This window comes from Capsicum annuum, chromosome 8 (genome assembly GCF_002878395.1).
Source record: "Capsicum annuum cultivar UCD-10X-F1 chromosome 8, UCD10Xv1.1, whole genome shotgun sequence".
Taxonomy (NCBI): Eukaryota; Viridiplantae; Streptophyta; class Magnoliopsida; order Solanales; family Solanaceae; genus Capsicum; species Capsicum annuum.
Window position 1 is genome coordinate 107363866 of NC_061118.1, and position 72089 is coordinate 107435954.

The 72089-nt window shown below is 33.5% G+C and overlaps 1 non-coding gene across 1 annotated transcript; it reads right to left on the bottom strand.

Moving 5' to 3' along the window:
- Positions 1-19462: 19462 nt before the first annotated feature.
- Positions 19463-19569, bottom strand: LOC124886769. The gene has a single exon (XR_007044180.1). It is a non-coding gene; the product is annotated as a small nucleolar RNA R71 (small nucleolar RNA).
- Between the last annotated feature and the right edge of the window lie 52520 nt (positions 19570-72089).

The window sequence follows — 72089 nt, forward strand, 5'->3', positions numbered from 1 at the left end:
CCTCTTTGTTAATAAACTTCTTAACATATTATTCTTCGAATAATTCTACTATAAAGTAACTAATATGAATTTATTTTATCATATCATGATTGTTGGGAATTATGAATTTAGCTATTTATAATCATAAATAGATATACCTATTCGGGTAGCTTTGATATTTCTGAAGATTGTTGCTCCATAGCTTTTTCGATTGAAATATGTTTATCTAATTAACTGAGTAAAGTATTTGTTGTGGAAGTGGAGAGAAAAGTCGCTTCAACGCATGAAGGCTTGCCTTTGCAATGCCTTCTGCCTTCTTCATTTATAGAACGAAAATTTACAAACTAACTTTACACATGTTAAAAATAAAGAAAAAAAAGTCAACAATAGGGGCCTATGGCCTATCCTATTCTAAAAGTTAAGAAAAGTCATAAATGTAAGAAAAGTAATAAATGCTTTACATTATTGTAATCTTATCATAAGAAAATTTGTACAATAAGTCCAAATATCTTCCGTTGTCGTATCTGCTCCATTATTGCTCTTTATCTTATCTTTCCAGCTGGCATTTTGTCTTCTTTATTCTTGATGTACTTCTGGAATAATATTATCTTCTCCATTGCACCTCGAACATTGGTGATCTGGATATTTATGTCCAATTATTTTACAATATCTTGTTAGTAGTCCATCTAAAATAAATCCTTTTTTTATTGCTCTTGCGGTAGATTGTTTTTCTGGGTTGAGTAGCGTCATTATCCATTGTCTTACATCTTCCATATCTGCTTGTCGTAGCTCTTTTGAATTTGAGTAAATCATTTGATGATCTCTCGAATAGTAGCTCCATATTGGGTTTCCGTTAGTATAATTATTTTCTAATTCTTGAATGATCGTAGCTAGTCCAATAAGTCGTTTATTTGCATAAAAATCTGGTATCTCAATTTTGGGTATCTCCAGTTGTTGCGTAATATCTTCTGGTATAATCATATCTCTTGTTAGTCCTATCTTTACAACTTGTATAACTGGTTTTATTTCATCATATAATATCTCTGCTGGTGCAGTATAACACTTTATATAAAATAAATTTCCTTTTGTTATTCTTTTGTAGGTGGTGAATATCTTGTATAATTCTTCCATAGCTGTTAGCTCTTCTCCGTCTTGGGTATATATGGTATTTAGTAGTCCATAGTCAAAACAGGTTTTAACTAGGCTTGGGTTAGTTTTGGGTAGTGCGATTAGTTTATTATATCCTTGTAATTTTTGGGTTATATAATTGGTATTTGGTTCTTTGATGTCTGTAGCTCTGGGGTTATGGTTTAGAAAGGTTTGTACTCTGTATATATTTTCTATGTATTTCTGGGCGGTGTAGTTGTATACTTTTTTGTCTTGGTTTAGGCTATCTCGGTATGTGTTAACTTGTGGGGGTATGAATAAATGGTCTCTTTGTGTTTTTGGTGTAAATGGTTTTTCAAATATTTTGTTCATATTTATATTCTGGTATCTTGGTCTATTAACTCCTTTGCTTGTACCTACAGAAGTAGATTGATAAATGTTATGGGTTTTATGGAGTGTCCCAACGTCTCCTTCTAGCTCTGGATTTTTAATGTCTTCCGATCGACATAGCTCTGCACACTGCTGAGTTAGCTGATTCGTAGCTATAGACTTCAGTTTATCTTCATTAGTCTTTAGCTTTTCTATCTCATTACCCATACTGTCCACTTTCATTGAAAGCGTAGTTAGGGTGTTAAGTATTTTTTCTAGAGTATCTTCCTCTACTATTTCAGTCTGTGTAGCTTTGTCTTGATATGTAATCTGCAATAACATTTTTGTTAGTACTGATCACTTCAATTGTAAATGTGAAATTTAATATATTTAAAACTAGTCTCCGAATCTCTTTTGTTGTAACTGAATTTTGTATTTTCTTTGTTAACCACCAGCGTACCTGTGTATTATCTGTTCGTACAATAAATTTATTATATACAATATATGGCTCAAATGCTAATAAACATTTATATAATGAACATAATTCTTTCCTATTTATTTCCCATTTTATTTATGTTTCGTTGAGCGTACCTGAGTAGTATCTACAATGGTGTTCTATTTTTTCTGCTTTATATCGATATTTAAGTACTCCTCCGTAACTATATTCACTAGCATCTGCTTCTACTATATATATAAATTTTCTATTTTCATCTGGAAATTGCAATTTTGGTAATTCTCTACAAAGTAATTTTATTTTTTGAACTTGTTTTTTATCTTTTTCATCATAGTTATATTCTATATCCTTTTTTAATTTTTTCTGTAGTGGTTTTAAAGTTTCTGCTAATTTTGGAATATATTCTCTTACTTGGTTTACTAGTCCTAAAAATGATTGTAATTTCTTTTTTTTATCTAATTCTTCTTTCGAATTTATTATTTTTTGTACTATATGTTGTTGCATTTTTACTCCACTTTTATCTATTTGTATTCCTAAAAATTCTATCTGGTTTTTCATAATTTCAGCTTTCTTTTTGCTTCGACTTATTCCCGATTTTTCTATTATATCTGTAAACTGTTCTAATAATTTTAAATGTTCTTCTTTGGTTTTTGTATATAATAATATATCATCTATGTACACTATACAATTAGATAATTGTTTAAAATAATTATCCATAAAATGTTGGTATCTACCTGGTGCATTTTTATATCCAAATGGTAACACGTTCCATTCATAAAATCCTTGTGGTACCGTAAATGCGGTTAATTCTTTAGATTCTTCTTCTAGCTTTAGGTGGTAAAATCCTGATTTACAATCAAATTTGCTAAAATAATTATATCCTTGGATTTGTCTTATTTTTAATATCTTATTTGGTATTGGATAATTATATGTTATAGTTTTTGCATTTAAATTTCTATAGTCAATAACCATCCTACTTTTTCCTTTTTTTTGTTCACTATGTTTATTTACTATAAATGCTGGACTATTATGTTTACTATTACTTTTTTGTATATATTGTTTTTCTAATAATTCATCTATGTGCATTTTAAATTCTTTTACATCGTCAAAATTATATGTTAATGGTTGTTGTGTTATTATGCTATTTTTATCTATTAGTTCAATTTTTATAGTAGTTTTATGTTTTTCCCATCCTTTTAATGGATCTTCACTATATAATTATTCTAATTTTTTCTGAATTATTTTTACTTTATTTATTGAAAATATAGTTATTTCTGTTTTATTTATTGAAAATACTACTAGTTCTATTGTATCTTCAGTATTTTTTATATTTTCTAACTTTTGTGTAATTTTTTCACTTCCTTTTATCCAATCAGTTTTCTTTCTTATTTTATTATTAACTCTTTTTGCTCTTACTTTTTGTTTACATGGTGTTGTAAACCACCAGTCTGTTTTGGTTATTATATGTGGGTATAATTTATCTAAGAATGACATTCCTAAAAGTATATCTTTTGATGTTAATTCATAATTATAAATTTCTTCTATTGTTAATATCTTATCCCATACTTGTATTTTTACATTCCTAGCTTTATAAGTAATTAAGCTTCCTTCATTATTAAATCCTTTAACTATTATTGGTGTTTTTAATTTATCCCATTTGCTTTCTGGTAAGCAATTATATCTACATAAATTAGCTTCTGCTCCTGTATCTATCATTGGCGTATAATATCTACTGTAATATCCTTCTACTACTATCTTCATTAATACATATATCTTCATTTCATATTAAGGCTCTTTTTAAGAATAACTTTTCTTTGTTATATGTTAAGGTTAATTGTGTATGCTCTATATTATATGGTTTTACTTATTCTAACCATTTTATTCCTAATATTATATCTGCTTTTTGCATTTCTTCCTTTACTTCGAATTCTATTTTTATTTTTCTAACTCCTATTATTATCTCTTTTTCTGCTATATTTTTATTATTTATTAAACTTCTTGGTAGATCTGGGCATATATCATTGTCGGTTTTTATTTCTTCATTTTTTACTAGATATTTTGCTATATAATTTTCTTCTTGTCCGGTATTTAAAAGTATTAGATATTCCTTTTCATTTATTTTTCCTGTTATGTAATATTGGTTTAAATTACTTATTGAATTTGTTTCATAACTTGTTCTTTTTTATGAGCTTGATGATTCTGGTTTTTCATTAGCTATTCTTTTCGTTGTACTTATTCTATCATTTACTATTTCTAAATTTTCTTCTGTATCTATGTCTCTATAGGTATAATCATTATAATCTATTGTTTTTACAATTTGTTCGAATGGGCTTTCTATTTGTATTTTGTTAATCTTATTTTTCCCTGTTATTTTATGTTTTGTTGTTAATACATATAGATTTTTACATCTTGCTGTAAATATTTTACTTCCTGGGGTTAATTCTATTCCTGATATTTTCCAATATAATACTAATGATTTATCTATATTTCTATCTGTTACTGCTACTGAATAATTTGCACTTATTATAAATTTAAATTTTTGATATATTAGATTTCCTTTTACGGCAGTTATTATGCTTTTTTCTATAGGTTTTATAATTCTATCATCTGCTAAATATAATTCTATTGGTGTATCTATTCCTTCTCTAAAACATGCTTTTATTAATATCTCTGTACCTCCAAGGTGTACATATTTTATTGGATCTCCTTTACTTTTTATATCATTTATTTCTTTATTAATTATTCTTTTTGTTACTAGTGGTATACTAGCTTTTCCTTTTGCATATCTGCAGTCTATTACATGTTCTTTTTGGCATACTACATAATATTCATCCTTTTTCCTAGTAAAAATATTTTTTATTGTTGGTATTTTAAATATTTTCTCTACACTTAAATCTAATTCTTTTCCTTTTATTTCATCAAATATGTTACTATCAAATATTATTTTTTGTTCCGTTCCTTCATCATTTAAATATTCTTCCTTTGTTATTATTTTTATATGTTCTTCAGTCGTTTGATTCATCTATTTCACTATCTATTTCATTATCTGTTTCGTTTTCTGAAATTTCATATATACTATCTTCACTTTCTAATTCATAATCTATATAATCTATCTGCATATATTCGGTATTATCTATTTTTATTTCTGATATTTGTTTATTTTTTGGATTTTTAGGTAATTTACAATCTCTAGCTAAATGTCCTAACTTTCCACAGTTATAACAAGTACATTCTTTTATAGATTTCTTCTTTCTATATGGTCTTTTATGTTTATAATTTTTTACATAATATCTTTTTCTTGGTTTCTTATATTTATATTTTGATTTTCTATATTTTTTATATTTCTTATGTCTTTTTCTTTTCTTATAATATCTTTCTTCACATCCAAATTGGGGTGCTATTTTATTTTTGCAACATGCTAAATTTCTTATTAATGTTTTTTCCATTTTTAATTCTTCTCTATATTTTTCACATAAGTTTCTATATCATTGTTGTAAATATTTTATTCTTGCTCCTAACGTATCTACTATTTTTGCTTCTTCCCAACTTTTTATTATTTTCGAACTAAATGGCTCGGGTAATTTATTAAAATATAATTTTCTTATTTCTTTACTTTCTTCTATACTATATGCTCCTTTGTAATAATATTCTTTAAATGCGCAAGTATATTCATCTATATAACACATATTACATATTGCTAATTTTAACATTAAATTTCTATTTGTATCTTTTTCTTCATTTTGTTCTTCTTCGATTGTTGTCGTACTACCAAATTCATCTTTTATAGCTGTTTCATATTTTTTTAATAATTCTATATGTGTTAGTTTAGTTGTTGTCGATGATGTTCCTTCTATAGGTTTATTAGTTCTTAATACTTTTTTGCTATTTTCAGTTAAATTTGCAAACCATAGTTTTACTGATCCTATTAGGGTTTTTCCTATATATTCAGGAGCATCTGTTATATTTATATTATTATCTAATAATTGTTTTGTCATATATCCTATCCATAATTGTATTGTTTTTTCCGTATCTATTACACAGTCTAGATCTAAAAAGTTATAATTTTTATTAATTATTTGTTTTGGTATCCATTTGTCATATTCATTATATTTTTTAAACTTATTCTTATAATATATAGGTTTTCTTATTTCTGTTGTTTTAGGTATTATATTTTCATTTTCTTTTTTATCAAGAGTATTTATTTCTGTATGGGTATTTTCTAAGTTTTCCTCATTAATTTCTTTTTGTTTTTCATTGATTTCTAAATTTTTTGTATTTGTTAATATTTCTGTATATGTTTCACTATCTTCGGAATCATAATTGTCTGTCTCTTTCTCTTCAATATCTATATTATTTATTTCTAATTCTTCGTTTTTTATTTCTAATTTTTCCTTAAATTGATTTATCTCGTTCAATAATTTCTGTTCTCTATCTTTTTCTTCTTTTTCTTTCTGTCTTTTTTCATACAACTCTTTTAATATTTGTAGTTCTTTTTCCAATTCAGCAATTCTACTATTCTTAGTTTCTTCTATTTTTCGTATTTCTTCCGTAGTTTGTTGTTTTATTTTTTCTATTTCCTTTTTCCTATCTATCTCTTCATTTTCTTTTTCTATTCTTACCATTGCTGTTAATTTATCTTCTAATTTTAATTCTTCTTTTTCTAACATTAGATATAAATGTTCGCCTATTTTCTTATATCTTCGTCCTAGATTAGAAAATACTATTTTTATTTTTGATCCTTCGTAGTTTTCATATATTTTTTCATCTATTATAAATTCTTCTTTATTCATTTTATTGTGAATAGGTCATGTTGATATACATATTCTAAACTATCTATTTGTGATTCCAATTTTGATATTTCATCTTTTTGTGTATTTATTGAATTTTTACTAACTCCGGCAAATATATTATAATGTAGTCTTTTTATTCTTATTTTTAATTCTTTACGTTTTTCAGAGATAATTTATTTTAATTCTTTATATTGTTGTACCTTATTCATTTTAAATTATATTTATAATATTTTGGTGGATATATAAATCTAATTTTATCATAATTAGGTGGTATGTGTTTCATTCTTCTGGATTTTAAATGTGTTATTAATTTTGATTCAATACTAGATATTAATGTAATTAAGTAGGCTAATTTTTGTGGATTTTCTTTTGTTTTATTTAGACTTATATATTCTGAATAATTACTAATTAAAGATTCTTTAATTTTTCTAAAAGCTTTTCTATTTTTAAATGGTCTTCGCATAATTAATTTAATACTTTATAGGTAAATTCGAATAACTCTAACTCTACTCTAATTGTACCATATAAACTAGAATAATATCATATCAATATTATATTAAACCCAATAAAAGATAAGGCTAAGTCTAGCCTACCTGAACTACGAAGAAATCCTGATAAAGTTTGCTAAATTAGCGATTTACCTTTTTGATAAGCTTTTGTATTATTTCATAATATTAAAATAGTAATTTATGTATTAATATGAAAAAAATAGTACTTATGTCACAATTTTGTGCTTTGGGTCCAAAATCAAGTTAAAATCCCATAGGGGCCTGCTTGTGAAATCATACTTTTGAAATTGTCAACACATCCCTCTATGCTCAAGGATTTTTTACCCTCAATAATGGGCAAATTCCAATCTCTAATTATACCTAAGTCAACTCACCATGAACCAGGTATTTATGACTAATTTTGGAGAGTTAAACCAAGAATGAATCAGAACTGTACAAGGCTTACGATGAAGAAATGATTATTCTAAACTAGAAAACTCCCCACGATCTTCCCCAATTTTCCACACTCTAAGAAATTTTATCTCTTGAGGCTTTTGAAAAATAGGCATAAATTAGGCAAAGGGCTATGCCCTCCAGGTGTTGCCTAAGCGTTCACTGCTAAAGCAACTTAGAACTGCTAAAGTGGTACCTGGCTGGCCTGAACCTTCCACTAAAGAAGACAGGATGCTTCTTAAGCCACATCTCTTTTATCGGATAAACCTCTATTTAAAATACCCATCTGGGCAAGTCATGGTAGCTAAAGTGACCGTCTAGCCACTTAAGCGGCCTCTACTAAAGTGAGTAAAATTTTCTTTAGTGGATACTCCAGTAGAGTTCTACCAGTTGAAACTTGGAATGAATTTTATGTTTCTAATGACCCCTTGGGATTTATTCAAAATCTCGTTAATGAAAATGAACTATAGTGTCCTATAAAATTTGATATTTTAGGCTCAATGGCACTATTAAAATTTCCAACGAGGTTCATTTCAACTAAATATGAGCCCCACACCCAAGGATTATTTTTATTAACTTCTGACTAATAGCCTAAAATAAGTTTAGGGGCCTTGGGTCCCTAACCAAAGGTCCCCTATCCTAAAATTGGTGTCTTAGAGCTAATTAAACTATCTCAATTAGCATATGAGGTCTTTAAACTTAATATTATGCTAGAGAAATTATCTTTACCAAAAAAGATTTCAAAATAAGTAATTGTTTCTAAACCAAATAAATTGCCTAGCAACTGAACAGTCAGCTCCAGCAAGTCACAAATGACTTGGGAAGCTATAAAAAAGCTCTAAATAGTGAAAATATATATAAATGCATAAAATGACCTAAAGGTTCAATACATAAACTTTCGTTAGCCATTCCATGCTTAGGTATTTATATGTGTATTTATGCTTATGTTTCAAGAGTAAATATATGCTCTATTGCTACTATCATGAGTGTTGGCGTGGGTATAGTATTTGTTTCTGGTTTTGGTTTATGCCATATGGCATCATATATCACGAATATGATAGGTTACTTAAGAGTTTTGGTTCGATTCTATTATCAGTGTATGACTATGGATTGATTATTCTGGTATTGATTATGGTTGTTATAAGAATGTTGGTACTTGTACTTGGTTCTAACATTGGAGTTTTAATAGTTTTTTATGGAATATTTGGCCTCTTATTAATTTCCACTATTTTTTATTCCATCCTAGTGTCTGGCCTCTCATTATTATCAAGAGATATCGATTCAAGCCCGATATATACTATCATTATGTATCTGGGATAGAAAATTACTTAAGATTGGCATGGTTGAAGGTTATTTATACTTCTTATCTTAACTTTAGTTTTTTCTACCTATCGAGCTTATGGGGGCTTGGTAGGGTCATTTGTCTTTTTGTATACGCTTATAGAGGCCTCGTAAGGTTGTAGTTAGTCCTTTGTTTTTAATTTTGAGGTTTATATTTCCCTTATTTCATTTTCCTAACATAGTTCGATATTTAAATTTCTATGCCTTTTTTTATTTTTCTTATAATACACTCTAATAGTTTATATTTATGCTTTTATTTTATTTAACCTTAATTGTTTGATGATTCTTATTGAGTACTTGTTGCTTTGGTACTCATACTATACTATTACACTTTTTCTCTAGTACGATCCATCAATGCTTACATTATTACTACCCTTAAGACTGATCATGAGATAGGGTGAGCTTTTACATATTTAGAGCAGATACTCCTCCATCTACTTTAGTTATAGACTTTTGTATTTATAAGAGTACTGCTTATATACGCATATTTTGGAAATTGTCTAGTAATCTTCTTCTTGGTCTTAGTGGATCTTAGTACCGACCTTACCAGGTCATGGGAGGGATTATGTTGTAAAATTGTCCTCTTTCCTTACTTGTAAAGTATTATGTATGTATATCCTTTCTGCTTCCACCTATTTTATTATTATCATTGATTCTTTTGTTTTCTTTTTCCTTCTACTTGTTAGACCATTACTTGCCATTCCTAGTTATGGCTTAGCTTACCTACTAGTGGGTTGAAGTAGGTGCCATTATGACCTGAGAAATTAAGTCATGATTGCTTGGTATTAGAGCCTAGGTTTTATCGGTATTATTGGTACAAGAGCTAATATTCAGTAGAGTCTAATAGATTGGTACATAAACGTATATTTCCTATCTTTGGGAAGCTGCAGGATATTCTTAGGAAAATCTCATCTTTTTAGTTCACTTCTATGCATTGTGTTAGTATTAGCTTAGAAATTTTTATTTGTTTAAATCTTTCACAATTGGTTAGGATGCAAAGTAACACATTTGGGAATCAGAACCTCGAGTATACTAGTAGAGCTCCAAGTAGAGGTAGAGGTTGACCCGAGGTCAAGGATGGGCTAGAGCAACAACCCCCAGCTCAAGATTGGGCTAGAGAGCTATAGCCAGATCTAATTATTGAACCTAAGCTAGAGATACCTCCAGAGATACTAATAACACAACAACAAATGATACAAGAGACATTCTAGTCCCTAACCATGTTTATATTATGTTTGTTTCTCCATGATGCATTAGTTTAGTTGTTAGGATAAGTCAATTATCCATTGAATGGTGAAGCTCATCCAGCAACACAAGGGAGTACTGATTGTGGTATGTACTACACAATTGTACCTTCTATAGCAGAGGCTTTACTAGTACCAATAGTCCCACAACTGACTATAGCCCAATGAGTTATATTTTAGGAAAAGTAGAAGATATTGGTATGATTTTTTAGATTGACTCCATAGGTTTTTCGGGACCCCATGAGAGGATGCTTATGATTTTATTACTAATTGTGAGGAGAGGTTACGTGATTTAGGATTGGTTAAGTCATGTACAATGAATTTTACTACTTATCATCTAGATACCATTGAGAGGTAGTTGTGTAGTGGTTATATTTATTCTAGGATAGTATGATCTCCACCTGCGGTTTTAAACATAGTTTTCAAAGGCTTTCTTGGGGACGTGCATGCCTTTCAGCATGTGTGAGCACCTGAGAAATATTTTTTTACATTGAGATAGGTTTCTACGACTGTGTTGAATAAGAGGTGATATTTTTCAATCTAGTAAAGCGTGTCACTATTATTCTACCTACAGAGTATGAGATAATACTATATTTTTTAGAGGTTTGAGAATATTGCTTTGAAGGGCTACTCAAAGTTGGAAACTTTTAGGAAGCCTTTTAATAAGATTGTTAAGCACGTTTATTCCATTAACACTATAGATTGCGAATCCAACAGGCCAATGATAAGTGGGTCTGTTATCAAGGTAGCTATAATGGGAGCCATAAGGCTTTTAGTTCAAAGGCTGAGGATTTTAGTATAGGTACCTGTAGCAGCATCCTTATCAATGTCAAGCTTGGTGTAGTTGGCCAATTCAGTCAGTGCTTCAAATATCATATGGCAGTCAGCCTAGTTATAAGGCTTCCAATAGTTAAAGTAGTATTCAGTCATCGAGGGGTAAACATTCAGGGTTATCAGAATGAGGTATTTATTCTGGGTCAGCTAGACCTTCTAGAAAGAGCACAATACTAGGAGCATATTATTATTGAGGGGTTTATTATTTTTTTGTGAGTTTCCCTAATATGGGATGATTGATCCTTTTATTTAGAGTACGCAACTAATCAGGGAAGTACCTTCTTCAATTAGGGGAGGTGCACCGGGACATAAAGATGGTCCTTAAGACTCCAGTAGTAATCCTAAAAAAGGTAGGTGTTTGGGTATACACCCAGTATAGAGGTGGATAGGGCCATTTGTATGATGTATCTAGTAGGCTAGAGGTTAAGGCCTTAAATTCTATGATCATAGGTATGATTTTAGTATGACATTAGCTAGCTTCCACTTTATTTAATTGAGATCAATATTTTTATATATTTTTACTTATTATGCATTCCAGTTGCATTCTTCTTGAAAGTCATTAGCTATGACATTGCGTGTAGCTACCTCTGTGGTAGATTTCTTAGTAATGAATTGGGTATATAGAATATGCTTGGTGACTATTTAATAATATAATACTCGGGTTGATCTTATTGTGTTAGATATGGTAAATTTTAACATGATTCTGGACATGGACTGGTTGTCCCTCAATCATATAATCTTGGATTTCTTTTCCAAGACCATTACCTTATTCTTGCCTTACATACCCTCGATTGTGTGGAAGGGTTCTTTTGTCCACACTCCAATTAAGATTTTTTCTTTCAATTAGTCTACGAGACTAGTATCGAGGGGTTGGCCATTCCTTGCTTATTCTTTGGATATTAGTGTTATGAGTCATTTGCTTTACTTTGTTCCTGTTGTTTGTGATTTTCCTAATGTATTTTTGATCGACCTACCTGGCCTCTTGGCCTTCTTTCTAAGCATGAGATGGAGTTTGTTATTAACCTCTACAGCTCAAAGACTTTCACAATTCAGCTCCTATTATGACTCTTTCAGTTAAGGAAGAGGGATTCACTATCTATTGTGATAATTTTTGTGTTAGTTTTGATTATGTTCTGACATTGTAGGGTAGTGTTATGGCATATGCATCGAGCTAGCTGAAGGTGCACATATGCAACTACACCCCTCATGACTTGGAGTTAGTAGCGGTAGTTTCACATTTATAATTTAGAGGCATTACTTGTATAGTATTTGTCGGAAAGTCTTCACTAACTTTCGTGGTCTATAGTATATTATGACCTAGAGAGAGCTTAATTCGATGCAGCTTTAGATGGATTGAGTTGGTGAAGGAGATGATATCTATATTTTATACCATCCAAGAAAGGAGAATATGGTAGTAGATTCCTTAGAAAGAGGGAAGTAAGTATGGTAGCATGGCTTTTCTTTTAGTTTTGGGCCTTTCATTAGCTTTGGATATTTATTCCTTAGCTAACATGATCGTTCGACTTGATATTTCTGATCCTGAAGGATTTTTGCTAGTGATTCGACTAGATCTAACTTGTTAGAGTATATTTAGGGTTATTAGTTTTAGGATGGCAAACCTTATAGCATGTGAGTTTATGTGCTGAAGGGCGGGTCTAGAAGGTCTACCTTGAATTTGGAGGGTATTCTGAGGTTTGATAGTCGTATTTTTGTTTTGAGTGTTACAGATTTGATACAAATCATTTTTAGAGGCTAATAACTCTAGATGTTCTTTTTATCCCAAAACATCTAAGATTTATTGGGATTTGAGGCAGCATTACTTGTGGAGTAGTATATGCTGAGGTATGGCAGAGTTTGGGCTCGCTGCCTATTTTATCAGCAGTTTAAGGCTGATCATTTTAAGACCCTTAGATTGCTATAGAGTGCTACCCATTCTCTAGTGGAAATGGGAGTGGGTAACTATGCACTTCATGGGTGGTTTGCCTTAAAATTCTTGTGATTTTGATGGTATTTGGTTTATCATGGATTGATTGACCAAATCTACCTATTTTATCCATATTCAGACTTCTTAAAGTGTTGAGAGGTTAGCCAATATCTCTATTCAAAAGATTGTTCACCTTGATGGGGTGCTCCTATCTATTATGTCATACTGAGACTCTTAGTTTATTTTTAGCTTAAAGAGTACATTTGAGGTGGAGTTGGGTATCCTAATAGACCTTAGCACCATCTTTTATCCCCTATACTAATGGCAATTGACACAGGTTATTTAGGTTTTGTAGGATATTCTCTATGCTTATGTTTTAGATTTTGGAGGTAAGTGCGAATAGTTTTTAGCTTTGGTGGAGTTTGCATAGAATAACAACTATCATTCGAGTATTTAGATGGCCCTATTTGAGACATTACATGGTCAGGGTTGTCGATCTTTAGTTGGTTTGAGACTTTTGAGGTAGTTCCTGTGGTATAAATTTTGCTTCGTGCATCACTGATCGAATTTAAGTGATTTAGGATAGGCTATGGGCATCCTAGAGCAAGAAAAATTGTTATGCTGATCACAGGTTTCATTCCTTGAGATTCAGAGTTGGTGATCAGATCTACCAATGAGTATCACCCATGAAGGGCCTAATATGGTACGTGATAAATTTCAAGCTTGGCCCTATATATATTGGACCATTTGAGATCCTACGGATAATTGGGGTGATAACATGAGTTTGCTTTGCCTCCAGCCTTTTGAGCTATCCATCCAATTTTTTTATGTATCAATATGGCGATATTACATTCAAAATGAGTCTCACATGCTTTGGTAGTACAGTTCATTTGGATTAGAGGTTGAACTTTATATAAGAGACTGTGCCTTTTTTGGTCAGAGATGTTAGTACGTTGCATTTTAGACATATTCCTATATTTAAGGTTCAGTGGTCACACCTTCTAGTTGAGGAGTCTACCTGGAAGACTACGCGATATCTAGACCCAGTATCTCTACCTATTTGACTACCCTTTACTTTTGCAGACAAAAGTCTTTTTTTGTAGAGGATATTGTAATGACCCTCTAGGTTATTACCTTTTTTTCATGTTTTTTTATTTAAAGTTTTCTTATTGTTACACCAAGTTGTCTATGATTTAATAGGATTGACAGTTTCATTATCAGGCAGTTCATTTGGTTTCTAAAACTATTTCTTATTTTGGAGATTTTGAAGTTAAGGAATAGGTCTCGGGATAAAAAAAATAAGGTAAACAACCTCAGATGTTATTTTTCATACTCTCAACAGTTCTGAAATGTCAATTTCAAGCTAAGGGGACACTTGGAATGGGTCCTAAGGATTTCGAATTCATTTTGGGGTATGGGGTGAAATTTGGCTAAAAGAACCCCATAGGGTGTAGGACCCACTCTTTATCGAAATCACCTTGGATGCAAATTTCAATGGTGTCGTTGATTCTAGAATTTAAAATTTGTAATGGTAGCATAGTTTGTTTGCAAGTACAGGATTCCAAACCAACCCGAGAACTTGGTGAAAGTCCGTTGGGACTAGTTGAACTTGTCTGGTTCAAAGTATCTAGTGCAGCTGCTTAAGCGGCCAGAGACCGCTTAAGAGGTAGCCGCTTTAGCGGCTAGGCGCCACTTTAGCGGCATCCTCTTTGGCGGCCTTGGACCATTTTATCAGAGTCCATCTATCTTAGCCTGGTCGCTTAAGTTACCCTTAGGCACTTTAGCAATGACCACTTTGATGGCCATTTAGCCGCTAAAGCTATATATATATATATATATATATATATATATATATATATATATTATTTTCATCTTATATTCCAAAGAGTAAACCTCCATTTTATACCATATAAGCTTGGCATTTGTAGGGGAATTAAGTGTTCGAGGCTGGGATTTGCATAGGGGCGTGTTAGAAGGCTTGTGATCATCATATTGCTCAATTCATAAATATTTTTTTTTATTTATTTCATAAATTTTCAATGGTGTTGGGACTAAGTTTGCTATTGTTTGAGCTTGGATTTAGCAAAATTTATGCGGCAATTGATCCTTGAGATACGTGGGACACTGTGACGGTTTCAATTTTGTGATTCCGTAAGCGGGCCTCAAGTGGAATTTTTAGCTCAAATTTTTATTCGAAGCTGTAAACACCTAATTTTTTACCAAACCTAAGGTTTTAGCTCATTTAGTGTTTAAATATTTTTTTAGGTCTAAATTAGATACTTTTAACTCCCTCAACTACAAGCCTTTTACCTCATAAAACTTCCTCATGTCCAAACATAATAAGCAACTAAATTGTTCCCTAACAAGATACAACACGCAGACCACAAGAAAGGCAGAAAGAGAGACTTAGAACAAAGACCAAAAAACAAATGGAAGAAAACGAAACAAATGCAGCAGGTTAAGGGAAAGGAGAGAAAAAAAGCCTTGAGGTTTGGTTTATAATTCCGAGTTCGTGAATTTTTTTTTCTTTTGTTGTGAATTATTTTCACTAGAGGTAATCCTCAATATTTTTTTGTATAATGTGACATCGTGATTATTTGAGACTTGATTTCACTATTATGAAGTTACTCATATTTTATATATGATGTTTCAACATGTAGTATATTCAATTTTTATATAGATAAATTTAAAATAATGATTTGGTATAATAACATGCTTCAAGGTTTTTTTTTTTTTACTATGTAATCATTACAATGTTGTTTCATGACGTGCTTCAATCCAATTTTCTTTACTGTTGGCATGCTCTTTGTTTGATTATTCAATTTAGAAGTTGCTAAATATATATTGTCTCATTTGTTTGTTCTCTGTTTTGCCAATGAATTTGTTTGTCAATTGTCGTATAAGATGGTGAACTTAAATTTGGATGAAAAGTTAAAATTCTATAAAGTGGGTTTTAACAAGAACTGGGATGGTGAAGATTTTAAAATGCTTTTCCAGTTTAGATTCGGCTGCATGCTATATTATTTTACATATTTAGCTTCCTTTAATTATAATATTTTCTTATATTATGTTAGTTTTAAAATGTTCATTTGTTGCATGTTTTCTTTATTATTTTATTTGTTTGGATTGAGCATATTATGTTCGATAAATGCGGATAATTGAGGGAGTTGATATGGATTACCAATGTCTTTGTCCTGGACCATGCATTTAAGGCCCAATTATTTAATACTAAGGTAAAAATGAGAGAGGTGGATTGCAAATTTATCTACAATCAGTCACAAAATGATAAAAAGAGAGAGAAATTTATTTGTAATGAACCGGGACGAGTTGGGAATTAATTCAGAATAAATTGAGATAGTAAAAATAGAGGAAAATAAATCGTGAGATGTGAGTAAAAAATTCACAAAATAGAAAAGGAGAAGAATGAATTTAATTAAATATATTGAGGTTGTTCATGTGTATGGCTATGCTCCCTGGTCAATTTCTGTAATTACAAGGCTCCGTGTGTGGTTATGCTCCTTAGCTGAAAAACATTAATCACAATTTTTTTCCTAATTAATTGGTAAATAAAACAATTAGTCAAATACTATAATTTATTCAAGGATTAATTTAAGTCAGACATAAGTTGATAAAGTGACTATGATAGAACCACGAGACTCGAGGGGTGCCTAACACCTTTCCATTGATCAATAGAACTTCTTATCCAGATTTCTAGTTTGCAGATCAAAAAGAAAACGTCATTTTCTTTAGATAAGGGATTCAATAAGGTGACTTGGAGCACACAAACTTAATTCCAAGTGGCGACTCTGTAAAATAAATAATTTCATTTCAAAACGTCACTTAGATTAAAAAAACTCATTTTTTAAAGCCAACTACGTAGCGGGGATGGTGGTAAAAAATTGGGTGTGATAATGGCGACTCTGGTGGGGATAACCAGAGTTTGAGCTTTTATATTCAATTTCTAGGCTTTATTTAATTTTTGATATTGTATTTGTTGGTCTAAATGTGCTATTTGTCTAATTGTTTACCGCTTTTATATTAGTTGAATTGCAATAGAAATTATCATCTCTCATGAACCCCTATGAGCCTCTGAATATACCTATCACTATTTAATTTGTGTGCAGCTACGCTCCACAAAACCTTCTACTTGAGATGAATCAGTGTTCGGTTAAGCTCCTGGTTTAAGAAATATTAGTCACACATGTTGATCTTGGAGTATTTACATGTCTAAGCACCAATATTCATCCACAATAGTCCTAGTTCTATGAGCTAAAATGTATATTTTTATTGTGTTTTGTGTACAATTGCATGATGTGAGCTAATGGACAAGATTAGTAGTAGATGATGGATTATTAATGTGTTTTGGCTACATTGGATGCACAATGGGAAGTATATGATGATTGATGCCGTGAGTTGATTATATGGAGTATTGCGGACACTGGAAGAACTAGAAAATCATGTTTAGAAAGTTGGATTAGGTAGCGGATAAAGGAGCTGAAAGGAACGGGTTCTTTGCGTTAGAAAAATATCTGGAAACAATTTCCAGTGGAGACATGCGATTTGCATGAAACTCATGCCCCATTTTAGGGGTTCCATGCCTTAATGGAAATTTTCAAGACTATTCCCAGTACGTGCGTGAGAATAGCGTGCGATGCATGCTCCAAAATGGTGCTCCTTTGTCTTAGAGAAATTCTAGAAGTGTAATTCTAGTGTGTGCATACGAATATTGTGCGACGCATACTCCACTACCTGGTAATACATCATGCGACGGACGCTCCACTTCTATGAAGTACATCATGCAACGCATGCTCTAGTACTACAAGGTGAAGCGTGTGAAGCAAGATCAACTCCACCAATGTTAATTTTGTCCTAATATATAAGAAACACGTGAACACAATTTCAATCACTTTTGGCAAGCACACCAGTGGCGGAAAAGCACAAAAATATCTCTTTTAGAGTTCATAGACATACTTTTGAACTTCTTTACTTCAGATTAATTATTGGTATGATTAATTACTTATTTTTTATGTTGAATTAAAACATAAGTGGCTAAACACCCTTGTTCTGGGGTTGAGCCCAAGAACATAATTACTCTTTGATATTCTTTATCGTAGTTTCTTTTTAGATTATCATCTGAGTTATTCTTAATTTCTTAATCTTACTATTTTGATGAGTGGCCACCATTAGAATAAATATATATTTATATATGAATCTAGGAGGAGAATCATATGATAGAACGAAGAAATTAAGGAGCAAGGTTTTTATCCTTTTATGAAATAAGGGGTTTGAATTAACACCTAGGATAGGGATATACCTAGGAGCCTTGTTTAGTTCAATTGCAAGAACATGGTTGTATGTATCCAGATGAATTGTTGCATCTCTGTGGGAGCTTTAGTTGCAATATTTAGATAGATAAAAGATTTGAGGTCGGAAGATCAAGATCATACCATTAACCTTGCGAATCAATAACCCGATAACCAACTAGACTGTGATAAGAATGGAGATTTGTAAGATTGGTAGAATTTCCTCAACCTTGGAATTCTAACTATTACTGTTTACTACCATTGCTTGCTTTTCCATTGTCATAATTTGTTCTTTCTTATTTATTAATTTACATTTTTATTCATAATTTCACAATTATCTTGATACTTTACGACACTTAATACCTCCTTGTCTAAAACTAAAGACTGGTTAAATTTATAGTTGCTTAATCCTCTTGGGAATGATATCTTACTGTTTAAGTCTTTATATTACTTGTACGATCACATGCACTTGCGTGTGTGTTTGAACACAACAAGTTCTTGGCGTCATTGCCGAGGACTAGTATAATTAGTAATTTGCTAAAATTTTTGTTTTTGATAATAAGTTCAAGTGTTAACTACTTGATCTTAGTGTCTGAATTTTTGCAGGTATAGTTGAATACAAGACTGGTGATAGATAAAGATCCGGTAGAGCTTTTTTCAGAACTAGAACTGATATTTTAACAAAGGTGAAGAGCTCAATATCCTATTCAACAGGTTTAAATGGATGAAAGAGTTGATCCAAATGATCATGTTGACCTAAATGCTGGACATGTCCTAGCTCGGTTATCCCAGTTATTCCTTCTTAACAAGCTACTAGACCTATTCGTAATGTAGCAATCCCACTACGAACCATGCGACTAACATTATTCATAAGCCCGAGCGAAGCGGTCGATTTGAATAAAGCAGAATATGGTTTAGTTGCTGAATTCGGCTAGGCAATTTTCTACCCTTTCACATGAAGGCCCACAGCATCACATACATACCTTCCTATAAATAAGCGATACTTACATTCCTACAGGGGTAAATAGTTATTATGTCAGACTGACACTTTTCTCTTTTTCTTTAATTGGGGAAGTAAAGAGGTGGTTACATGTTGAACCACTACTTTCTATGACTTCTTGGGAAGATCTAGCTTAGAAATTCCTTATTCAATTCTTTCTATCTGGGAAGACTGCATATTTGAGAAGTGATATTCTGAGTTTTGGACAGAAAGAAGAAGAGAATCTCTACCAAGCTTAGGAGAGATTTAAAAGTATGCTCAGAAATTGCCCTCATCATCATCAGTTTAATAATGTTCTTGTTCATACTTTCATTCAAGGGCTAGAGCCAAATACCAAGATTCTTTTGGATTTAACAGCAGGTGGGCAAGCTTTTGAGAAGACTTATGATGAATTGTACACACGGTTGAATCGGATTTAACAAGGGAACCCTAAATGGCATGCTGACTTGAGGAGTGCTCCTAAGAAGGTTGCAGGTGTACTAGAGGTAGATAAGCTTACTACTCTATCAGCTCAGCTTTCAACAATACAAAATCAGATACTTACTCAGTTAAACAATATGAAGTAGAGGGTTCCGCAAGTAGCAGCTACAGGTAACGCAGTCCATCAGGTGAATTCTTTGTGTTAGGTTTGTCGAAGTAGTGAACACTCGGTAAATGCTTATGCAGTTAATCTAGATTTTGTAAATTGTGTAGGGAATGCGAATCGTCCAGAACAATAGAACTCCGGTAACACATATAATCTCAACTAGAAGAATCAGCCCAATTTCTCATGAGATGGAAATCAGGCATAGAACAATAATCAGTATAAGGGGCCAGTACAACAAAATAAATAGCAAGTTCAGAATAATCAAGCTACAACTCAAACAAGTAATATAGAGGAGATGATGAAGCAACTTTTAGCTAATCAAGCACAGTTTACAGTAGATTTAAAGATTCAACAGTTGATCACTAGAAATTTAGAGCTACAACTCGATCAGATTGTGGGAGAACAAAGCACAAGACCTCAAGATGGCTTACCTAGCAATATAGAGGCGAATCTAAAATAAATAAATGTAGTTACAACAAGGAGAGGGTTGCAGTTAAAGAAGGCAGTACCTGAGTAGGTTAGTCCCACAGCCATTGATGATGATCCAAAAAATAATGAGGAGAAAAAGGTCAAAGAAAAAGGTGAAAGTAATGAAACTCATTTGGACAAGTAGACTTTAACCTTACCCTTTCCTCAAAGGCAAAGGAATTATCAAGAGGAGGCCAGTTACAAGAAGTTCCTAGATCTTCTAAAGTAGGTTCATGTAAATCTTCCTCTTGTTGATATTCTATAAAGTGTTCAAAAATATGCAAAATACTAAAGAACATAGTGGAAAGCAAGAATTGGTTAACAGAGTATGCTACAATTGCACTTACTGAGGAGTGCACATCCAAGATACAAAACAAACTGCCCACGAAGCTGAAGGATCCAGGTAGTTTTACTTTTCATATCACTATTGAGCAGACCATCAGTGCTTGTGGATTGTGTGACTTGGGGTCTAGCATAAATCTTATGCCCACATCTTAGAACTGAAAGATGGGTCTAGGGAGTCCTAAACCCACGACCATTTTTTTGCAGTTGGAGAACAGGTCCCTTGCTAGTCTAGATAGAATTAATGAAGATGTTTTAGTGCAAGTGGATCATTGATATTTCTATTAGACTTTGTGATTATTCACTTTGAAGCTGATACGGTTATTTCATTTATTTTGGGATGCCCCTTCCTAAAAATAGGGAAGTCACTAATTGGTGTAGAAGTAGGGAAGATGACAGTGAGAGCACATAATAAAGTGGAGGTTTGATGTATATAAGGCACTGAAATTATCGGCTATATATGAAGAATCGTCTTCCATATCAGTTATTGACCTTGTATTTGAGCTACATCTATCATTGTTGATGATCCATTAAAGAGAGCTTTGATAGTTCATGATATTTATGGAGATGTAGAGACATTATAATTGGTCCATGTCATGAATTTGGCAACAGTTGGAATGAGAAAGCTATCTTTTGAGCAATTAAATAGGCCAATTCACCCATCTCCCAAAGCTGCAATTGATGAAGCTCCAAAATTGGAGCTTAAGGTTTTTCCTCCTTACTTAAAATATGTCTACCTTGGTTACAATAATACCTTGACTGTTATTTTGTCTGCAAGTTTATCTGATGTGCAGGTAAGGGGAGCAATAACAGTCTTTAAAAGAAGAAAGAAGGCAATTGGTTGGTAGATGTTTGCATTATAGGGATAAATCCAGCTATTTGCATGCACAAGATATACATGGAAGAAGGTTTCAAACCAAGGTTGCAGCAACAATGAAGATTGAATCTGGTGATGAAGGACGTGGTGCAAAAAGAGGTCATCAAGTGGCTCAAGAATGGGATTATTTATCCAATTTCAGACAGCAAGTGGGTAAGCCCAATACACTGCATCCCAAAGAAAGGTGGGATGACTGTGGTTGCCAATAAAGCTAATGAGCTGATTCCCACTCGTATGGTGACTGTATGGAGAATCTGTATTGACTAACGATCACTAAATAAAGCTATAAAAAAGATAACTATCCTATCCCATTCATTAATCAAATATTGGATAGGCTTGCAGGGCAGGAGTACTATTGTTTTCTTGATGGATACTCAGGATATAAACTGATCACTATTACACTAGAGGACAAAGAAAAGACCATATTTACTTGGCTATATGGCATATATTTATTCAGATGCATGCCTTTTAGACTCTGCAATGCACCTAGAATATTTCAGAGATGCATGATAGCAATCTTCTACGACATGGTTGAAGAATTTTTTGAGGTATTCATGGATAACTTCTCTGTTTACGGTATTTCTTTTGATGTATCCTTGTAGAATCTAGATCGAGTTCTAGCTCATTTTGAAGAGACAAATCTTATGTTGAATTAGGAAAAATGCCAGTTTTGGTCAAGGAAGAATAGTCCTTGGACATAAAGTGTAATGTAGAGGACTTGAAGTAGAAAGAGACAAAATTGAAGTGATTAAAAAGCTACCACATCCTATAACAGTGAAGGGAGTGTAAAGTTTCTTAGGATATGCAAGCTTCTACAGGAGCTTCATTCAAGATTTTTCCAAGATTTCTAGTCCTATACATAAATTAATAGAAAAAGAAGTTAAACTTGATTTTGGGGCTGATTGTCAAAAAGCGTTCAAGAAGCTGAAGAAGAAACTGACTGAAGCGCCCATCTTGATTTCTCCACATTAGGAGTTACCATTTGAATTAATGTGTGATGATAGTGAAGTAACTATAGGAGCAGTTTTGGGGAAGAGAAAAGACAAAGTATTTTATTATATTTACTATGCTAGCAAGGTCTTGAATGATGCCCAAATATATTACACAGTCATGAAAAAAGAGATGTTAACAGTATTTTATGAATTCGACAAATTTAGATCATACTTGGTAGGCACCAAGTTTATTGTTCACACTAACCATGTTGCCATCAAGTATCTCTTTATCAAAAAGGATGCAAAGCCTTGATTAATCAAGTGGATTTTATTACTGCAAAAATTTAACCTTGAGGTTCATGATTAAAAAAGAGCAGAGAATCAAGTTGCAGCCCATTTTTCATGGCTAGAGACTTATGACCATATTATTGAGGACTCTCTCTGTATTTAGGAAAAACTTTTAGATAAATAATTATTGGCTCTAGATGTGTGTGAGCTTCCATGGTATGCTGATATTGTGAACTTGGTAGCATGTCCAATATACCCTTTTGAAGCTACCACTTAATAAAGAAAGAAACCTCTTCATGATTCTCACACTTACATATAGGATGAGCCGTATCTTTTCAAGAAGGGTGATGGAATAATATGCAGATATGTTCAAGAAGTTGATTTCACACAACTGCTATAAAAGTTCCATTATCTCTTTATGGTAGCCATCATGGGGGTGAAAGAACAGCCAAAAAAGTATTGCAATCAGGTTTCTTTTGGCCTACATTTTGCATGGATGCAATTACTTTTGTGAAGAGTTGTTATCGGTGTCAAACACTGGGCACCATATCAAGTCATCATAAGATTCCCCTGAATAATATTCTAGAAGTTGAGGTATTCGATGTTTGGGGGATAGATTTTATGGGACCATTCCCATCATCCAATGGAAACTTGTACATCTTAGTGGTAGTTTATTATGTATCCTAGTTGATGGAAGCACTAGCTTTTCCCACAAATAATGCTAGAGTGGTATTGAAATTTGTGAAGGAGTATATATTTTCCCAATTTGGCACTCCCAGAGCTATAATTAGTGATGGAGGTATGCATTTTATTAACACTTGGTTTAAGAATATTTTACCTAAATACGGTGTTAGGAACAAGGTAGCCACTGTGTACCATCCATAAATAAGTGGTTAAGTTGAGGTATCGAATTGGGAGATAAAGCAGATACTGCAAAAGACTGTAAATGGTCAGCAGAAGGATTGGGATAAAAAGCTAGAAAATGCACTGTGGCCTTATAGGACAGCTTATAAGACGCCCACCTGGACCCCTCCATATCGCTTAGTTTTTGAGAAAGAATGCCATTTGCCTTTAGAGTTGAAACATCAAGCTTATTGGGCAATTAAAAAGGTGAATCTTGAGATGAAGGCTGCTGGTGAGAAGAGGTTGTTGCCGCTAGTTGAACTTGATGAGTTTTGTCTCCATACTTATGAGAACTCCAAATTGTATAAGGAATATACCAAGAGATGGCATGACAGGCATATTCATGACAGAATGTTTGAACCCAGATAATTTGTTTTCCAATTGAATACCATGTTAAAGTTATTTTCGAGAAAGTTGTGGTCGAAGTGGTCTTGGCCTTTTGAGGTAGTGCGAATGACACCTCATGGTACAGTTGATTTACTGGAACAAAGAAAAAACTAAGAATTTCTTGGTTTATGGACAACGTGTAAAGCACTATTGGGTTGATCATGGAGACAAACACAATGTGTCTATCACCTTTGCTGATAAGTGAGACTGAGCTAAGTCGTGCCACAACAAAAAATAAGGCACTACATGGGAGGCAACCCACGAATGTAATGTAACAAGGTAGTTTTTTTTGTTTTTAGTTATTAGGTTGAAAAAGAAAACAAAAATACAAATAAATAAGTCGTTCCACAACCAAAACTAAGGCGTTGAGTGGGAGTCAACCCACTTTTTCTTATGTTAGTTTGTTGTTTTTTGTTAGTATGTAGGAATGAGAAATATGGTAGCATAAAGGTAAAAGACAGGTGAATGAAATGAGGATGGGGTAGCATTCAGGTAATTAAAATGCTCATTACTAAAAGGTACAAGAGTTAAAAGAAAGAGGGGATGAAAAATGCCCCAACACTGCGTTTAAATTAAATTAGTGAAGGAAATAATGCACAATTTAGTAGCATCGTGCAAAGAGCATGCATCTCACGCACTTCTTCGGAGAAATGAAGTATGTGTCGCACACACCAATTTGGTGCAATACATCATCCACCGCATGCACCACTTTAATGCAATGCATCATATGTCGTACGCTTATCTTACCCTAGGAACAAAATCCAGAATTTTGGTTCAATCATAAATCCCTTAATATATCCATTTATTTCCCAAACCTAACCCACGTCTTCCCTAAATTCCCCATATTAAAATTCTCTCTTTTGAAGTGTGTTCTTATTTGGTGACAAGTACATAGCTACTCATTCATCTTCTTCACCAAGAGTAAGGTAAGTCCATTCTTTACTTGCTAAGGTTCAATAAACATTGTCACATTAGTTGAGTTGATAAGGATTTCGTGAATCTTGTTCCTTTGGGATTTGATGTTGAACGTTTTGAATTATAAAACTCCTTATTTCGTATTTATTCATTAATGTGAGTCATTTCTAGTTCATGAATTTTTGTGGCATATAACATATATGGACTGACTCTGGGACTTTCACTGTGGATTGAGTATGGTACCTGTAATACCCCATATTTTCCTAGCAAAATATAAGTCCCAATACATAAGTATTCACATATGAAATTTTTGAAACACTCAGTATATTTGAGTTTAGCATTGGCTATTGTGTAGGAAATTGAATTAGCTTTTCAATGACATAAAATTCGCCCGAATTTGATAACCGGGTAAGACGTTATGGAGATTTAAAGTTTCAGTTGTTAAACACCGTCATTTTAGTACCCAGCACATCATGGAGCTAGTCTAAATAATGATTGGCAATTTCCAGTGAAGGTACGCGATCTTGGCGCACCACGCCAAAGGCCAAATTGGCATTTCACAATTTTTAGTATCTCTCCGCGACTACACCGCGTCGCTATGATTTTCCAGGTCGCATCCAAGATGGCAACATAATACCACCACATCGTATCACCAGACACATTCCCAATTGGCAAATTCCAGTGGCTTGGAACGATACTGGCTTATCGTGCCAAAGTTAAAAATTGGGAATATTTCTAGTTTTGCAATTTTAAATTACAGGGGGCCGTTTGGTCTTTTCCCATAGTCCCAAATCCGCATAGAAAGGGGATTTAACCCTAAGAAAGCATTATTTGCTCACTTTTTCATTATTCTCTCAAATTAAAACTAACCCTCTTCAAGAACAAGAACCCTAACTCGCAAAATCAAGGCCAAATCTCAAGAACTCTCCATCAATTCTTCCAAATTCATTATCCCAGGTATGTTGGATGTTCATCAATGGATTCTTTTCATCCATGGAGTCCAAATATCCATTTTAATTACAAATCTATCATATTTTCAAGATTTATGATATTAAATCATGATTTAAAACTATGAATCTCCATGAACTCCATGAATATTGATTTTATACCATACTTTAATGGAATTATCGTTGTTATCAAATCCCCTATGTTTTATTATTGTCATTCTTCGAATTAAATCATGATTTAGAGTTATAAATGTTGAATTCATGCTATTATTTCAAGTTTTATACTATTCCCATGAATTGACTAAACTATGAAGTACAAGTATTTGATAAAATGTCTATAAGAGTGATTGATTTAATAAAAGCCTTCATGCTTAGTACCCCAAGCTTTAGTGTCATTTTACCATTATTATTTTGAGTCCTGGGGTTGTTGAATACCCGAAAACCATAGTTGTTTATTTAGTATAGTCTCAGTACATTATAGAATAGTCTTCAGAATATACTATGAGCATTATTAGAATAGTCAGTTAAACTCAGAATAGTCTAGTATTTCAATGTCTTTTAGTTAGGAGTAGGATTTACCACCGAGCGAGTGTAGGAATGGCAACTTCCTTGTCAAATAGGCAGAGTAATTAGTAGCAGTCCCTGTAATTCTGAACTACGTAGCCTGCAGAGGATATGAGAAGTCACCCGTCAGATTAGGCTTGACTATCTCGTAGCGGTCACCCATCAGTTCAGTATTGACACCCTTAGTCCTTTGGACATTATATTAGTTTAGTGGATCCACACAGCCATTGTTAGTACTCGTGACTTGGTATTAATACCTTTCCAATTGGGATTATAGGTTGGATCCCGATTAGCTCAAATTGGGGAATGTCAGTTAGATGATACCTCACAAAGTCTCAGATACAGTCTCAGTTACAATCCTAGTTCAGTTATTCAGTCTTAGTGTTGTTTAACCAAAGCATACAGATTTTAGTTATTTCAGTTTACAGGTTTTACTCAGTTTATGTTATATGCTTGGTCATGCATCCTCAGTATCTATAAATTTTCACATCTCTTCAATATTTATAGATTTTCATACATACTCAGTATTTATAGATTTCACATATTCCAGTACCTATAGATTTTACCTAAACTACTATATATGATGTGTCTTGATAATAAGAGGTATGTGGGTTATTATTGGCAAATCAGATGAGTAATTAGGAGTTGGGTGTTCTAACTGCCCCCTTACTCATGTAATGCTTGTTCGACTGTTGTGCTTTGTGTACTCATTGTCTATTTTTATGTGAAATAGTGCACAAGTTTTGAGATTATTGAGTTTGTACAACAAAAGCTTTGTTTGATGTTTTGACAATGACTTTACGTGGTATAAATTATGAGTTTTTTGATGACTAGTTTTGTTGCAAATATGGGGAAATTATGCTTGTGTGGATTGATAATTGGGGAAGTCTGAGTACCCTTGCATTCATACCTACACACTGGTACCAGTAATTAAGTATGGACTTTGTTTTTTCTAACTCAACATAGATTCCTTGTTTGATGTGGCAGCTATATGATTTGTTTGATAGGTACTATGTCGAGTCACCAACAGAAAGGAAAGCCTAAGGTAGGATCTTCTGAACCAGCTAGGAAAAGAAATAAACAAAGTGGTAGTGCATCTCACCATCAGCTTATCCCACGTGCTGCACCAAGGATGTATGGTAATAGAGGGGTCTTGGAGTCTGAACGGAAATATTATGCTGCACATGATGAGACTAAGTACATTGCATACCAATTCATCTACAAGGATAACTTACTGAAAGAATTTCCCAACATAGTTCACCGAATTGAGGGGTTACAGATATAGTTCTTGTTTGACCAGCCTTACGAGTGCAACCTGAGCCTAATTAAGGATTTTTATGCAAAATAGGACCTGTATGATAGGGATTCCAAAGTAAATATATGAGGATAGGGCATCACTTTTAATGAGCATCAATTGAATACACTCCTCGATACATCAGAAATTGATGCTGAGCCCCTTAAGTAGATGTATATCGAACTACCATATGACCATATCCTCTATTTGTTATGTGGCACTCCTTCAACCGTAAGATAGATATGTATAAAAGAAAGCGTCATTCACCTCAAACTGCCATTAAGTCATATGAACAGGGAGGCCAGAATATGGGTGAAGATTATCTATGTATGTCTATTTCAGGATACTCACATGAATAATGTGGCATGCAACAGGTTTTTTTTGATTTATTATTTGATTTGTGATGATATTGACGTTAATATTAGGAATGTCATTTTCTCATGTATGAAGAAGGCACGGCTTAATCCGGAGCACAGGTATGGCTTTGAGGGCCTATTGACTAGATTTTTGCGTAATGAAGGTATTGATGAAGAGGCCATGGACTATCGACCTCCAGTAATTACTAAGCCTTTTGATGTATCCCACACTAAGGGGAGTTATGCCTATGTCTTTACATTGACTATGCTCGAGCGTCATACTTGGACAGATGAGATCACTACCCAGATGTATGGGCTATAAATGCTTCAGTTGCGGGTTGGTGGGCGCTCAGCTACCCAGCAGGAGATTAGAGCAGTAGAGTTAGACTATCCTCTTGGTAATCATATGAGGACCATGATACGGATAGGTCCTAATTTTGTAGATCCGATTGATGATGATGTTCCTACAGATGAGGATCAGTGGTTGCGGTATTTAGATGATAAATCAGAGGAGGAGAAAGATAATCTAGACTTGGGAGATAATGCTGCTGCTGATGGCATGGATGGCATGTGACCAGGGAGTCCCTCCCCACCTCATACTTAGCTTATTTTGTAAGCACTGGGATAGTGCTTCCTTTTTAGTGTGGGGTAGTGGAAGTTTCATTCCTTTTACTTATTTATGTCTTTATTTCTATTGGACAATTTTATTTTTGCTTTTGTTGTTTTATTTTGATGTTTGGATGTTCAATTTAACATTCTATAAATTCAAAACACTATGTCTGTAATAGTGTAACGCCCCGATATTGGATCCCGAGACGTCACACGGTGCTTAAGGTTACAAGTGACCCCACGCTAACCCTTCATCTGGTATAACCCAAAGCAACTGAATAAAATACATAAAATTGAAGGAATAATACGGAAATAACCCATAACTTAGTCTGACCAACATGAAAATAAATTTACACGGTCATGATTCTGCTCATATATATACAAATCAAAAACTGAATACACTTACTACTAGTGACTATCTAAGAAGCCTCTATTAGCATTGACCAAAGATAGCCGGGTCATGACTCCCAACTACCCCTACTCAATACGACTGAATACAGAAAATACAATATACCTCAAATTTGAACAACTCAAGTCTCTAAATCAAAAGGGCTAATCACCTGCCGATCGAGAGCTGCGACCCAGCTAAACATGATATGTGCGCTATAGCTTGTACCTACATTTTGGTAAGAATGTAGCCCATTGAAATATGTGGGTTAGCACTTTGAAATGTACTAAGTATATGGGGGTGCATGTAACAATATAAATAGTATAATCAATTTCATGAAAACATACACACGGACAATGATGACTCACTTAGCTTGAGTTATATCAAATCATACTTTTTGTAAGTTCATAATAAACAGTTCATATGATAAAATCTCATAATCCACGTAAATCATTATGAATCATAAATTATGATAAATCATCCTAAATCATCATAAATTATCATATCGTCAAAAATCATCATAGGTAATTATAAATCATCATAAATGACCATAAAACATCATAAACATCTCAACTCTTTGACTCAAATCTCGGAGCGACTCAGTAATTCAAGAAACTTAATCTTATGGACACGGGAGTTTCCTATAATCGACAACCCTACGTGAGCTACGTGGAATACCAACGTTTGAAACCCCCATTATTGGGAATGTCATACTCTTTGCCAGGGAGTACGACCTTAAAACTGCAATAATCACAATTGGGCTCTCTAGCCAATAATATCATCATCAAACAACCCTACGGTGGCACATAGGTTTGGGGAAATACCAAACTTCCCTCTCGGTGCTAAGTACTACTCCCCGACAAGCTCAGAATGCGTTAGGAAATCCACCACAACATCACAAGGGTCTATCATAAAGAACAAATCAAATCTCTTTCTCATTTATCAAATCATATCAATTTGTGGATTCCTAACTCAACACAATTTAGCTCAAAACTTTTTAATCTTCCTCAACATCAACAAGGTATCAATGCATTGAACCATAACTGACTCGACATTTGGACAAGGATATGAAGACTCAATAGGTAATATTTCAATAATTTAACTCATCAAAACCATCCAAAAAATACCAAGACTCATTGCAACTTCGATATTAATATACCCAATAACTCAAATCATCATAAGGAATCTCAAAATGTGATACATGGCTCGAAAACACTTGGAAATACCAATAATCCATTCTTGAACTTAAAACATGGATACATGTTCAAAATATATCAATTCTTGATAGAAACACCAATAATCTCAATATTAAATCTCAATTCATAGAACGAAAATAGTCAAATACTCATGTGATTCAAAACATACAATTCAAATCTTTATAAGTTCATAGTCAAATTATTTAGACATAATTCAACTTACAGAACCATATGAATCCATTAAATAATCATAATTGGCAAGCTTGAACAATTTACATATATACATAATCATAATCTCATGGTAGGATATCTTGAAAATAAATTCATTTGCCAAACTCATAATAATCCATAATAAAAATTAAAGATACGAGCACATGAACAGAAGAATTATTCTAGTTCAAAGCCCCACATAACTAGAAATGGAAGATGAATATGAACTTCCGACTCCGGAAATTTATTCACGAAAATAAAGGGTGCTTCTCGAAGCCCTTAACATGATCAACTCGAATCCCAAATCAATTCGAAATTTCTACGGTTCAATCAAGAGACATAGAAGGATAGCATTTGGAGTAGTAGGGTTGGGGTTTGAGCCTTAGAAAATTTTGGAGAAATATGAGCTATTAAATTCTCTTAATGGACTTAAATCCATGGTTTACCTGAATGGATTGGAGTGGGAAAGACCAAAATAACCTTTAAAATCAAATAATGTCAAATCTGTCCTTTGGTGGTCTGTTTTGATAGGCTAAAGTAGATCGACCTTAACTTGTTGCTCCAATAGCCAAATTGGATAAAACCAATTTCATTAGAAAGAGGACTTTCATAGTTTTCTATTGATATATAGTAGCTCACCTAGATCATTATGTACAAGTAGTTATGATCATTTGAAGTTGACCCTAAAATTCGCCTGGCCTTAGTATTTTTTTCCTGCACATTTACTGTTCACTACTATTCACGATTAGATCATAATGATCATAAATCATCGCTCGAGTGTACATTTTAGATGATCCATATATTGTTGGAAAGATTATTCGATGCTCTACGTGATGACGGGTCACATATCCAGAAACTACACATAGAAAAATTATTAATCATGATAAAGAACAAAATTCAACATATTTTCATCTGAGATTTTAACGAAATCTTAAAAATATAAAAAGTCTTTAACGACTCGACACATTTGGGAGTGAAATATTTAATGGGAAAACTCGGGGTATCACAAATACTTAGTAAGTTGTAAGTATTGATGCAATTTGCCTTCAAGTCACTTTTCGCGTATTACTTCAGTTTAAAGTATTTATTTTTGCCCTCTTGGAAATTTCAGTTTAAAGTATTTGTTTTTGCCCTCAAGGTAATTCAAAATAAATCATCATATTTAGTTTCCCTCCCCTATAATAGATGGATAACGACTATCTTAAGACGAGTTAGTCTTTAGAAGCTGAGAATTGATAAGAACTCAACATTGACTTTTGAGAAATATTTTGTGTTGGGTCATTTTTATAGTGAATTTGAACGAATTTGTTCTAAAATAAAAGGAAAAATGAGTTATTTTTTAGATTTTAAATCTTAATAGGTATAATACGATTTGTTGGCTTAATGTTGAATTTGACAAAGAACATGATCGCAAAGGATTTGATTTGATTCCTTGAATGCACCATGAGTATGAGTACTTTTTTGTATTCTACTTGTACAGGAATGTCTATAACTTGTACGGTGTGCTTACAAAGCAAAATAAAGGGTGTTGGGTATAGGAAGTGATTTAGGCATTTCTTTATTAGCTGAATTGTAAAGACTTTATTTACCTATCCTTATGCATGTCCCTAGTAAACCCCTTTGAGCCTATAGCCTAATCCCTTCTTGGATAGACCTTAATTTGATCCAAAATCTCCTAAGCGCTTTAGTATCAAAGAGTTATTAAATAAGGAATGTGAAATTGAAGTAGGAAAAAGGTAAAAGTGAATCCCTAATTTATAAGTTATTGGTGTAAAATTGTTGTGGTTGGGAGTTAAAGAATATGTTCAAAAAGAACTTCAGTTTTCTTATTGCCTAGTTGGGTTACAATGAACATATTTTGGCCCTGATCTATTTTGGACACTGTGCACCTCAACCAAGGCGAATAGCTTTAGTTGAGAGTGGCTATTATAAAGGTGTGTAACAGTAAATGGGTATGAAGAAGATCTGAAAATTGAATCATGACGTAAAAGAAAAATGCTCCCACCATATTTATGTTAATGTGCTTAATGAGATTGGGGTGAAACAATTGATAATGAGATTGGGGTGAAACAATTGATGTATTTAGGTAATAAAGTGAAAGGTGGGTTCATAGAATATGATTTCAATTGAAGATTGACATGTATTAAAGCGCTTAGGGAAATTAGTCACTTTTTCCTAAATAGTTCCTACCCGTCCCTTAGCCTACATTGCAACCATGGAAGACCTAGTTGATCCTACATTTAAACATCCGACTATTAGTGGAGTAGTACACTAAGGGCAAGCTTATGGTTCATTATCTATCATATATGAATTCTTTGTTGAGAGTGAGTGGTCAAATTTTTATATTCCCCTCATGAGAAATATTAAAAAAATGTGAGTGGTATGGGGAAACTTTCTTGTTGTGAGGGTTCATGTGGATGAAAGTTCGGATTACGTATGGTGTTGTTTGATTGAGTGATTTGATTAAGTTTACAAACAAATCAGATTTCACTATTGAGATGATGAGGTTTGAAAAAAATTGTTTATGTGCATAAAAGTATTCTTGACATATTTTAAGATAAAAAGTCATTGTTATAAATTGAAAGTTCCCAACGCAAACATAACTCTTAGGCTGTGATGTGAAGCTTAATTAGGTATTATGTGTGTGATTTTTTAAGGATGAACAAGGTTCTAAGTATGGGGTGGTGATCTTGGGCGTATTTATATTTTTGAGCACCAATATTAATCCACAATAGTCCTACTTCTATGAGCTAAAATGTATATTTTTATTGTGTTTTGTGTATATTTGCATGATGTGAGCTAATAAACATGATTAGTAATGCAAGATGGATTATTAATGCGCTTTGGCTAAATTGGATGCACAATGGGAAGTATATGATGATTGATGCCGTGATTTGATTAAATAGAGTATTACAGACACTAGAAGAAGTCAAAAAGCATGTTTGGAAAGTTAGATTAGGTATTAGATCAATGAGCTGAAAGGAACGGGTTCTTTGTCGTACAAAAATATCTGGAAATAATTTCCAGTGGAGGCATGCAATTTTCATGCGACGCATGCCCCATTTCATGGGTTTCATGCCTTAACAAGAATTTTGAAGATTAGTTCTGGTACGTGTGTGTGAATAGCATGTGACGTTTGCTCCAAAACGGTGCTCTTTTGCCGTAGCGAAATTCTAGAAGTTTAATTCCGGTGTGTGCATACAAATAGCATGCGATGCATGCTCCACTGCCTGGTAATACATCATATATCGCATTCTCCACTTCTATGAAGTACATCATGCGATGCATGCCCTATGAGGAGAAGCGTGCAATGCATGCTCCACTCCACCCAGGCTAAATTTGTCCTAATATATAAGGAATACGTGAACACAATTTCAATCACTTTTGATGAGTACTCCAGCCCCGAAAAAGCACAAAAATCTCTCTTTTAGGATTCATAGACATTCTTTTGAACTTCATTCCTTCAAGATTAATTATTGGTATAATTCTTTACTTATTTTTGATGTTGAATTCAATCATGAGTGGCTAAACACCCTTGTTCTGGGGTTGAGCCCTTGAACATGATTACACTTTGAATTCTTTATCATATTTTCTTTTTGGATTATCATCTAGGTTGTTCTAAATTTCTTGAGCTTTCTATTTTGATGAGTAGCCACAATTAGAACAAATCTATATTTCTATGTGAATCCAGGAGGAGAACCGTAGGATAGAACAAAGAAGTTAAGAAGCAAGGTTCTTATCCTATTATGAAATAAAGGGTTTGAATTAGCACCTAGGATATGGATATACTTAGGAGCCTTGTTTGGTTCAATTGCAAGAAGATAGATGTATGTATTTAGATGAATTATTACATCTCCGTGGGAGCTGTAGTTGTAATATTCAGATAGATAGAAGATTTGAGGTCAAGAGACCAAGATCGTTCCGTTAACTTTGTGAATTAATAACCCAATAACCAACTAGATTGCGATAAGAATGGAGATTTATAAGATTATTAGAAGTGCCTCTACTATGGAATTCTCATCATTACTGTTTACAACTGTTGCTTGCTTTGCCATTTTCACAATTTACTCTTTCTTATTTATTAATTTACATTTTATCATAATTTCATAATTATCTTGATACTTTAGAACACTTAATACCTATTTGTAACACCCCGTTTTTTTGAATCGGAATGCTACACGATACTTATGACTCCGAAGGACCACAAGCTAACCCATGACTGATATCTGTATCTGTACACTGCATAATATACATGTAAAATGCGGAAAAAATGAACAATAGCCCATAAGGTTCAACTGAATAGAATTATCTAATAAATAATAACATCCATATAGTGTAACAAATACCCAAAACAACTAAAAGTTGAATCTAAAATCTAAAGTAAATCTGAAAGCCTCTAAATAATGTTCGAAATAAGGAATTGAGGGAACATTTCTCCAACTAACTCTGTCTAGCAAAATTGAACTGAAATAATGAATGAAATAAAATAATATCATCCTCAGATGGACGAGGACTCACTGCCACTCTGTGTACTGGGATGCTACTTCTACTGCTAATCTAAAACTCATGAGTCTAAACCTATTGTGTAACATAAAAGAAAGCATCATAGCACAAATGCATCAGTACTAATGAATGTACTGAGTATACGAGTAGGGTAGGCTAAATGCAAAAGGGTTTACATGCAAGAGCAATGCCAATTGATGGACTAATGAGAGTGCAAACATGCATACATAGTAAATGAGATCGTGAATGAGTGATATCTGGATTTGTACGCTAATACATAGTGTACTGTTATCTAAGATGACTAATACTGGAATTATGATAACATGGATGACTGTGTTTGACTGTCCTGAATCTGATGGAACTACCTGAGTTCCATACTGTAATTGAATTGACTGTAATTGACAGTCCTGGTATACTGAAATCTAAAGAACTATCTGAGTTCTTTTACTGAGACTGGACTGAAACTGTGGGAGGTAGTTACTTAACCGACATGCCCCAATAACGCATATAGCTAGGTTGGGGTCCAATCTCTTCCTCGACTAGAAGGGTGTCAATACCGCACCACTGGTAAGGACAGTTGTGAGTAACCCTTAGCTGGCAAGTAGTCAAATGAGAATGGTGGGAACCCTAAACTAACAGGTTAAGCCACCTAATCAGCCCTAATCTGGTAGGTTAAGATGTCTCAACCTATACTAGCTATGTAGTTCTAGAACACAAGGATGACTACTAAGAATCACACCCTAAACTAGCAGGTGAGTTCCTATCATTGGTTTCACTCGGTGCTAACTTCTACTCCCATATAAAGAGACTGGACATGATTTAACTGGCTGTACATGGACTGAGTAACAGACTTCCGTTGATTGATGGAATAGTACTACTATCTGAGAATTTGTTGAGATCATGAGATTTTTGAGACTTCCTGAGTCACATGACTAACTGAGTTCTATAAATCATGGCTTAACTGATATTATCATCATAACATGACATGTATCTAGGCACACAACTATATTTTTTGGGTACTAGTACCCGCAGGACTCGATGGAAGGAAACTGACACACATAACTAACTTGATCATAAAATGGAGTCCACAATTCACCATATAATAAGTTGGGGATTTCACACTAAGCATAGTTCACAACATCTTACGTATGGAAGGGAAATTCATACAATATGTTTATACCTATATAGATTCAATATCATGGTAAATCCATATCACAATAATGACGCATATCACTCATGTGGAATTCATGTGAAATCAAAAAGCATAGAGCATGGACTTGTCATTTAAGCACTATTAAATCATGGGACATGAATTCGATCATCCTAGGCCCTTTATCAAACATTTTGCATGCATTCTTTTAGATTAGGTTTGTTTTCATGAATTTTCCCATTTTAAACCACATAAAGTTCAAGGATTTCAACTAACAAACACATATACTTCATGAAAACACCTTTAGATATCATCTTAAAACTTAAAAAGCAATCATCAATATGTACATGGTCATATCACAACAAGACAATCACAATATAATATTTAAACCATCGCTCTTGAGCTCTATGAACAAAATGGATCCATAGATGAACACTACGCATACCTTAGATGGAAGATTCTTGATGATTGATGGAGAAATTTGCTTTAACTTGAATCCCCAATTGAAAACCCTAATGTGTTCTTGAGAGGATTTTGAGAGAAAGAGTATGTTTTGGTGAAATAAGGGCTTAATTCCTTGTTTTTGGAATAAATAGGGGTGGGAAAATGTCCCAAATACCCCTCTAGATGCGTCATTTAATTTCTATAAAAATTACCCAATTTGGGCCCCTGGCGTGATGCGGAGATATCATGTTGCCCACTTTTGTGACCTAGAAACTCACCGCAATAAGGTGGTGTCACGGAGAGACACTGGAAATTGAAAAACGTCATTTTTACTTACGACGTGATGCGCCACTAACTGAAATAGCACTGTTGAAACTTTAAATCGCCATAAGTTCTTCACCGGGTGTCCGTTTTAGGTAAATTTGGTATCGATGAAAAGCTTATGCAATTCTTTAAAATTTGTAGGGTATAAATCTGCCAAAATACCACCTATAAACAAAGTTATGCTCATTCAAATATGACCTATGTGAAATCACACATGAAAATTTGGTGGATTCAAAAGTTCTTTGCTTGGCTTACTCTAAGTGACTCTTATGAACTTGCTTAACACATCATAAGCTCTATTATCACTAGGATACTCATCCTAATTCATGTACTTAAATATGAATAACAGGATAGGAGGTTTCATCTGTAGGAACAAAGGTTTATTTTCTAGCTTAGAAATATACGGGGTATAACAATATCTCCCGCTTGGAAACATTCATCCTCGAATGAGACTGACTGAAATGGGGATAGACAATAAAGTGGAGTACGTTCAATACATACACTACTAGAACATGATCTCATGATGGGCATGACTGATAAGCTAAACATATCATGCTGGACATGCATATCTGTTGTATGAGTAGCTGATTTATGAATGCATAACTGAGATTTCTGATAACTGAGTTCTCCCAATGAGAATGCATATTTGATGCATGATTATACAATATTATGATACATAAATGCATGAATGAATATGCAATGGTACTTAATATCAGATTTGTGATGAAACGTGAGCATGAACTGAATACCAAGTTGTATAGAATACTGAATGGGATACTGAATAAGTTTAAGGAGAACTGTTACCTTGAACTTGATCTGGATTGGTGGAGAAGAGGTGAGGATACTTGGTATACATATTTGCTTCTTCTTCCCAAGTAGCTCCCTCAACGGACTAATTTTGCCAAATAACTTTGACTAGAGGAACTTCTTTGTTCCTCAGTCTATGAGTCTGATAGTCTAGAATTTTGACCGGAATTTTCTCATAGAAGAGAATGTTTTGACTGTCAATGCTCTGAATAGGGACTACGACTGATGGATCACCTATACATTCTTGAGCAAAGAGACATGAAAGACTGGATGAACTGAGGCTAGATTTGAAGGAAATTCGACCTCATAAGCTACCTTGCCTAAGCGACTGAGAATCTTGAAGGGACCGACATATCGGGGACTAAGTTTTCCCTTCTTGCCGAACCGCTTCACTCCCTTCGTGGGAGAGATCTTTAGATAGACATAGTCATTGATCTCCAACTTGAGATCCTTTCTATAAATGCCAGCATATGATTTCTATCAGCTCGGAGCAGGCTAGAGTCTTTCTCTAATTAGGTGGACTTTCTCTAAAGCATCGACTACTAAGTCAGGCCTTATGACTGAGGCCTCACTAACTTTGAACCAACCGATTGGAGATATTCTCCTCCTACCATAGAGAGCTTTGAATGAAGCCATTTTAATACTGGAATAATAGCTATTTTTGTAGGTAAACTCAATCAAAGAAAAGTGGTCATCCAACCTTCCCTTGAAACCAATTGCACACGTCCTTAGCTATCTTCAAGACTCTGAATTGTCCTTTCTACTTGACCATCTGTCTGAGGATGAAAAGCTGTACTGCGATGAACTTGGGTACCAAGACCCTTTTGGAATGCTTTCCAGAAGTGAGAGGTGAACTGGGTACCTCTGTCTGAGATGATAGATAATGGAACACCGTGTAATCTGACCAACTCCCTGATATATTGTTTGGTGTAATCCTCGGTTGAATAAGAGGTACAGACTGGAAGGAAATAGGATAACTTGGTAATTCTATCTACAATGACCCAAAATGAATCATGCTGATGACGAATTCAAGGAGAACCCATCACGAAGTCCATGTTCACTTCTTCCCACTTCCAAGTAGGAATGGTGAACTCTTGCATTGAACCACTGGGTTTCTGATGCTCTAGCTTAACCTGCTGACATTTAGGGAACTTAACCACAAATTCTGCAATATCTCTCTTTATCCCACTTCACCAATAGATCTCCCGTAGGTCACGGTACATCTTCGTGGCCCCTGGATGAATAGAGTATCATGTACCATGCACTTTCGCAAGAATTTGCTGCTATAAATCATCTACACCTGGAACACAAAGACGACCCTAATAACGAATGACACCATCTCCCCCTTGGGAGAAAACCTCTACTTTCTGATCCTGAACTGACTCTTTTAACTTGACAAGGCTAGGATCCCTTTCTTGCTTTTATTTCACCTCAAACACTAGAGATGACTCTGAACTATCCTAAACACATACACCACCCTCTGAAGAATCGACTAAGCGAACACCTAGTTTGGCAAGCTGATGGATTTCCAAAGCTATTTTCTTCTTGCTATCCTCAACATGAGAAACAATACCCATGGAGAGTCTACTAAGAGCGTCAGCCACAATGTTGGCCTTCCCCGGATGATAAAGGACAATTATGTCATAATCTTTCAAAATATCTAATCACCTTCTCTGACAAAGATTGAGATCTTTCTAAGAAAACACATATTAGAGACTCTTATTATCTGTGAAGACATCTACATGAACTCCGTCTAGATAATGCCTCCAAATCTTTAAGGAAAATACTACGGCTGCTAACTCAAGATCATAAGTAGGATAATTCTTCTTATGGGGCTTTAACTACCTGGAGGTGTAGGATATGAAATTACCATGCTGTATGAGGACACAAACCAAACATACTATTGATGCATCACAATATACTATGAATCCATCTGAACCATCTGGAAGAGCTAAGACTAGAGCTAAGGTGAGTCGAGTCTTTAATTCCTGAAAACTCTTCTCGCAAGGATCTGACCACTGAAACTTGACCTTCTTTTGAGTCAATCGGTACATGGGGGATGTAATAAAAGAAAATCCCTTAATAAACTGCCTGTAATAGACAGCTAAACCCAAGAAACTTCTGATATCTGATGGAGAGACAGGGCAAGGCCAGTTTCTTACCCCTTCAGTCTTCTGAGGATCTACTCTAATGCCATCACCAGAAATAATATGGCCACAAAACACTACTAACCTTAGCCAAAACTCGCATTTACTAAATTTGAAGAATAGCTGGTGATCTCTGAGAGTCTGAAGAACAATTCTGAGATGGTCTGAATGATCATGCTCTGTGTGGGAATAGACCAGCATATCATCTATGAAGACTATGACGAACATGTCCAACTACTGCTTGAACACACGGCTCATCAAGTCCATAAATGCAGCCGGGGCATTGGTAAGACCAAAGGATATAATTAGAAATTCAAAGTGACCATACTGAGTACAAAAAGCTATCTTCGAGATGTTACATCTCTAACTCTAAGCATATAATAGCCTGATCTGAGGTCTATCTTAGAGAAATAACTGGCACCCTAACGTTGGTCAAACAAGTCATCTATTCTTGAAAGAGGATACTTGTTCTTGACCATAACTTTGTTGAGCTAACGGTAATCAATACATATTCTGACAGAACCATATTTTTTGCACACGAATAAGACTGGTGCACCCCATAGGGAAATGCTGGGTCTAATGAATCCCTTATCTAAGAGATCCTTTAATTGATCCTTCAGTTCTTTGAGTTTTGTTGGTGCCATTCTATATGGCGGAATAGAAATAGGATAAGTATCTGGAATAAGGTTAATGCTGAAGTCTATTTCCCTTTTGAGAGGAATGCCTGGAAGATCTTCAGGAAAGATATCTTAATATTCGTTAACCACTGGGATTGATTCAATTCTAGGAGATTCAGAACCAGAGTCTTTAACATGAACGAGATGATAAACACATCCCTTAGAAATCATTTTCCTTGCCCGAAGGTAGGAAATAAGTTAACCCTTGAAAGATGAAGTACTACCCTTCCACTCTAGGACAGGCTCATTCAGGAACTAAAATTGAACTATCCTACTTCTGCAGTTGACTATGGCATAGCAATAATGAAGCCAATCTATGCCGAGAATAACATCAAAATCAGTCATCTCTAACTCGACTAAATTTATTGACGTAGATTTCTAAAATATCATAACCGGGCAGCTCCTGTATACCCACCGAGCTATAATTGTTTTACACCACTGGGTTAAAGACTAAAAATGGCTCTGCTAAAATTTCAAGACTAATTCTGAAATTGCCTTCTATATAAGGAGTAACAAAAGACAAGGATGCACCTAGATCTAGCAAAGCGTAAACATGAACATGGAAAATCTGTAACGTACCAGTAACAAATAAGGAGAATTTTCCTGATCCTATTGGGTCTGAAGTACATAGAGTCTGTTTGGGCATTACCCACTAGTAGCACTGGAAGTGGAACCCTGCTGGTTTGGACCACTAGACTGGGCTGTGGAACGATTCTGCTGACCCTATAGACCTGACTGTGGACACTCTCTAATCCTGTATCCTGGCTTACCATAACCAAAATAAACATCACTACCAGCTCTACAGGTACCTTTGTGGTTCTTACCACAAGTCTGACACAGGGGATTAGTTCAGGAACTACTGACACAACCCTGAGACTTAGATCCTGGTGCTCGATCTCTGTTGCTATCTCTAAATTTTAGCACTGGGGCACTGGAGGAGGAAGGAGCTGGAACTGCTGGCTTGGGACAGAACTGCGAACGATTTTCTCCTTCTGATTTGGTCTAAGAAAAATTGAAACTACATGATCTTGCTCTCTTGTTTTGCCTCTCTGTAGTCCTAATCTTCAGCTCCTCTATTAGTTGAGCATGGGTCATGAGCCTAGATAAAGTCATATCACTATTCAGCATCACAGACCAACACTCATTTACCACGCTATCATTTATTCCTGACACGAACTTACCGATCTTAGCCCTATTGTCTGCAACCACATGAGGAGCATATCTGGCTAGTTGAGTAAATCTGAGAGAATACTCTTTAACCATCATATTTCCCTGCCTGAGGTAAATAAACTCAAGAAATTTTTCCTCTTTCAGTTCTTAGGAAAAAAATCTATCTAAGAAAGCCATGACAAATTCCTCCCACTCAAAGGGACCTACATCATCTAACCACTCAGACTTCTACTAGTTGCACCAAGTATGAGCCACATCTTGCAACTGGTATATAGCTAACTCGACACTCTAACAAAAAGTAACTCTCATGATGTCTATGACCTTCTGGACTTGGTCAATGAATTCCTGAGGGTCTTCATCAGACTTAGACCTAAAGAAAGATGGAGGGTTTATTCGGGTAAAGTCCTGAATCCTAGCTGAAGCTGAGTTGGCCACTGGATTGGCCAGAATAATTGGTCGCCATTCATTTTGGGTAGCCACAGACTGAGCAAGTATGGTGAATACTGCCTTAAACTCCGCATGAGAAATATGTTCGCCCAAAGGATCTTCGGGCTGAGGAGTGGGCTGGTTTCTTCTTTTTGGAGAAATATTCTGAAATAAGAGAAGAATGGATTAGACTAAGAGTTTAACTTGAGATTATTCTCTCTAGCACGACATAAATACTGAAAGAGGGGAAACTATTCCTAAAACATCTCATAGCCTCTTGCATATAAATGTGGCGCGCAACACACCCATGCACAAAACTCTACTAGATGCAACTTTTAGACTTTCTAGGATTCTATTGAACCTTAGGCTCTGATACCAAGTTTGTAACACTCTAATTTTCTAAATCGGAATGCTACATGATGCTTATGACCCTAAAGGACCACAAGCTAACCCATGACTAATATTTGTACCTGTAAACTGCATAATATACATGTAAAATGCAGAAAACATGAATAATAGGCCATAAGGTTTAACTGAATAAAATATCTAACAAATAATAACATCCATATAGGGTAACAAAGACCCAAAACAACTAAAAGTTAAATCTAAAATCTGAACTAAATCTGAAAGCCACTAAATACTGTCTGAAATAAGGAGTTGAGAGAATATGTCTCCAACTAACTTTGTCTAGAAAAATTGATCTGAAATAATGAATGAAATAAAATAACATCATCCTTGGATAGATAAGGACTCATTGTCATTCTACGTACTGGGATGCACTGCTACTGGTGATCTAGAACTCGTGACTCTGAACCTACGGTGTAACATAAAAGAAAGAACCGTAGCGCAAATGCGTCAGTACAACTGAAAGTACAGAGTATACGAGTGGGGTAGGGTAAATGAAAAAGGGTTTACATGCATGAGCAATGCTAACTAACTGACTAGTATGAACGTGAGAGTGCAAACATGCATACATAGTAACTGAGATCATGAACGAGTAATATCAAGATCTGTATGCTAATACATGGTTTACTGTTATCTAACATGACTGATATTGGAATTATGATAACATGGATGACTGTGTATGATAGTCTTGAATTTGATGAAACTACCTAAGTTCCGTACTGTAACTGAATTGACTATAACTAACAGTCCTGGTATACTAAAATCTAAAGAACTATTTGAGTTCTTTTACTGAGAGTCGGACTGAAACTATAGGAGGTAGTTGATTAACCGACATGCCCCAATAACGCATATAGCTAGGTTGAGGTCTAATCTCTACCCCAACTGGAAGGATGTCAATACCGCGCCACTAGTAAGGACAACTGTAAGTGACCCTTAGCTGGAAGGTACTCGAATGGGAAAGGTGGGAACCCAAAACTGACAGGTTAAGCCACATCATTAACCCTAATCTGGCAGATTAAGATGTCCAAACCTACGCTGGCTACGTAGTTCTGGAACACAAGGAAGACTACTAAGAATCACACCCTAACCTGGCAGGTGAGTTCCCATCCTTGGGTTCACTCGGTGCTAACTTCTACTCCCATCTGAAGAGACTGAACATAATTTAACTGGATGTACATGGACTGAGTAACTGAATTTTGTTGAATGGCAGAAGAGTACTACTATCAAAGAATTTGTTGAGATCATGAGATTTCTGATATTTCCTGACTCATATGACTGATTAAGTTCTATAGATCATGGCTTGACTAAGATTATCATGATAACGTGACATGGCTCTAGGCACACAACTATATTTTTTGGGCACTAGTACCCCCAGGACTCGATGGAAGGAAACTGACATACATAACTGACTTGATCATAAAATGGAGTCCACAATTCACCATATCATAAGTAGGGGATTTCACACTAAGCATAGTTCTCAAAATCTTACATTTGGTAGGGAATTCATACAACATGTGTAGACTTGCATTGCTTCAATATCATGCTCAATCCATATCACAACAACGACGCGTATCACTCACGTGGAATTCATGTGAAATCATAAAGAATAGAGCATGGACTTGTTATTTAAGAATCATGGGATATGAATTCTATCATCCTAGGCCTTTTATCAAACATTTTCCATGAATTCTTTTAGTTTAGGTGTGTTTTCATAAATTTCCCCATTTTAAACCACATAAAGTTCATGGATTTCAACTAACAAACACATATACTTCATGAAAAGACTTTTAGATATCATCTTGAAACTTAAACAACAATCATCAACATGTACATGTTCATATCACAACAAGACAATCATAATATAATATTTAAAACATGGTTCTTGAGCTCTATAAATGAAATGGATCCATAGATGAACACTACGCATACCTTATATGGATGATTCTTGATGATTGGTGGAGAAATTTGCTTGAACTTGAATCCCCAATTGAAAACCCTAATGTGTTATTGAGAGCATTTTGAGAGAAAAAGTATGTTTTGGTGAAATAAGGGCTTAATTCCATGTTTATGGAATATATAGGGGTGGAAAGATGACCCAAATACCCCTTTAGATGCGTCATTTAATTTCTATGAAAATTACCCAATTTGGGCCCCGGGTGCGAAGGGGAGATATTGTGTTGCCCCCTGTTTGTGACTTGGAAACTCACCGCGATGCGGTGTAATCATGGAGAGACACTGGAAATTGACAAATGTCATTTTGGCTTACAGCGTGACACGTCACTGACTGAAATGACGCTGATGAAACTTTAAATCGCCATAACTTCTTCACCGGGTGTCCGTTTTTGGCAAATTTGGTATCAATGGAAATCTTATTCAATTCTCTAAAATTTGGAGGGTATAAATCTGACAAAATAACACCTATAAACAAAGTTATGATCCTTAAAATATGACCTATATAAAATCACACACGAAAACTTGGTGGATTCAAAAGTTCTTAGCTTGGCTTACTCTAAGTGACTCTTATGAACATGCTTAACACATCATAAGATCTATTATAACTAAGATCCTCATCCTAATTCATGTACTCAAATATGAATCACAGTATAGGAGGTTTCATGTGTAGGAATAACGGTTTATTTTCTAGCTTAGAAATATTCGGGGTATTACACTATTTGCCTAAAACTAAAGACTGGTTAAATTGCTAGTTGCTTAGTCCTCATGAGAATGATATCTTACTATAAAAGTCTCTATATTACTTGTACGATCACGTGCACTTGCGTGTGCATTTGAACGCAACACATGTTAGGCAAGGTGGATCACTAGTGGAATCAGAGTAGTTCTAGTACCAATAAATTATCCCTCCTTAGTTTGAGTTGTCCCATTTAATAAATCAGTCTAGACTTCTGTCTCACAATTTAGACCTAGTAGAACTGAAACCTAGACATGATTATCAATAATAGGATCATCTTTATCTACATCATGTATATTTTGACTTGGTGGACGCGCGCCAAAGGTCTCAGTATTTGTAAAAAGTATTCTCTTTTAAGACTATCGATTTTCTATTCTACTAGTTGCATTAACTGTCAGGCTGATTTGAATGTTGGTCGGCTTTAGAGTGAATCGATTAATATAAGAGAGGGAGAAATTTCTTTCTAATACCTAATCTTTATCAAAACCCAAATGGGTGTATTATTTCCTTTCACAAATAAAGAAAAAAAAGTTTTTAAAATTGTCCAGTTTGCCCCAATTTGGACGAAATACGTACACTTGATTCTCAAATTGATGAGATACATGGGCAGCCCTCCTTGGGTTCGATGATCCTTATTCAAAAAAAAAAAGTTTAAATTCATTTATGAAAACTAAAAAAATATTCTATTATAATTAATAAATTTAACAAAAAAAAAATCATTCTCATTATTCAAAAAAATTGTGCTTCCTTCAAACCTCAAGTCTCACGAACTACGCACACCTAATTCTCATCTCAATAAGATACGAGGAAACCCTCCTTGGCTTTAATTATCCTCATTCAATTAAAATAAAAATAAATTCAATAATTAAAAAAAAAGAGTTTGTTATTCTTGTTAAAAAAATCCTTATACAAAAATTAAAAATATACATATAATATATATATATATATATATATATATATTTATATACGAGTATAATCGCACTGCCTTGCACGTGTAACGTTTGATTTTGTATATTGTGGAGATCTCTAGTGAAGTACAAGAAATTCAAAAGTCACTTTTCAAAGACTCTTCACAATTTAATATAATAATGTAAACATAAGCATATATTTTAATATAAGCACATAGATATTTTATCATAAGAAGTTTTAAGTGGTTGATGGATCATCACTTTTGCGTTTTTCATGCAATACCTCTTTACCTTGCTGCCAGAGACTAAAAGAGACACATAAATTTTAACCATATTTGTTGTACGATTATTTTTCTTCTATATTTAAAATCTTTTCATGTTTTTAAAGTTAAGTTTTTACAAAATCACTTATTACATTCTTATCACATACTTAAAACTTTTAAAAATTTGGTACCTCTTAAATTTTTTTGTAATTCTAAAGCTTTTATATTTTTTTTTAGAATTTTAATTTTAAAAATAAATTTAGTTGATTTAGAATTTTAAACTAATGAAAAAAATATTAGTTGTCATTAATTCTGATAACTTCTAATAAGAAAAGGTTTTACCATAAATATACTTAGTTAATGAAGACTTTTAATAAGGAAAAGTTTTATCATAAATATATTTAATTAATGAATACTTCTAATGAAAAAATATTTTACCCTAAATATATATAATTAATTTTAAACTTTTAAATATTAAAAAAAGAGTGAAAAGATGATCTTTTATAAAGAAAAAACTTTTAATGAAGGGCAAAAAGTTCAAACAATATTTTAAGGACCTTCAAACTTTTAATATATTATAGATATATATATATATATATTTTAATATTTTTCAAATGTAAAAAGAAATTGTCCTTATTTAAAAAAATTTTAAAAAAAAGAAAAGAACCAAAAACAAGTTTCTTCCTTATTCACACTCAAAAATAAAAATTTTGCTTCAGATTTTAAGCTTCCTGAACTATGTCTAACCTGATTCTTGTTTCAACAAGATACATAGGAAACTCCTCTTTTGAGTTCAGTGTCATCTAAAAAGAATTCTTGACTTAATAATTGGTACCAACATACATAGAAATATGAATGAACAAAAATAGGTATTAAATTATATGACATGATAGAGTGGATCAACTTTATTGTAAACTATAGATTCTTTTGGTACCATTAATTGTACTTAGGTTACACTTTTAAATTTTTCTCGCTCTAAGTCAAGTTTAAAATAAATCTAACCTCATTATTTTATGTGCATTATGTGGCAAGCTTTAGATTGAAAATTCAAAGGCATCGCTCTATTAATACAGAACTTGGTCTAAATGTTTGTCGAGGTGAAATTTTGAGAAACATTTAACTTGAGAGAGAATCGTAAGCTTTCTTTGACTCGATTGTGCCTTTGAAGCATACCAAATAAATTGTAATCCCTAGACTTTCTCTTTTGAGATTAAAACTTCTTATTGAATACCTATATCCTAGCCTATATCATCGTGAGTGCATAAATGCGCAATCTCCCTTTTGGCCCTACCTCCCTGAACATACTACTAAAGATCTAAGTCAGAGGACGAAGCAAAAGTTCGAGATGCAAATGTTAAAACAAAGCTATAGAAAAATAGAAATTTTTACTCTAGAAAAAAGAAGTCCAAAAAAAATAAAGAAGAAAGAAAAACATCCAACAAGGAGTAAAAAAAATCTCTGAAAAGAAAAAAAGATTATTTAAAAAATTAACTTTGAAGGAACAGAAAAGAGACAAATAGTGATGAAAGGAAGCAACAAATCAAACGAAAATCAACTGCAAAAATGCAAAATATAGAAGCAAAGTGCAATACTTAAGAAGGAAATAGTCGCTTTATCCAAAATGAATATCCTACCCATCCTTAAGACTACACTATAAGCCAATTACAATTCCTACTTGATTTCATTGTGAGTGTTCTCATATTAGTGGATACATATATGAAAGTCAATCTTATGGTATCTGAATGCATGCATTGAACATTTTTCTGAGTGTGAGTGGCTTCCAGAATGTCTTGAAAACTAAATACTGCTATTGTGAGTAGATTAGGACTTTATTTGTGGTAAGGGACTTGAAACACGATGATAAGAAAAATTTTATACCCTTGATTGAGGCAAGATAAACAGACCTTGTAAAAATTCAAGTATATTTGAGGTACCATTTGAAACTCTAGGGATTACTTCTAAGTTGACCTTAATTTTGTTCAAAAGTAATTAGAGGTAATTCGTATATTTCTAATTATTGATACCAATTTAAATCAAGAAAAAATCAAATTCATTTTTTTTATTTTGCGGTGTTCTTTACAAAGCACACCCCTTTTCAAGTGAAATAAATTTATATTTGTGAACTACGTTAGACAAGATTCTTGCTATGCATGATAATTTAGGTAGTCGTGTAATAGGGTTCCATCTAGCTGAATAAAGTTTTTTTATATCCCAAAGGTATAATACTGGGGCATTTTTCTTAAAAAAAAAGAGTTAGAAAGAATTTTAAAGTTCCTCACATTCAAAACTGGGGCGTTTTCTCTCTCTCTCTCTCTCATATATATATATATATATAAGTAGTAATTATATCTAGCCTTCATAAGGTACACACTAGTTGTATTTAGGTCACAACTCTCGTATTTTGCTTCTTTAAGTTTTCATAGGGTACGACATTCCCTAGTTTTCTCTTTAAAAGGCAAAATCTTCTATTTTCTCCCTTAAGTCTTCATCGGGTACCACATCCCTTAGTTGCCATTATAGGGAATAAGACTTTCTATTTTTTTCAAGTTTTCATAGGGTACGACATCCTCTAGTGGTCATTTTAGGTAATAAAATTTTCTATCTTCATATGGTACGACAATCCCCAGTTTCCATTTTAGCAAACAAACTCTCCTATTTTTCTTTGATAAGTCTTCATAGGGTACGACATGACCTAGTTGTCATTTTAGGAAGCAAAGTCTTTTATTTATCCCTTGAGTCTTCATATGCTATGGCATCTCCTAATTGCATTTTAGGGAACAAAACTTTTTATTCTTTTAAGTCTGCATAGGGTACAACATTCCCTAGTTAACATTTCAGGAAACAAAATATCCTATGTTTATTCATTAAGTCTTCATTGGGTACGACATTTCCTAGTTGTTATTTTAGTAAATAAACTCCCCTATTTTTTTTCTTTTGTTAAGTATTCATATGGTACGACATTCCTTGGTTGCCATTTTAGGAAGAAAATCTTCTATTTTCACCTTTAAATCTTCATAGGGTACAACATCCCCTAGTTGTCATTTCAAGGAATAAAATATTATCCTTAAGTCTTAATAGGATACGATTATGAAACAAAATCATTTTTTCTTCCTCTTCATTAAGTTTTAATAGGGTACGACCTTCCCTATTTTCCATTTTAGGAAATAAAATTCCCTATTTCTTTTCTTTTTTTAAGTCTTCATAGGATACAACATCTCACGGTTGTCATTTTAGGGATCAAAACCCCCTAATCTTCTTCCTTAAGTTTTCATAGGGTACGACATTCCCTAGTTTCATTTTAGGAAATAAAATTATTTTTCCTTTCTTCTTTAAGTCTTCATAGGATATGATATTCTTTGTTATATTTTCAGAAATAAAATTTCTATTTTTTGGTTTCATACATTCACAAGGTATAACATCCTTTGATTGCATTATTGAGAACAAGAATCTTATTTTATTTCCTCACCTTGCTTAGATTTGTAGCATTTTCTTTTTTATTTAAGTAATTAGTTTATAGTTGTAATGATCCAAACCATGGCTTGGATATAACAGGTATCTCAAGTCCATCGAGGACCAGAGACCACCCCCATTTCCTAGCCAAACAGAACATAACACAGGTAGCAGCGACTGAATTGCAAATATATAACAAGATATAAGTAATAAGCTCAAAGATAATTAAGACTGTCAATATCACTACCCTATCCACAACATATCCACAAATCCTCTACTAATTTGAAAACAACTAACATCTGGACATGCCCCCGACTCGGACAATGACAATGATAATGTAAGATCTTTAATTCTAAGTCATAGAAGGAAATCGATGAAATGATCAAGTCTTCCAGAGAATAAAAGCTCACCATTTCACCACAAACGATCGATGAACTTAGCTGATCCACCTAACACAGGATAAAAAATATAGAACCGCCTTTTGATCCTGCATCACATGGGGATACAGTGTCTGGAGATAATTAGTTGGTTGAGCACTAGCATGTAACTCGGTGATAAAGGATAAAATAATGCCAAGCCAAATCTAATTCAAAATCATGCACATATCATCATATACATGTATAAGTATTATGTTTGGGATGGGGAACAAGGCTTAGCATAAAAGAAAACTTTATCCTAGACTATGTAGCTCAACCGTCATAAACAGGCACCCACGGGCTATATGGGTTCAGCTCTCCCTATTGAAAGGGTCCAGTACATGTTAGTCACATAAATCAAAGGTATCAAGGAAGACCATGGGATGCCCCAACCCCACACCAATACAAGAAAAAAATATATATCAATAGTGTAAACCATGCACACAGTCATTAAAACAAAACCTCACATCGATAAATATGAGTTTCCAGTACAAGTCATCCAAGACCCACACTTTCACGGCTTAGCTACAGAATCCCCATTAATTCTAATTTAAAAAAAGATTAACATAACTCATTCCTTAACGAAAGAATTAACCGTTAAGTCACACCATAGGTATCGTCATACTCTTACACTTGCAATCCTATCTCTATGCCATAACAATCACATTAACTTGGAGGAATGCCTTGACCCCCTTTGTTCATTAAATCAAATTGGAGAAATGCATCGACCTCCTATAGTTTTTTCAAGCCTAAAACATAGTCATTAAGGCCTCAAAATCTATGTTTATGGTTTAGCAATTATGCGATGCAATAGTATAAGTGAGTAAGTCAAATCATGATAAATCATATTTCAAAATAAATTTCTCAAGTGGGTTGAGGTAACATAATTATCCAAGACCAATTTCATGTCTAAAAGCATAAATTTGGGGGATTACCTCGGCGCCCATTCCAATTCCCACACCCATAAGACGTCAAGTTAATTTAACATAAAATATAATTAACTTTTTAATACTTGGATGACTTATAATAATTAATTAGGAATGATATAGTAAAATTACATTTGAAGCAGCTGAAGCAGACATATTATAAATGTCTATATTACCTTTTTATTAAATATTATTAAATTTTTTAATACATAAATGGCATATAATAATTAATTAGAGCTGATATAGTAACATCATGGAGTAAGCAAGTGAAAGGCGGCAAGCAAACATGTCAACAGAGATGTGTGTGCTTTGCCCAAACTTTCTCTTATTACTAGTAGGATATGCATGTGCTGAGCACGGGCCTAATAGTGAGAAAGCTAAAAACTATGAAGGTAAGTAGGTAGATTTATAATGACATTGTTATTGTAAAATGAAAAAAATGTAAGGAGTTGCCTTATCTGAAATTTTATCAAAGTGCTACAATTGTGCTGATAGTCGGGCTTTGTAAATGATCTATTGTGAATCTAGAATAAAGCACTCAATTACCTATGCCCAGATTATTTTTGAAAAAGAAATCTTACTTTTGAAGAAAATAGTTTAAAAAGTAAAGAAGCGAAGCAACTTTATTATTCAAAAACACCTGAAGAAAGTTGATCGAATTCAACACGAAGTGCCTCCCCAATTGCCTCTTCACAACAGTAATTGTAGCATTCTTTACCTGACCCTTTACTTTCAAATACCCAAATGGGCTATTTTTTGGTTTTACTCCCTTATCAGTAGGTAAATTCTACAATATGTATCTTGAAGTTACTTTATCATATGATTCTGCATTCTACAAAAAATATTCATTCCGCAATGAAGAGTTGTTTCTTGAAGATTCGTCATCCATGCAATTAGATTTTCATCTAATAGGAGTTCCAACCTCATATGTCACATCTACAGCTGAGAATTTTGGGCCATTTAATCTTCTATGAACGTGTCTTGTTCATTATTTTGATATTTTTCTTAGAATAACATTGATCATCTTTACATTGTACTTCGTATAAATCTGCAACAGATTAATAATGTCAATAACTTAACTGTTATTCAATCTGAAAATAAAGACTATCAATGATACCAAAAATAATGATTTCTACTTCAAAATGCATTTTTCGTTGTTAAGAAAAACTTAGCAAAGACAGAACAAAAGTCCTTCTCTCTATCTCATTTGAATTGGTTGTAGTCATACATTTCTCTTTTCTTTTATGAGGATAATAATTCAAATGATCATGCTATTTCTTCAAAAGGTCATCTTCGCATGAAGATACCTTATAGTTCTCACATAGAAGATCATTAAATGATCATCACAACTGCCAGTTGTTCAGAGTATTGTGCTTGTCGGGTGCTCCTGAATGGTATATTTTTTGAGAATGTAAATGACTTGTCGTTTCTCAACAACATCCTATATTTATAATAGTGATGATTTGAGTTCTTAGGTGGAGAACAACAAATAAAAGGAAAAAAGTGATCTTAGAAAGATGGAACTTACGTTGCACTTTCCATGGTGCATGTAATTGTGCTTTTAAAGTCTGAATATCGTTAATTGCTATTTATCAAGATTATACGATTGCCTTCTTAATGATTTCATCATAAATGATATTAGAGGTAGAATGATCATCATCATCATTTGATGTAGGCGATCGAATGAATATCATGACAGTTGAATTCTTTGCTCTTTATAAGGCAACATAAACTTGGTCATATGAAAATATAGGTTCGCGCAAATAAATTCTAGCAAAGTCTAATGTTTGACCCTCTACTTTATTTATAGTCACAACAAATCATAACCTTACTGGAAATTGTGTTCATTTAAATTGAACAAGCAATTACTCATCTTGTGATGATAACAATAGTATTCTCGGGATAAATACGTGTATATTCTTAAAATCACCTATTGTGATTTTTGCACTTATAACATGAGTTTTAAACTCACAACATGTTAATCGAGTGTTATTACATAAACCTTCATATGGATTTAAATTTCATAACAACATAATCAGATAATTATTTAAGGACAATACGTAAGGAGGTAAGCCAGTAGGGTTAAAAGTATGTAATAGATCTTCAAATTGTGTTTAATTATCAAGTTCATTAGTCTCGTCAATGCCAATAAATTTCTTTTCTTTTCCTAGAAATTGAATGATGAGCATGTCATTGATCTTATTCAAAAAATTATTTTTCATTTTTAAAAATTACACAGGATTCTGTACAAGAAGGATTATAGTCCATTGATTTGAAGTTCAGATGTGCTGCTGCAAAGAGTTTATATAAAGAATGTTTTTTGATTGTGAATGGAATGATCAAGCAATTTGGAATTTCAAAGTTGTTTCTTGAATTAACCTATTCATATCCATTTCCAATTCTTAGCAAGTAATCACAAAATATAGGATCTATTTTTACCCTCATATTCTCAGATAATTGTAATTTTTTGAGTTCAAGCCAAATAAAAGACTGGAGTAAGCTTTCATTGATGAAGTCTTCTTTTTTGTCGTTTTGTACAAAGGGAGTATTTGTATAAAGTCACCTCCAAAAACTATAATTTTTCCTCCAAATAATACATTTTTGTCCATAAGATCTTTCAGTAGCAAATCAAAGACTTCCAACATTCTTTTTTTTTGCCATAGATACTTCATCCCACTCAATTAATTTTGCTTCATGGATTAAGTTTGTGAGGGCATTTTTCTTAGTAATATTGCAACCAACATTGTTACTAATTTCAATGGGAATTTTAAAGTGTTAATGTGTTGTGCATCCATTGGGGAGAATCGATGTTGCAACACCAGAGGTAGCCGTTGGCAAAGCTATATATCCCATAGATCGTACAATTTCCAATAAAGAATAGCATAGTAAAGTTTTTCCAGTTCCTCCTGAACCATCGAAAATAAATGCTCCTGCTTTGTTTGAAAATACTCTTTAGGTAATGAGATTATATGTTGCTAGTTGATTTTTAATCAATTTCGTATGTAATAATATATCGTCTTCGCTAACAATTATAGTTCTTTCAAAATGTATTTTGTTTGCATCCTTTACTGCCATAGAAGGTCTAATAGTCTCCTGAATCAATTGGTATTCATTTACATTATGAACCATAAAATGTAAAATGTCGTTAATATGACTCAAAACTAGATATCAAATTTCTTTCTTTCCACTAATCTATAACAATCTTTTGCCTTTAGACAATGATTCTTCAAACTGTTCCTATAACTTTCTCGGATTGGTAGGATTATAAAACACCAGTAAAGTAGAAAATATACATCTTAAATTATACAAAATTTGATGACGTGATGATTTAGACTACATTCAATCGGGCTATAATTACAATATAATAAGCATTTTCTTACACAGCTTTACTAAAAATACTACATGGATCTCCATTCACTATTCGAAGATCCTTATATGATGTTGGTCCTCGTACATCCATCAATAATAATCTAAGATAGTATCCTTCTCCTTCTTCTGGATGACATATTACAATATATCCAATAGAGAATGTTGTTTTTTGTGTGTCCAAAATTAGTCAGCGGAAGACCAAATAAAGTATTGAGGAAATTCCTTATATAATAAATTGAGTTCTATGGCACCGAAAATAATTTTATTCATGTAGAAGAATTTTGACAACATCGTTTTCTTAATCATTGGATTATTAGTAATCATACTTATATTCATGTTGCTCGTAAAGGAAATAAATTGTTGTCATTTGAGATGTAGCTAAAGATGGTAAATATTTGGATACATTTCACTAATCGCAAAACCAAAGATACTGACACAATAAGAAATTGGGCCTTGTCGATGGGCATCTCAAGCCTGATATGAGCCAGATATTGCCCCGTCAACCCAACCTAACCATCACATCAATCCAAAAGTGCCGGAGGAACTCCGACTATGTATCAAGATAGCAGAAACAAACTAGTAATCATAACTTAAACAATGTCTAAACATTTCATTTACATCAACCTACTAATCAACATACCCAACATTCATCCGCAAAGCCTCTACACAAATCCGAAGTCTATATATATTTGTGTATGTTTGTGTGTGTGTGTCAAGACATACCACCTACAATAGCCAAAACCAAATCCAAGACAAGTCTATGACATAAACTAAAGACTATGAAATGTATGACTTTCGAAGTATAGAAGCTCACCACTTCAATGTCAATCTCACGATCCACCCGAACACCGATCGCTATGCAGGAAGAGATGAAGAAGCTCCGATCCCTATGTCATATGGGGACATAGCATCCATAGATAGTTAGCGGTTGGAGCGCTAGCATGTAACTCAAGGATAAGGATAAAGTAGCATCATTATTCCAAACCAAGTCATTACATCATATTCAACCATATCTATATACATAAACATACATGTTGATCTATAAAGGAAACAATACTTAGACAACATTCATGAAACACTTAATGATGAGACATAAGGTGAAGGACTCCGACCTTCCGCGCTTATAAATTTGAATGTTTCTTATTAGGTGAAGGACTTTAAACACATTCACTTTTATTAATCGAGAGACTCTAACTACATACCCTATTATTAGGCATGGGACTCTAAACTAATGTATTTTCATTAGGCATAGGACTCAAACCACATACTCTTTCGTGAGGCAAGGGACTTTTACCGCAAGTTGTATTTTAATAAGGGACTCTAACCCCAAGTCAACATATTAGGCAAAGGACTCTAACCACAAGCCACCTTATTAGGCAAGGGATGCTAACCTCAAGTCATCTAGTTAGGAATGGGACTTTAACCTCAAGTCGTCGTGACTATCATTAGTCGACATTGGGGATCTAAGCCTTTGTACTTCAACCCATTTAACCATTTCAATCACCATATATGACCACCAGGTCTTCATGGAAGCATTTATCAATCAAAACCTTCTAATAGGATAATGCCTTAATTTAATTCATCATTCAATTCAATGTATTGTCATCAAGATCCTTACAAACTATTCATTCATTATTAACAATATTATACCGCACTTTAGTTCAAACACAATTCAATTTCATGTTTAGGGATTTTAACCCATTTTTAGCCATCAACCAACATGATCATAAATTAACTAATTATATGACTAACAATGTATTTACTAAACCATTTACCAACCATTCATACTCATTGGGTCATTTCCCTAGTTCAAAACATCATCAATATGTAACTAGGTATTTCACTTAGATATTTTCACAAACACCTTGTGTGCATGCTATTACCAAGGCCAAAATTAATGTAAAAATGATCAATTTTAGGGTTACTTAAGACCCATAATTTGAACCACAAACAAGCACTCACATGAACAAATCATCACCAATATCATGTATAGGCACAAGTTTAAACAAGACTACTCATCACTAGACATCAAAACCCTTAACATTTGATTTCAAAAATCAAGGTTTACAATTCATAATTCATGTTTCAAACACATGCTAATTAGGTTATTATCAAGGTAAAGAGTTACATGCCTCAATACAAGTTGATCCACCAAGAAACTTGACTCCTTCTTGCCTCTGGATAAACACCTCTTGGAACTTTAGCCTCCAAATCTTCAAGAATGTTTTGAAGAGTGTATATAGGAGGGTTTGATCTTGCAAATGAATGTTTAGGAGGCCACAATTCCTTATATAGTATGGTAACTTAAGTGTTTTAGGGTGGGAAATGTCCATAAATCCCATGACTTAAAAGATGGAAATGAACCTACAGGAGGGTACGACTCACTTAGTCAACCATACCCTAGGGTATGAGTGGTACCGTAACTCATACCCTAGGTTTCACCAAGGACCCATACACTTCCCAAGGTACGACTAACATACCCTAGACTTATATCTAAGTACCTTAAACCGTATCCTAACCCATACCCAAAATAGTCCACTCTATATCAAACTCAATACTCTATATGACTAGGTTAGTGACAGCACCTAAGCACAAGTGTACGTGGTCTTATCAAGTAGTAAAGTGGCTTCAAGGAAGCCCAAGTATCAATCTCTCAGGGATGTTCGTTCGCCGCCTATCCAATTCTAGTTTAACAAATAAGAAAAAGTAAACAAGGATGTTTAAGAATTGCAAACTAAAAAGAAACCAAACTAATGCAGAAAAGTAAATGACTTTGGACAATCAAAGAATAGAGATATAGGGTTAAGGCTTACGAAAAATCATACTACATTATTAAACTTCATTCATTAAATTGCTTATCGTGGTTGTTGTTTCATAGTGTTAATTGCATGATCATCATTTTCCAACCTCTAATCCTCAACCTAAGATGGACCTTACAACTGCATCATTGAGCGGGGATGTAATAGTCCACTTAAGTTCTTTAAAGCTATCATCCTACGTGTGAATCAAGTAAGGCATCTAAGTACATCCCTATCCTAGATACTAATTCAAATTCCATATTTTATGAAGAAACAAGAATCATACTTTACTTATTCTCATGTTCTATCTTCCTATTCCATCTCTCAAAATCACAAGGTTGAATATTGATGTATTCTAAGGGTAGCTAATCCTTGAAATAGTTAAAACAAGAATAAAAAAACAACCAATAATGATAAGCAAATCAACAAACTTAATTCAAAATAAGTCATGATCTTGGCCTTAACCCCCGAAAAGGAGTTTTAGCCTTTAATGGAAATATTCATTATTCAATCCCTTGGAATGATGATACAAACCATAAAGAAACTAAATTAAAGAATGATAAAACCTAAATAATGTGTAGATCAGCCTCTTCTTGCCCAAAGACGTCCAAAAGTAAGTAAAAAAACGTGAGCAGTGTCCTATTTATTGTGGAAGAAATAGCCCATGCCTTTTTGAACAAGGAAATAATTTTTGGTCGTCTGTGAACCCAGTGACGTGCCGTGTCGATTATAGTGTTGTTTACATCGATACGACATATTGACTTTGCATTGGTTCACTATTTTGGGTGCCTTCGGAATCCATTTATATGTCACACGTGCCAAGACACCTTCGCACGCACCTACACTCTTCCAATACTTTTCAGGTATCCAAATTGGTATCAAGCTGCATTTTGTGCTTCCGTGATCCATTCCAAGCCTTTTTGAGTTGTCTCCACTTAATTTGAAGCTTGTTAATCCTTCATATATCATAATAATCCATTAAAAATCATCCTATGGCATTAAACACAACAATTTAGAGCTCAAAAAAATACAACATCCTCAACAATGAACTAGAAACACGAGTTAAGCATAGGCTAAATTTACATTAAGCTTTAACTTATTGTTTTGACTCTTTTTTGGATCCAATTGACCCTTTAACATTATGACTAAGTTTTTTCACATATAAATACCTAATAACAACCTTAGTAACTCATTAAAACACATTTTATCCCAACAAAATAGATTAGAAAAACACCTAGCTCAAGCTAGTTACACTACTTTTCTCGGTTGAACTCTAAATGCTCAAATTGAATCAAAACTCATGTGAATCCACCATTAAACATTGTAAACATATTCTGGGACACATAAATGCTCATTTATATCATTATTAACATATATATCATAAGAATCATCCTCAAAATAAGGCTAAATAAGCTAGAGTAGTAGTGGTACAATGCATAAATACACCCAACATCACCACCCCACACTTAAAGCCTTGTTCGTCCTCGAAAAACCCTTAACTACAAACACCATAAGCTAAGCAGACTCCACACTTCTATTACATGCAAGATATTCAAGGTAGCACTACAATGACTACACGGAATGCAAGTTTACAACACAAAGTATGTTATACACAATTGTAAGCTCAAGAATCCTACTTCCAAAACATCCTAGCCTTAAGAATGGACTCAACAAGTGGAAAACTCATGCATATTTCTCAATCAAAGACATCACAAGAATCACCCATATTCATCAAACATGTGCCCCTCACCACAAGAGAGTTGCCCATAATCACTCACAATAATGGAATTTATCACAATGGGTATACAAATCAAGTTACGCTCACTCTCACAAAAAATTCACAAGTTACACATAATGAACCATAGGCTTGCCCTTAGTGTAATGCTCTACTAATAGTCGAATGTAAGGCTTAGGATAAAGTAGGACTTTTCTAGGTTGAATTGTAGGCTAAGGGATGGGTAGGAACTATTTGTGAATAGTGACTAACCTCTTTAAGTACTTTAATACACTACATTAAACATTTAAAACCAATCTCCAAAAACCAAATTACACCATTTTGGTCTACCCCATTCTTTTATTTTTTTCCCCATCTCTTTTAAGCATTTTCATAAACACTTGGTGGACACATAGTTTACTACCACAAGAATAATTTTTTCTCTTTTTTTTTCACAATTATGGCAATAATTTTAGCATAATATATATACAACCATCTACCACACGTCAATTATATACCAATAACCATTACCTTGGGGCACAATTTCACTTTTTTCCTCTTTAATTTCTCAACTCCTTTCTTAATTTTTTTTATTAAAGCACTTAGGAGCTCTTTGGATCAAATTATGTTCTGTCGAAGAAGGAAATTAGGCTACTTTTGAGGTTTCCAAAGAAAAAGGTAAAGGCTCAATGGGAGTTAACTAGGATAATGCACAAGGGTAGGTAAAAAGAAGGTAAAAAATAAGGCTATCAAAGAAATGCCTATATCATCTCCAAAACCCACATTCTTTATTTCGCTTCACACACACCAAGTTCTAGACATCACATGTAACAAGGAATATACCAAAAAAAACTTACACACACATGGCACATGCTCAAATCAATAGGATCATCATAGACTCCCAACAAACAATAGCATGAAATCAAATATAAGCCACAAATACAAGAGTCATAAACATGAGCCTAGGAGTCTAAAAAGTAGAAATTCTCATAATTAACATGCTTTTACCAAAAAAAAACACTTCCATCATGTAATCAAAAATAGCACCAACAAGAATATCTCACTTATTCCTAACCTAAAAAATTTTAAACTAAGTCAAAATTTGAGAATTCTCCCCACCCCACACTTAAAAATCTACTTTGTCCCTAAAGTGAATTTAAAGATAAGAGATAGAAATACTCCCTGAGGCCTCAAGGCCTAGCTAGTAGCATCTTCACATAAAAGAGATCCATAGGACCCCACACTCACTCTTTGCCATGCTTCAAACTTAAGTTTTTGGTACTCAGACTTCCCATTAACCTGTGACTCAACCAAAAACAAAAGTTACGTTAAACAAAAACTATGAAAAACTAAAAATAAAACATGACTTAGCTTGGGTTTCCTCTCAAGAAGTGTCTAATTTAGTGTTGCAGCATGACCCAATCAACTTTTTCCTCCATCCTGAGGATATAAATTTCACCCCCAACATCGCATCCATCTTTTTTCCTCAATCATAAGGAGGTGGTACAAAAATTTAGGAATCGAGTAATGGAATGTGCATGGTAAACCACTCGGCCTTCAAGTGAGGTGTGTTTTTATGTTGCTTAACCGGTGCAAAATCAAGAATATAGGATTCTTGTTCCTCATGTTTACACTCTTTCACTATTTTAAATGATTCCACGGAAAAGACATCATCTAAACATAATGTAGAAAAGTTCTTAGAATGCGGCCAACTAATCTTACTTCAAAATTTACACAATCCACAAAACCTTCACTTTTATTCACATTCTTATTTTCAGTCTCAAGATAAAGATGACAATCTAGTGGCTGTGATTCTTGTGTTTTCTCCACAAATTGGGTAATGTCCTCCTCATATATTTCTTTGATTAGCCTCTGTTGATGACAGTGGCAGTGGTGTCTCCTTAATAATTTCCACAATATCAGTTTTCGAGTACTCAGACTTTCTCAAATTATCCGCATCATATTATAAAGGTTCCGGTCATGCACTTTCATAAAAATCTAGACAATAAACCACAAAGTGGTGTCCTCCATAAAAAGAACAAGAATTGCCATCACTCGAGAACTATCTATCCCAGACTAACATCTTGAGAAGAGTGTGAGAAAAATAAAAATAAAGAAAAATAAAAAGAAACTAAAAAAAATATTTACAACTCAATGTAGAAAAACTAAAAATAAGATAGTTGCCTAATAACAAGTACCCGGCAACGGCACCAAAAAATTGACAGCGTCCAAGCGCACACACAAGTGTACGTGTCTTATCAAGCAGTAAAGTGGCTTCGAGGAAGCCGAAGTATCGATCTCTCAGGGACATGCATTCGCCTCCTATATAATTCTAGTTTAACGATTATGAATAAGTAAATAAGGATGTTTAATAATTGTAAACTAAAAAGAAACTAAACTAATGCGCAAAAGTAAATGACTTTGGACAATCAAAGGATAGAGATACAGGGTTAAGTCTTACAAACAATCATACTACATTATTGAGCTTCATTCATTAAATTGCTTATCGTGGTTGTTGATTCATAGGGTTAATTGCATGATCATGGTTTCCTAACCTATAATCCTTTACCTAAGTTTAACCTTACAACTACATCATTAAGCAGGGATGTAATAGTCCACATAAGTTCTTTAAAGCTATCATCCTGCGTGTGTCAAGTAAGGAATCTAAGTACATCCCTGTCTTCGATTCTAATTCAAATTCCTTATTTTATAAGGAAAGAAGAACCATACTTTGCTTATCCCCATGTTCTATCTCTGTATTTCCTCTCCCGAGATCATAAGATTGACAATTGATGTATTTTAAGGGTAGTTAATCCTTAAAATAGTTAAAACAAAAATAAACAAACAACCAATAATGATAATCAAATCAACAAAATTAATTCAAAAAGAAAGTATTCATGATCTTGGCCTTAACCCCGGAGAAGGAGTTTTAGCCTTTAATGGAAATGTTCATCATCCAATCCTTGGATTGATGAAACTAAATTAAAAAATGATAAAAGCTAAATAATGTGTAGACTAGCGTCCTTTTGTCCAAAAACGTCCAAAAGTAAGTAAAAAATATGAATAATGTCCTATTTATAGTGGAAGAAATAGCCCATGCCTTTTGAACAAGGAAACAGTTTCTGATCGTCTGCAAACCCAGTGACGTGTCGCGTCGATTATAGTCTTGTGTATATCGACACGATCCATCGACTTCGATTGGTTCACTAGTTCGGTGCCTTCTGAATCCATTTATGCATCGTACATTCCAAGACCCCTTCCCAAGCGGCCATAACCTCCCAATACTTTTCAGGTATCCAAATTGGCGTCAAGCTACGTTTTCTGCTTCTGTGATCCATTCCAAGCCTTTTTGAGTTGTTTCCACTTAATTTGAAGCATTTAAATCCTTCATGTATCATCATTGTCCATTAATAAAGCATCCTATAGCATTAAAAACAACAATTTAGAGCTCAAAATAACAAAACATCATCAACGATGAACTAGAAACACGATCTAATCATAGGCTAAATTCACATTGAGCTTTAACTTACTGTTTTAACTCTTTTCTTAATCCAATTGACCCTTGAACATTATAAATGAGTTTTTTCACATATAAATACATAATAACAACATTAGTAACTCATTAAAACACATTAGAAACCAACATAATAGACTATAAAAACACCTAGCTCAAGCTAGTTGCAGTAGTTTTCTCGATTGAACTCTAAATACTCAAATTGAATCAAAACTCATGTGAATCCACCATTAAACATTGTAAACACATTATTGGAAACATAAATGCTCATTTATATCACTATTAACATATATAGCATAAGAATCATCCTCAAAATAAGGCTAAATAAGCTAGAATAGTAGCGCTAGAATGAATAAATACACCTAACATCAATTGGGTATGACTCGTACCTTAATGTACAACTATGAGGAGGCTAAATCATACCTAGGACAATGTGTAGCCCCCATCACATTGCCTAGGGTATGATAGGGGGTCACCAAGTCATGTACAAAGGGTATGACTAGTACCATTAGTCATACCAAGTCAGGAATTTTGCTAAGGGTCCAAAGCCTAGGTGTTTCAATTCTCCCCAACTTGGATCACTCTTCCTCGAATGAAGGGTAAGGTAACATAAACACGAGTTAACACATTATTACACATTAAATAACCTTAACCAAGTAAGTAAACAAAGAATTCAATAAGGAATCATCGCACATCATGATCATTTTCAATCAACTACTCATTTCGTTGACTATGGGACTCAAACCCATCATTTATCAAAGACATTTGTTCTATTCAAAATTTAGGGACTTGAACCCATTGTCTATCAAAGACATAAGTCAAGTTAATAAAATTACACATACCTCAATCACGAGTTTCCAAAATGGAAAACAAATGTGGATACTTGGACTCCATGTCCTCCTCCGCATTCCACATTAAGGCATACATTGTTGGAATCGTCATACCATCTACACTTACATGGTAATACATTATTCCAAAACAATTTTCATTAACTTAGGGAAAACAACTCCCTTCATTCATTAATACAAGGTGGGGGATCACTGACTTCCTTTATTTATTAAATCAGACAATTGTGTTTCAAATACCTCTTTATATTATATAATAGGTCAAGACACTTCAATTTATAAATTCTCACCTTTCTCATAACACAAAACTAATTTTATGTTATAGGTTGGGGTCATAACCATTTCAAAAGTCACAGGTTTGGGAAAATCACAATTCCCTAGTTCATTCACTATACCCATACACCCATAAGTTTAAAACCATATTTAAAGCGTGAATAATGATAATTAAATCATGGGAAAACATTTTTCAACATTAAGCATCAAAACCCACAACCCTTATTTTTAAAACCAAAATAATTCTATGTGAATAACACTTTAATATATATGATTTTACAAAATTAACAATTTGAGGAAGAGTCATATGCCTGAAATAGTTAGATGTAAGATGAGAAATCACCCTTGAGATCCCTAATTGATCAACCTCTTGAAAACCCTAAGTATTTTTGACCTTGAGGATTTTGAAGTATTTGAGAAGTTACTTTGATATGTTTCTGAGTGCTAATGACACCCTAATAAGGTTATAAGACATGGTTTTCAAGTTGGGTAATAGGTGAAATGTCTAGAATACCCTTAACTTGAAAGCTTATAAAGGGTCGTCTTATGAATACGAGTCAACCATCGACTCGTAACCATTCCAGGACAGTCTCTTAGCCACCACTAAATGCTAACCTTACAACTAAACCAACCAACTCATAATGGGACCCTACGACACATTGGTCTCAGTCGTAGTCAACACAGAACCTTTTCAGGATACACACTGGACACCCTACGATTTACACCACATGACTCATTCTAAATCCCTATGGATCATAGTGAGCCACTTATACTCAGAAAAATCATGCCATAAACTTACATGATTTGGTTGCGAATCATCCCAATTACTCATCAGAAAACCATATGACTCATAAGGTCCAGTTGAAACAAGGGAAAAGAGTTCAAAGCTTAAGGAATTTTCAAGGGCCAAAAATTTGAGGTGTTTCAGGATAGGTATAACATATAAACATGTATAATTTAACAGTAACTAATATGTGATAGTCACACTAACCTTCTATTCGAGTTGGCTTATATGGTGGAATATTTTTTGTATTTGATGTACCAGAAGTTTAACCTGATTCAAACATATATTTTCATTCTATGTTAGTTTAGATTATGGTTAAGCTCAATATATGGAAAATAAAATCTCTTGTACTTTCCTTTTTCAAATACAGAAATAGATTGAACGTCATTTGTTCCTTTTCTAGAACACATAATGAGTGGAAAATTGTGAAATCATTTACTGTGCAAAATATAAGCATATTCAACATCAACAGCATAAAACTTACTGTTCAGAATGAAGAAAGAGTTGACATAACCTTTTGTGGAAGATAGCAAGAATGTTTTGCAGTTGGTGTAACTTGTGTTATAGAATTGACAACAATAGAGGTATAAGATGATATTGCAGGCTGCATGATTTTTTTAGAAATGTTATTTTGTGAAATACGGTGAGTTAATTCTCGATCCTTAACACATCGCTGACATAGTTATATTTTCTTTTTATCCACTATTTTTATTATATATTTCACGGCATCTAGCATTCTTATCGGTAGTTTTCTCTATTGTATAAGGTTATTTATTGCCTCGTTGAACATCCATTAGTGTGAGTTATGACCCTCTATTACAAATAGTCGAAACAAATAATTATAAGAGCAAATATGATAAGTAAAAACTATAATTAAAGTACCAATTTCAAGCATTGAATTGGTTTTGCCATCTGAAATACTAAAGAAGCTAATCTATGCAGAAAATAATTACGTATGCTACCTATTTTAATCACATTTAGTTCTTGATATTTTTTGCAGTATAACTATAAAGTTGTAAGTTTTTTGTTTTTTCATTTTTTCTAATTGTCTTTGTTATCCTTTCTGTGTTGTCTATTTTTGTAGATGGTTTGTATGTTCTGAAATTGTCGATGTTCTTATACGTTAGCATAATTTATCTTAGTCAATTCAGACTTAATTTTTCTTTACAAAAGTTAGGGAGTTTTATTTCATTTAAGTGTATATGCACAATTAGCAGCTCTCATTGACTAGTTTAGTTATCCACAAAGCAGGGAGACAGTTTTTTCCCCCTCTTGTATAGTCAAAGCAGCACAAGAAGAATAAATCTTTCTACTTTCAAATATTTTCACTAGACACTTCACTTGTTCAAATTCAGTTACCTTTGCTCTTAATAGAGCCAAATGACAATGTAAACCTTTTCTTATAAGATTCTTTACGCGTTTTCGTTGATTTTATTAAAATTCTTCTTAATAAGAATCGCCAAATATCATTACTTGACCATATTTTTACTTTACATGGCTTGAATTAAATGGTGGGATAAAAAACATGACTGCTTTGTGCAATCAAGATTCAATTTTTTTTTCTTAATTGTAACTTCTGGCGTACTAAAGGGTGTGACTTAGTGGTTCCATGAAGCTCAATTGAACAATGAAATTCAAAACCTTTCAATTGAATAAAGAAATTTGAAACCTTTCAATCATCCTAATTATTGACCACAGCCATAAAGCTGCAGCATAATAGTCAAAGTTGATAACAATTAAGAAGTTATCTTTATATTACACTCATTTAAAAAAGAGTTATTTACATAGGTTTACCCAGCTTACTATAACTTTTGTAGTATTATACAAATAATAGTAAGTCTGATTAAAAGTACAAAGCAGTAGAGATAATCTTATCAAGAGTTGGAGGCTCGAATATAGAAAACAATTCAAAGTAAACATTGAGCAATCACTTCACCTGCTACCCCAAGTCCTTAACTTTTTAACTCCCAAAATCAAAAGAATTAAAAGTAATGAAAAATTAAAAATGAACCAAATTATGAGTGTAGAAACCTCAACACAATACAAAATTCAATCAAAAATTTAAAAAGCATATAACACAAACAAAGAAGTTAGTATAAATCAAGAACTAACCAATTGAGAGTAGGGTGAAAAAGAAGTCAAGTAAAGAAGATTTGATTTGGCTGAAAAATTCAGAGCAAAGATAAAGAAGTTTGGGAGTACAGAGAAGCCTCAAAAATAGTTGGGCTCCAGTTATCGATGTTTGTACATAGATATCTTCTTGATATGTAAAAGACATTACTAACCTTTGATAGTTCAATGTTTAAAAAAGAAATTATAAAATCCAAAATAAAATTGTATAAAACAACCGCCTGTAGTAGCCAATGAAAATGGAAAAGAATAGTCTTTTCTAGTCGGCAAGCAAATCCACGGGAAGCTACTCAAAGTATGGCTTATTAATTAGAAGAAAAAATATAAGGTAATATATATGATGCAACTATTTTCTAAAATACTACTGTTTTCAATAACTTTATTTTTCAGTTCTTATTCATTCATCTGCTTGACGAGCTTATTAATAAGGAAAAAAAACATAAGGTAATATATATGATGCAACTATTGTGTTAAATACTATTATTTTCAATAACTTTATTTTTTTCGATTCTCCTGCATCCATCTGCTTTGGATCTCCTAAGTCAGTATCTTATTCAATACTTTGTGGGATTATATTGAATATATTCTTATTCTGGTTGTTCTAGTTATCAATCTGAAACTCAAAACCTATATGAAATAATATTAACTTCTATAATAAATAATTTAGTCATTTTCACAAGTTCTGAAGGCTTTTGTTAATGATAAATTCTAATTGAAGAACTTTTGTTTCATTTAGGCATTTTATGCACTCCTTTATAACATATTCCTTTTATGGAATCACGAGGGAACAATATGGAGACCTTGATAAAGGTTTGGTGACAGTTCATATAGAAAAGTAAAAAAACAAGATATTTTGGATATATTTTTTACCCTAATTAAAATACTTTGGATTCTCAATCAAGAATCCCAAATAAAATAAATTTATTTTTCCATTTTTATTCTGAAATTTCTTTCCCCTTCAATAGAAATAGTATCTTTAGTTAATTTTGATTTTGACTATTAGTGTTGATTTAGATTATGGTCGTCGGTCTGATATCAGACTATGATTAACTTTAAATTAATTAAAATATAGATTCCTTTATATATTTTGAAACTAATTAAATATCATGTATTATATAGTTTCAAAGTAAGTTACTAACGTTTTATGTTTTTCATGTTTTTTTGCTTTCTATGGAAGATTAATTTGTTTTTGCTTCAATTTGCTTAGGGTTTAAGACTTAGTACTGTTTTATGTTTTTATGCTTTATGTAGATGAGAATCTATCAGAAAAAGTCTCTTTATCTCTATGAGATATAAGTAAGGATTGCGTACATTATATTGTCTATGGGCCACATTTATGGAATTACATTATGTATGTTGTCATTTTCATGAATAGATCATTTATATTCATTTTTCATTTTATTTTATTGGTTTTCTCTGCATGTATATAGATAAGCAACTTCAAAGTAAGGTACTGATGTTTTACTATGTTTTTTTACTTTTTTCAGGGCTTTATCTGGATGGCTAATTTTTTTTTTTTTTTTTTCAATTTGTTCAGGGTAAATGTTTAATTTCAAGGATTTAGGGTTTAATAATTAGCAATGCTTTATATTTTTTATTTTTTGTAATTTAGGTAGCTGAGGGACTAGGAATTGAGGAGTATGCTATAGAAACACTACCTTAATACAAATATTAGTGGCTACTTTCACTACGATTGATGAGTCTTTCTTACTATACTGGCATAACAATTTCTTAACATGAACAAACTGTTTTAAGAAAACTCAATTCACTCTTTTATTGTAGTTATTTGGAGGGCCACCACAAGCCTATTATTGAGTAATTTTGAATATTTGGCCAACAAATTAATGAGATATATTTTAATACAAAGGTTGTGATTGTTTAAGTAATGACCCTCTAGGTCAATTTCACAATTTCCACACATTTTATGCATTTCGTACCTTCTTATAGTGGCTATAGGTCATTTATAACTTTCCTAGACCGTTTGTTTGATATTTAGGTAATTTATTTAAGTTTTAACCCCATTTTCCTATTTTGGAGCTTTTGAAGTTGAGAAATCTGTCTTTGACCAAAATTTCTATTAAAAGGTCATAGATAAGAATTATGACAGTTTTGTTAGCTTTGGAATGTTAATTTTAGGATAGGGTGTCTTCGATTTGGTTCTCGAGGCTTTTAGGCTCAAGTGGGTTATTGGGTGAATTTTCCTAAACATAGAACAGTGGGTGTGGGACAAATATTTTATCAAAAAGACCTTGGAAAGAAATTTTGATAGTTTCATTTAGTTTGGAAAGCCTTATTTGGTATGATAGTATAGTTCGTCTACATGCACGGGGTTCTAAATGAATTTCGACACCCCATCAGGATCCATTTGTAGTTAGTAAAATTTTTGGTGCTAATGTTGTTGGTGCAGCTGTATAAGCAGCTTGCTACTCACTTATGTGATATATGCTTAAGTAGGCACGACCTAAGAGGTAGCTATTCACCTCGCCGAGGGCCACTTAAGCAATGACCGTATAAGCGGTCATTTGGATACCCTAAGTGGCCACTAATGATGTTTTATATAAATAGCCCGCTATTCATTTTCATCTCTTTTCTAAGTACTTTATACATAGCTTATAATTGGGAGCTCTAAAACTAGTAAGTAATCGATAATTGAAGCCTAGATTAGATGGGGAACATTGAAGACTGTGCTTGATTCTCCATATGTTCTCAGCCCAATTTCCTTTTTGATCATCTATTTCATACATGATTTCCTTATTTTTAGGGTTGTTTGAGCTTTGATTTGAGCTCATATTGTGCTTAAATTTGAGCACGCATTGCTTGTTCTTTGAGGGAACTCGGGATGGATTCAATTTCTGAATTTCGATAATGGGTTCAATGGGCCTATTTTTCACAACCCAATTTATAAGTCATGATGCCACCTACTAAACCCACCAGTAGGTAAGCCAAAACCGCAACCCAAAGCTAACACAATAGGTTACTCTGGTAGAAACACACAATTATAAACACAGTATTCTAATAAAGTAGAGAATCCATAACACGAATACCAATCCCATAACCTAGTAATATCAGTACAAGAGAATCTAAGTTCGACGATAGTAAATACAATTCAAATTTTAAATAGTCTTTAATAGTCATCTCGAATACAAAAGACTAAATAAAGATAGGAGGGAAATGGGAAACTCAAAGATCCAAGAGCTTACCCTATATCCGGAAGATCAATACTGTATGAACTCAACTCAGCGGCGGCAACTAGTACTTAAGTCTGCATCAAAAAGGTACAAAAGTATAGTATGAGTATAAAAATAATGAGTACTCAGTAGGCGTCATCGGCCAACAGAGATAAATCATGATATAAAGTAAGACACTATCTCTAAGTCAAGGCACAGAATCAAACCTGAATTATATTCATCATCACTATATATAATCAATAATCAAACTAGAACAATACTACAACGTATGCATTCTTCATACGCCAATGCCATTTTACATACAAAGTAAATGCTCCAAACATAAAGCGTCACTAATTCAATCATAATCGCATATAGATGATATAAAAACATTCTTTAACATAGGTAAAAGAACCTACCTCGGTGTCCTATACCACTGGGGAGTACACCCAAAAGAACATAAAGTAAAGAAACTCATCACAGCATCTCATACTACCAGAGTGTAACACTGAAGAATCGAATCACCAAGTATATAATCATATAACCAACTCATTAATGTCCATGGTTTACCACTTTCGCATAAATAGTCATTTCCAAGTTTATGATCATCATCAATTACCACCATTGAATTAACATATATCAAGTACTCACAATCATACTCATAAAGCCATTTAGATATCTATCTTATCAATATTCTATATCTACTCATTTATAATAACCCAAATACTCTTTACCAAGTTAATAATCCACTTGTCATTAGGACTTACATTTATTAGCCTATCCAATTTTATAGAGATTTCCCCATTCAAGGAATAGCAACTAATTATTATTCACTAGGTAGTCAACATCCACATCTAGCCATGATGCACTACTAAACCATAGTCCATTTAAACAAAACTCATTCCTAGTTATCATAGGTGCACTAGTCACTATATAATAAAAGGTTACGTATTATCAAACATACGTATCTATCTATTAAACAACTCCTCTTACTCGTTAACACCATGGATCGCTAAGTCATCAATTAAGAAACCAACAATCTTACATATTCGGCATCAATATCACTATTAATCAACAATGCTAAGTATATTATCTTCATTAGCCATTTACAAACATAATTATTAGATACCAAATTTTAACTAAACAAAGTTCACCAGCTAGTATTCTAGGCTTCTAGCCATCAAATAACATAGCTACATTATATATACAACTAGTTATCACATAATCCATTTTGTAGGTGAAATTCCACAATTATTCCTTTTATTCAAGCCAAACATATCCACTAGGTGAATCCTTACTTCTACATATGATTACACTTACCACTTAGTCTTAACTCATTATACAACATATTCTACTTCTATTGACTAATTAGCATCAATAACAGCCATGACGTTTAACAAGTGATTAATAGTAGAGAATTATAGACAACTTCCCAAGGAAAACATCATATCCCTAATGCACATATAGATATAATCATACAAGGAAATAACCACACATAGAAATATATATTTAGATATTCTTACCATACATAGCATTAACATAAAATCAATATATCCTCCTGGTTTACCGAGAATCATTATAGCTCCAATACCTCTTCTGGATTTACCGGGCATCATCATAACATCAATATATCCTTCGGCCTCGCCAGGCATCAACATATCATTAATATATGATCTGGCCTTATACGACATCATCATAACATCAATATATTCTATGGCCTTATCGGGCATCAATATATTCTCTAGCCTTGTGTAACACCTCGGGAGTACACCCTGGATGCCACATGATTTTTACGATCATAAATAACCACAAGTTAACCCATGAGCTAGTACCTTCTATGAACATTGAATAAAACTTAGAACAATGACATGTGTGGAAATTAACTAAAAAATTCCATAAGGTTATAAATTCTGAAAACAATACAACTTTATACACAAACTAAAAGATATGCGGAAATACTGAAATTTGACTGATAGGACTGACAAACTAACTGACTATCTGAAGTGTCTGAAAGCCTCTAAACTGACTAAGGAGTTAATGGGATAAGCCCCCAACTAACTCCAACTGACTACTGAATTGAAATACTAAAATAAACATGAGCGATCCTCAATATATGAGGCTCACCATGACTACTATTGCTGATAGGCTAATCTGTCAGTGCAATCAGGAAACTGAACATCCGAACCTATGATATAAGACATCATAGTACAAAGAAAATGTATGCAATCACTACTATGAATGT